Source organism: Miscanthus floridulus, chromosome 16 (assembly GCF_019320115.1).
Source record: "Miscanthus floridulus cultivar M001 chromosome 16, ASM1932011v1, whole genome shotgun sequence".
In the NCBI taxonomy this organism is placed as follows: Eukaryota; Viridiplantae; Streptophyta; class Magnoliopsida; order Poales; family Poaceae; genus Miscanthus; species Miscanthus floridulus.
This window is the reverse complement of record NC_089595.1, coordinates 19,783,160-19,855,248: the sequence shown is the minus strand read 5'-3', so window position 1 is coordinate 19,855,248 and position 72,089 is coordinate 19,783,160. Positions and strand designations below refer to the sequence as shown.

Genomic DNA, 72,089 nt, shown 5'->3' with positions numbered 1-72,089 from the left:
CAGCAGTCCTTGTAGTTGTCGCACCACCCCGGACACATCTGCATGACATCAAGTATTTGATATGCTAGAAGATGAATTGAATGTTTCACGGAAGGAATCAGAACGAATGTTTCCTACTTAATTACCTGCATGTACTGCGCCTCTGTGAGGTCGGTCTCCCTCTGGAGTATCATCTCCCTGACTTGCGGCTTCTTCACCACCTGGCCAAGCACGTCAGCGTAGTAGCTGATGACGCACTGGAGATGCGCCTCGTGGTATAGGTCCTTGAGACGATCTTTGCAGACCGCCTCCTGCACTCGCGCCGCATGCTGCTCTCTCCCCTCCTCGCACGTGAAGAAGTCCTGCACACAGACATCATGTATCATTTCATTGTTTCAAGAACGTCCAACGAATGCGTAGTATTGAGAAATGCGGTGCGATGAAAATACTCACCTAGAACTCCCCCTTGATCTTCGCCGCAAGGGTATCGCCGTTGGAGTCCGTGACGCTAGAGAAGTGCTCCCACTTCATGGGCGCCTGTACCTCACCCTTGTGGGTGACGAAGCTAGGGTAGTACTCCCTAATCAGCAGGCCCTGGATGCCATTGATATGGCATGAACCGCTCCCTCCGCTCACAAACGTCCAACTACTGCACGAGTCATTAACAACAATTGTTAGTCTGCAGTTCGATTTTCAACATGTCATATGAACAAGTAGTGAAATCAACAATGGTTACTTACGTCTGACCCACGGGTCGAATCACCGGGCGGCGGGAAGGGAGCGGCCGTGGCTCAGGGAGCGACGAGGGCCCGCGCTGGTAGGGCTTGCTCGAACCTAAGGAAGCCGTCTCGCCTGGTGTCGGCTCGCCCCTATCGTCGTCGTCGTCGTCGCCGCCGCCGCCGTCACCGGTCGTCGTCGTCGTCGTCCGCCCTTGCGGGGCCTCCTCGAACTGTAGCCTCCTCGTCGACGTGCGACGTCCACTGCCCCCCTACTGGTCGATGGCTCCACCAACTGCTCCTCCTCCTCGTCATCGTCGGCGGTCGCCTGCTCCTGCGGATCTGGTACTACGAGCGGACCTGTCGATGCGGCCGCTGCCGCCTTCCGCCCGACATTTTGTCGAGTGCCTGCAATGACAAAGATTAAAATAGTTAGCATAAATAACTGATAAGTACTTGTAAAGAAACATAATTGCAAGATAATAATAATAACAATATAGTATTACATGAATTAGAAATTATCTCCGCGAACGGCAATATGGCTGGCGTGTAGTCGTCATCACTATTGTCGTCATCACTATTGTCATCATCACTATCAATATTATCGAGCTCTCTTAAGTGTCAGGCATCATCTCCATCGTCCTCATCATCTCCATCGTCATCATCATCTACATCGTCCTCAACTCCATCGCGCTCCATCTGCCATCGCTCAAGGATTTGTAAGTCCTCAGCATCCTGCACCTCATCACCCTCGTCCTCATCGATGTCGTTGTCTACTTCCATGCCCATGAGCGAAAGAATGTCTATCTCCAAACTCCCTTCTAGCCCCTCAGGTTGATAGAACTCATCTTTGTTTGGGTCAAAGTTGTAATCATCATCGTTTGGGACAGCCGCTTTACCGCGCAGCGAGACCAAGTGCACAAGGCTCCAACCCACAAGCTTCTCGTCTTTTTGGCACGCCCATGGGAGGTAATACACTTGTGTGGCGTGTCGGTTAGCCACAATATAGACATCGTCTACTTTATAGTTGGAATCTTGTCGAATTTCGACTTGCCCAATCTTAAGGTATTTTTTCGTGACATCATGATCGAACCAATGGCATTTGAGTACCACTGGCTTAAAAGCTTTGGCACCCTTAAATTTGAGCTCGTATATCTCTTTGACTATGCCGTAATAGTCCTTCTCATCCGTGCCGGGCGTACGAACTCCGCTTCACGTGGTTTTTAGGTTGGCCCGACTCTCCTCGTAGGCTCTCGTGCGAAAACGATAGTCATTCACATCATAAACGATGAATGACTTGACCCTACGAGAGAAGCCACCGGCCACCTATTTCAATTCATCACCCATTTCCGCATCCGTGCGGGCCTGCAAGGTTAGGACAGGTAGATCGTTACATTACTCGCTCCTAGGAGCAAAGTGGAATCTTCTAGGAGCAAACGAGGTTAGTTGGATGGTACCTTTGTAGAGAACCAGGAAATAAAATTGGGCACACCATGTCTGAGAAGATGGTCTTCTTCTTGCTCGGTAGGAGCCCTATTGCCTCTCTAGTGTTCATTAATATATTCCCTAAAAAAACAAGAGACAAGGGGGTCAGATCGATAGGTGGAGGATAGTCACGGCGTATGTAACAAGCTCATTGAGAACTTACTTCTGATAAGGAATCACTTCATCAAGGTTCAACAACAAGTAGATCATGATAGTGCGCCACTCATCATGGGTCAATTTCTTGTTGGTACCTGCGCTTCCTCTTCCGAGATCCCCTTGGAAAAGGCTAAGGTTCGATGAGTTCTCATCGGCGTTGTAACGAGGGGTTGGATTATGCACACTGGGAAGTTTCTCAGTATAGTACGCCTGTGTGAATGTCGACACCTCCTCCAGAATGAATGCCTCTACCACGGAAGCCTCAATTTTGGCTTTATTTCTACACTTTTTCCGAAGAAGCTTTAGACACCTCTCGATTGGATAGCACCAACGGGCCTGCACGGGCCCCCCCAACCGTGCCTCGCGCGGTAGGTGCAAAATCAGATGCTGCATCGACAGGAAGAAGCCGGGTGGAAATATCATCTCCAACTTGCAGAGCAACAGAGGTGCAGCCTTCTCCAGGTCAACACAAACGTCCCGAGATAACTCCTTGGCACAAAGCTGGCGAAAGAAAAAGCTCAACTCTACCAGGACGCGCTACACTGGCTTGGGGAGGTATCCCTGGGTTATCGCAGGAAGGATCCGCTCAATCCATATGTGGAAGTCATGACTCTTCATCCCTAAGACTTTTATAGTCTGCAAGTTCACTCCCCTACTCAGATTCGCCGCATACCCATCCGGGAACTGTAACATCTTCATCCACTGCAGTACTTCCTTCCTATCGGCCCTTTTCAGGATGTAATCGGCCAGGCCCCTTTTCCATCTCTTGCCTGGCGCAGGGGTCTTCATCACTAGCTTTGGTCTATCGCAAATCTTTTCCACGTCTAGTCTAGCCTTAACGTTGTCCTTTGACTTTTTACCAATGTCCATGAGTGTTGCCCAGAGTGCCTCGGCAACACGTTCCTGGGTTCAAACATGACGCCGGGGGGAAGATTGAGGGGGATCACGAACACGGGCCAACAAGTGTAGGGGGCCGCCATCATTCCAAACAGGTTGAACCCATCTATTGCCAGCGCTACGCATACATTCTGAGCCTCCATAGCCTTGCTAGGATTCATGTCATTGAAGTGCTTCCATGCATCACCATCCGCTGGGTGTACCATCTTGTCAGGACTGTATCTTTTGCCATTCTTGTGCCACGTCATTTGTTTCGCGGACTCCTCTGTCATGTACAGCCATTGGATCCTCTGTAGGAAAGGAAGGTGCCGTAAGACCATCTCGGGGATCTTAGACTGTTTCTTCTTGCCATCACTGCCTTCTACCTCCACAAGCCTAGAGGATTTGCACTTTGGATAGTGTGTTGCTTTCTCGTGGTCTCCCCTGAATAGGACGCACCCCTTCGGACAAGCTTGGATCCCCTCATACGGCATCTTAAGTGCACGAAGGAGTCTCACCATCATGTCTGCCATCCCGGCATCTGCATCATACTCCTCGAGGAGGGGTCTCACCACCTCCTCCCTAATACGATGGTGTTCACCATGGTGGATCCAGCGGGTATAGTTTGGAACGAATCCGTTATTGTGAATATCTACTCCCACGGCACGCTTTCGTTTCTTTTTCTTGTTCTTACACTTGCTGCAAGGACACGACATCCGACTTGACCCTTTAGCAGCTGGGCCAAATGCATGCTATAGGAAAGCATCGGTCCCCCTAACCCATTCAGAGCTCTTACTTGCGAAACCCGTGTACATCCACTCACGGTCAGCCATCCTCTATCATGCACCAATGTAAGCGGGTAATAAAACCAGTATTTGCATCTACACGGCGTTCCTACCATCTAATAGGTGAAGGATAGGTCCTAATCCCACCCGTGGATGCGTAGATGGGTTAGCTTCCATGTTCTGCCCCCGTCCGAGTCAGAATTTCGGTAGCACCTCCCCGCTGTTCTTCCGATACACGTCCCCGCAGGGAGAGTGTGTATCCGGAGAACACGGGGAGGTGATGCCGAAACTCCAACTCAGACGGGAGCAAAACATGGAAGCTAACTCATCTACGTATCCGCGGGCTGTCCAAAAAATGTGGACAATCCGAAACAGATACGGTCGCAGATATGCAAAGACCTACATACCTCCGACCGTATCTCTTTTGGACGGGAGACGCCTAACTGGGTGACGAGATCTACGACCAAGGTACGGGTACAGGGGTTATACCTAGGGTGGCGGTGCTATGGTGAGGCGACGCTATGCAGGCAGACCGGCATGGCGCGGGGCTACTCCAGATCCGCTCTTCTCTACAAAACAAGAAAATATTCTAGATTCAGAAGGTGGATTTGGCTCATTAGAGATGCAGGTAGATAATTTCTGAGTTTATATTTATAATTTCTGACTTATAAAAAAATCTGCAACCCAAAAGACAGCAATAGGAAAACAAGGATATGAATCATTCTAAGGAAAAGGGAGAAAAGCATTAACCAAATATCAAGAATATAGCAAGGGCCGCGGCGGGGTTTGAGGGGTTGGCGAACTGCAACTTAGGTAGCTATTTTGCTATCCTTAGCGCAAAGTCGCAAACATAAATGTCTTCCTGTCTAACCAGTCCTCTTCATACTATACAATCTCTATGTTCATGCAGGCCTCAACAGGACAGGAAAGAGCTGCCACCTGCGGTGGGTGAACTACCTTCATCCTAGCCTCAAGCATGGCCGCATGTCACCACAAGAAGAACGCCTTATTATTGAGCTCCATGCTCGGTGGGGGAACAGGTTTGATCTGAAGTTTTTCTAGATAGTAACTTCTCTCAGTTACTAAATTTAGATGAATACAGAGAGATTGCTGAAGGAAATGAGAAGACATGCAGCAGTATCCCCTGTCATCTACCATCACCTGCTATGTGGGACTACAAATATCCCGAGGTATTCTGGAAGATGGAAGATCAATAAACCATGATGTGATAGAATATGAAGAAACCATGATGTTGGCTCCACTATTTGGTTACGGTAAATAAGGCCCTCACTATTGAAGCCTGAAGGAATACATCTATATAGGTCAGGTCACTCAGCTATCTGCCTACCAGATTTGCAGTACTTGTACTTCCTAGCTATGCTTGCATTAGTATGGGTTTCAGTATTTTAAAATCTACTATAACACTGGAGGTATGCTTATGATGTATGTATCTATGTAGCGTGCAAAATAGTTTGTATCAGTTTGTGGAATAGCGTGCAATACAAGGACGCTCTATATGCATGATATATTTATTTCTCTGTTCTTATTGTGCTGAACAAATAACAGTGTAATCTGGTTTGCAGTTATTATTCAATAGAATATGATACAAATTGAATGTTACATTTGAAGTTATATAATAAAGAGAACACCTTTACTTCTAAATAAAGCTTGATAAAACTGTATCCGGATTCAAGAAAAATAGAAAGCAGACTGAGAATAAAAAATATCCGTCCAATAAAATAGAGCCCAAGATAGACAAGAACTTAGTTTGCAACATGTCAAACAAAAACTGTAAAAGCAGAGAATATTGCGTGGGATTAGATTGATGATTGTCAAGTACATGATACATATGCATATATACAGGGTTACAGGCAACCACAGGGTGCGCCAAAGCTATAGGCAGCAGCAACCCTAAGTGCATGGGCCTAAGCCCACACACGGCTTAAACATAGCTAGGCCCCTAATAGCATATCTAACAGAAACAAATCCATAAGTTATTTGTAACAAAGAACAGGAATAACAGACTGTTTATTCTTAAGTTCAGTTCCAACAGAACAGAACTGGCAGGTTCAATGCAAGAGTAAGTGAGCTATCATTTTTTCTCTCATAATTATAAAGTTGATAGCATTAGTATCTAATAATAAAGTTAAATCACACTAACCAATAAGACGAGGAAGAAGTTGCAGGTAATTAAGCTAAGATTTTGTTCTAATTAATCAATAAGGTAGTGCATGGACCACAAAGAACCAGACATCACTGCTCTCTTATACTATCATGGCCATTCCAGGAAATAATCTTAGACTAGCATCAACATACATGGAAATCTGGAGCTACAGTGTACCTCGTGGATCTAGCAGAGGATAGGGAGCATACCTCAGCGCCGCTGCGTACTGTCGGATGGACGGGCGCGTCCGCGGCGGCTGCAGGGATGTGGTCAAGTCTTCTTGACCGGATGGACGGCAGGGTGCTCTATGCTCAAGGAGGGAGCTTCCACCGCCACGATCCACGCCTGCAGTAGATGGAGAACGGGACCACGAAATTCCACGGTGGCGAGGAGGAGAAGGGATCTCTGGGCAGCGCGGGGCGGAGCTCAGGGCGTGGTGGCCAGGGATGCGGGGCGGGCGGGGGAGCTCGGGCCGCCGACCGGCTGCTCGCGGGCGCGTCGGAGGAAGGGGCTGCGGCGGCGGGAGGGCGGCGGCGGGCGTAGCGGCGGTAGCGCGAGGGAGGAGTGAGGAGTGAGGAGTGGGGGTTGGGCTGGCCCGTGTCGGCCTTTAGGTTAAAGGCTTTGCCGAGTGCCAGATCGGCTCGCACTCGGCAAAGACGCCATCTTTGCCGAGTGCCAGCCGACCTGGCACTCGGCAAAGAGCTGCCACATGGCAGGCTCAAGGCCTGCCAGGCCGGCTCGCCTTTGCCGAGTGTCACGTGGCCGGCACTCGGCAAAGGACCCCTTTGCCGAGTGCCACCCCTGGCACTCGGCAAATTAATATTTTTTTTGTTTTTTTCTTCCTATTTTTTTGTGGGGTCTTGATACAGTAATTACATCTTAACTTCAAAATTTGGGACAATTTTGAGTTTGTGTGCTATATTTCTTTAATTATTTTTGTTTCGTTGAATTTTTTCGACTACTCCAAATTTGAACTGCATGTATATGAAATAATGGAATTTGGTCATTCAAAAAATGGTATTCATGATGTTTGGTGTATGTTGAGGCCGTATCCAGGAACTCGGATGAAATTACGACCATGTTGGTGTTGTAACATGACAAGTTACTTGCGGGAAAAGTGTTTTTAAATTATATAAAATATAAACGAAGTCCGAAAATCACGAAACTTGTCAAGGTGTCTTCTCATCACATGTGGAGGCCGTGGTAAAAAATCGAGAAAGTTTCGAGTAAGTTGTGACGTCGGATGCCTAAAACCCAGACATCTTCACATGTTATCACAAGTGATCACGTGTGGAGATGTCTGGGTTTTAGGCATCCGACGTCACAACTTGCTCTAAACTTTCTCAATTTTTTACCACAGCCTCCACATGCGATGACAACACACCTCGACAAGTTTCGTCATTTTCGGACTTCGTTTGGATTTTATATAATTTAAAAACACTTTTCCCGCAGGTAACTCGTCATGTTACGACACTAACATGGTCGTAACTTCATGCGAGGTCCTGGATACGGCCTCAACATACGCCGAACATCATGAATACCATTTTTTGAATGAACAAATTCCATTATTTCATGTACCTGCAGTTCAAATTTGGAATTGTCGGAAAAATTCAACGAAACAAAAATAATTGAAGAAATATAGTACAAAAAGTCAAAATTGTCCCAAGTTTTGAAGTTGAGATTTATTTACTGTATCAAGGCCCCAGCGGTGGCACTCGGCAAAGGTTGTCGCCCTGGCCGACCCTAATCCTACCACGTGGTAGGCCTTTGCCGAGTGCTTGGCACTCGGCAAAGGTGGCTCCTTTGCCGAGTGCCTAACGGCAGGGCACTCGACAAAAGGGACAGCCACGGATGCCGTTTGTCCAGGCCCCCCTTTGCCGAGTGCCCCTCTTTGCCGAGTGCCAGGCACTCGGTAAAGATCCCCTTTGCCGAGTGCTTCTATTTGCCGAGTGCCAGACACTCGGCAAAGAGATCTTTGCCGATTGCTTGGTCTGGCACTCGGCAAAGAACCTCTTTGTCGAGTGCCCGTGGTTTGCCACTCGGCAAAGCTTGCGACACTCGGCAAAGGCACTGTTTCCCGTAGTGTGGAGCGCTCTGGTATATGACGTTTGGGACCAAAACAACAAAAGATCAAAACAATAATTGTGGAATTTGAAAACAAAGTATCGACTTTATGTCTGATCGGACAATATTAAGTGTGAAGGAACAAACTGAGTCAAGGATGAGCTTGCCGTGTGAAAAAAGTGTTTTATCCGTGATTTAAAAAGGAAATAGGAGACTCGTTACCTGCAAATGAGGTGATTTGTTTATGCACGTGATTGGCCAGTTTTTTTTATTTTTTATTTTTGAGTAGGAGAGAGCGTCGTCGGTTCGGTCTCTGTTTCATCACCACCTGAATGAAAATAATACGGCCAAATCTGGTGCAACCGAATATTTAGATTAGGATTCACTCGTAACGTTTCCTTTTTCTAGCCTATTTTGTTTTCCTTTTTATTTCTGTTTTTATCTTCCAAGCGTACTGTATCTAACTCAATCTCATGTCTACGTTCCGTATATAAAACGAATATTCACAATTCACTCATAATGTTTCCTTTTTTATGTTTAGGAATCGGACTCTATATCGTGCTAGAGAAGAGCTGCTCTAATTCGTATGTGCACGAGTTATATATATATGTCCATACGGAAGAAACTCTCCGGTGTTTGGTAATTAGAGGTAAACAGGCAAAAAAAAATGGATGGACGAAAAAATAAATTAAAATTTTACCTCTTTATTATTAGGTATAGAAAAAAGTTCATCGCCGATGGACTTTAATCGGGCTTGGGAAAAACTGAAATAAAAAAGACATCAAAACAGAAAAAGAACTTTGAACGGAACTAATTTCATGGCCCATGGACTCCAACCGAAACTGAAAAAAAAACATAAATAAAAAAGACATCAAAACAAGACTCAAGCTGAAAAAAAACGTAACTTGGAAAAATAGAAATAAAAAATATAGACTTGGGAAAAACATAAATAAAAAAGACATCAAAACAGAAAAAGAACTTTGAACGGAACGAATTTCATGGGCCATGGACTCCAACCGAAACTGGAAAAAACATAAATAAAAAAGACTTCAAAACAAGACTCAAGCTGAAAAAAAGACGTAACTTAGGAAAATAGAAATAAAAAATACATCAAAACAGTAAAAAGACTCTAACTGGAACTAAAAAAATCCACAAAATATATGGCAACAGGAAAAGCCTCACGTCTTGTACGTGACGGATAGTTTCTAAGGAAAAAAAACAGTGTGGGGTATTAACCCCTATACACTTACGGCTAGGTTTGGGTCGGCCTGGACCAGGGGGTTCGGCCCACTAGAAGACGACGCGTGGCCCAGCCGATCTGCTCGGAGTCCCGCGCAAGGAATTAAGGCAGATTTGGAGATCAAGCAAGATCCTGGTCGGTTAGAATAGGAATCCTTATCCGGCCACCTATGACAATTGTAACTGGTTAGGATTAGTTTTCAGATCTGTAACCCTGCCCCCAGACTATATAAGGCGGGCAGGGGACCCCTCTCAAAAATCATCTCATTTACATACAGCAATAAAATCAGACGCAGGACGTAGGTATTATGCTCTCACGGTGGCCGAACCTGGATAAAACCTCGTGTCTGTCTTGCGTCACCGTCTCGTTCGTAGCTTGCGCACCTGTCTACCGATAATCTACTGCCTTGGGCATACCCCTAGGTAGACTGCCGACCATATTTCGTCGACAGTGACGCGCCAGATAGGGGTGTGCGTACTGCTCACCAGACGAACAAGATGGTCATCATCCCCGGTTCCATGGCTACGCCGAACGGCCTCACGTTCACCATCGGCTAGATCACCTGGACCACTGGCTCCGACAACTTCATCGCCATGACCACGGAGGAGGCGCAGATCCAATCTACGTCGACCACTGCTTCACCAGCATCAGCTACGGCTCCGACCACGTTGGATTTGGCTCCAGCCACACCAGCATCGTCTTCAGCCACGCCGACAACCCGTCGTTCACTTCCTCGCTACAAAGGGAGGCAGATCGACAACACCAACCTGCTCGACTCCATCGATCAGGTCGACACCAAGCTTGCTGAAATCCAAGCTCTGGTAGATTCGATTCAAAATCAACCTACCAAGCAGGTGACCACTACCCACAACAGATCTACCCGACCAGCTTGGGCCAGTCGTCCTGCACGACTCGATATGGATCTCATGGTCACATCTACTCCTGAAGGGCGCTCCGTTCATCGCCGACCAGTCCCCGCAACGGGTCTTCGGCTCTCCGAGTGCGAAGCCTCGATGGAGAATTACTAGGCTCAGCCCTACGGCCTGCGAAACACTGCTTCCAACTACGCGTACAATATACAACGCTGCTCGGATCTATGTTTTATACATCGACCTCGGCCAAAGCCACGCAACTTCGTCAACATGGTTCGGATTGAGGAGTATCAAGAAGGATCGGTCCACACAGTTCAAGAGGGCGGTTCAAGCTCCCCGTCCAGCATCGCATCTATTGGCTCCGTCCGCACTGAGCTTCAGCATCGTGACAATGAAGAAGTTGAATACGATCTGGATATCCCAGACCACTCCCCGGGTTTCCCACGATTCCCATCCTTCCCACCAAGGCGAGGAGACTTGATCAATGTCGTCAGTAATGACGAACCACCGGCAGTTGGCGAAACAGAACAAGAAAGGCTAGCACGCGAAGCACATAATATTGGTCGGTTTAATCGCAGACAAGCCGAAGCCGAGGCAGAAGAGGAGGCATGACGCATAAGGTTCTAGCCACGCGATCTCAATAATGCCTTTGATAGGGTAGGGGAAAAGCAGGTCTTCAGGACTCCAAGCGCCAACGTAGCCGTTGCTATGGTGACAATGCAACGACTACCCAATACCCCGGAAATCCAAGCAATTCGTGATGATGTACAAGCTTACCTAACGGCTGCTATAGCCCAGACTGCAGAGATTGCAAACCAAGCCCGGGCTCCGTCCGTCTTAGTCGAATCAAGCCGCAATCGCCATTACTCAAGTCACCCACAGCCAACCAACCAACGTGGCTCGCACAACAACGACCCACCAAACAACCGTCAAGGCAGAAACAGTGGTCATGATGGTGGTCGGGACAACAACCGCCGCAACAACCGGGACGATAATCGACGAGACAACCACGACAATCGCCGTGATAACCGCAGTTGCGGGGTCAACCAGGGTGGCAACCGGGATCACCGTGATGGCAATAACGATCTCCGCCATTCCCTCGGAGAACGCGATCTGCGTGATCGCATTAACCAAAGAGCCAATGATCGTGCATCCCATGAAAGCTATCGCCGTATGGAATATGATACTACCCACGGCCCTCCGGGTTTGAAGTAGTTTACTCCTCACCTTCGCTAAGTTGTGTGGCCAAAAAACTTCAAGCTTGAAAAACTCTAGAAGTACGACGGCAAGGAGAACCCTGAGTTATGGGTCATGCTCTACGAAACCGTGTGCAGATCAGCCATGGCTGACGAGTACGTCATGTCTAATTACTTCCCAGTCGCCGTCGGCCATGCAAGGCACCAATGGCTGGTCAGCTTGCCGGCAAACTACTTTGATTCTTGGCAAGAGCTCAAGCAAGCATTCATTGACAACTTTATTGCTACTTGCGAACAACTCGACAACAAATATGATCTGCAGCGGATTCGAGATCGCAAAGATGAGCCACTGCGCGAGTACGTTCGTCGCTTCTCGGAGATGCGCATCGAGGTCCCATCAATCTCTGACAACGAGGCAATCAAAGCTTTCATCACTGGTCTCCGCTTCCACGATGCCCTAAGGGACAAGCTCCTCCGTAAAAGACCTGAATCGGTCACAGCACTCCTAGCTACTGCTAAAAAATATGCAGACGCCAATGATGCTAAAAAGATAATCATTGAAGAAGCAGCAAGGGTTCCACGCTCTGACCACCCCCCACACCACGATGACTATCGCGGCAACCGTGGTCGAAACGACAATTTTGATCGCCGCAACCAGCGCAACGATTCTCACGACCACCACGACCAGTGTAATCAGTGGCGTAATCGTCGTGACGATTACAGGGGCAAGCGCGCTCGAGAAGATGACGGCAAAGTCAACATCGTTAAAAAAGGTGGCGGACGTCGCAACTACGAAGAAGACTACGCCAAAGCATTGAAAGGACCCTGCCAGCTCCATCCCAAGTCAAACCATACCATGGAGAATTGCCATGTTCTCAAATCCATCTACACGCGCTAATAGGCTCTAGATAAATCTGACAAGCCTAACGACGTAGGGGAGCAGCGTAACGAGGACAACGATGACGAAGACGTAGATCCTCGTCACAAGTACGTCAAGCCAACCAACCGCGTCCACACCATCATTGGGGGCAGAGTTTCCATCAAGACCAAACGAGAGCGCAAGCTGCTCGCCCGCGCTTGCTTGAACGTGGCCAAATGCCGACAACCTCATCGCCAATCCGTGGCTCCCTCCTTGGTCTCATCATGAGATCTCCTTCAGCAGAAAGGACCAATGGGCTACAATACCTGAGCCAGGGCGTTTTCCTCTGGTTCTCGATCCTTGTATCAACAAGGTTCAGTTCGATAGAGTGCTGATTGACGGCGGTAGTTCCATCGATATACTGTTCAAGAATAGTTTGCCAGCCCTGAAGATAACCCAGGCTGATCTCAAGCCATACGAGGCACAGTTCTGGGGTGTTCTCCCCGGACAGAGCTCCACACCTCTCGGGCAGATCACGCTACCTGTGCAATTTGGTACCCCAGACCACTTCCGCACCGACTACGTCAACTTCATGGTCGCCGACTTTGAAGGCACCTACCATGCTATCCTTGGCCGACCAGCGCTCACCAAGTTCATGGCCATACCTCACTACAGGTATTTGGTGCTCAAGATGCCTACTGAGAAGGGGGTTCTAACTCTCAGGGGCAACATATACGCAACTTACACCTGCGAGGATGACAGCTTCAAAATAGCAGAGGCTCACGACCTCTCTATTCGCCTGGCCGAGACCACGCTCGATGCCAAGCAGACCCTAGCCGACCACCTGGAGATCCCAAAGCTCGAGGCCCCACGCAAGAACATCAAGTCCAGAGAGCACAAAGAGATCCAGCTGGTCGACGGTAATCTTAGCAAAACGGCCCTTATCAGGGCCAACCTGGATCCTAAATAGGAAGACGCGCTCGTCAGGTTCTTGAGGAGCAACATGAGTGTGTTTGCATGGAAACCCGCTGACATGCCCGGTGAACCTCGGAACTTGATCGAGCACTCCTTAAATGTCGATGGCAAGGCCAAACCCATCAAGCAGAAGCTACGACGGTTCGCTCGCGACAAAAAGAAGGCTATTAGGGAAGAAGTTGCATGGCTTTTAGCAGCCGGATTTATCAAAGAAGTGTATCATCCAGAGTGGTTAGCCAACCCGGTTCTTGTACGTAAAAAGAATAAGGAATGGAGAATGTGCGTTGATTACACTGATCTCAACAAACACTGCCCTAAAGACCCCTTTGGCTTACCTCGCATAGACGAGGTCATAGATTCAACTACCGGTTGCGAGCTGCTTTCCTTTCTCGATTGCTACTCTGGTTATCACCAGATCGCTCTCAAAAAGGACGACCAGATCAAGACATCTTTCATCACGCCCTTCGGCGCCTACTGCTACACGACCATGCTGTTCGGGCTCAAGAACGCTGGGGCTACCTACCAACGCGCCATATAGGCCTGCCTCAAAGACAAGATAAAAGACGACCTCATCGAGGCTTATGTTGACGATGTAGTTGTTAAAACCAAGGAAGCATACACCCTTGTCGACAACCTAGAACATACCTTTGCAACCCTTAACACATTCCAATGGAAATTAAACCCAAAGAAGTGCATCTTTGGTGTTCCATCTGGTATACTGCTCGGCAACGTCGTCAGTCATGACAGCATACGCCCTAACCCAGAGAAAGTAAAAGCTGTCATGGACATGAAGCCACCCAAAAAGGTGAAGGATGTTCATAAGCTTACCGGATGCATGGCTGCCCTCAGTCGTTTCATATCTAGATTAGGCGAAAAAGGACTACCATTTTTCTAGCTGCTCAAAGCATCCGAGAAGTTTGAGTGGTTGGAGAAAGCAGACGCTGCCTTTACACAGCTGAAACAATTCTTTACATCACCTCCAGTCCTCACTGCTCCTAGAGAAGACAAAACCCTCCTGCTTTACATTGCGGCAACTAATTGAGTGGTCTTCACTGCCATGGTTAATGGAAACGGGGATCCCGATCTTCCGTCAGGTGATGGTAACTATCGTTGTGGCGGAGAATGACACACCGATCTGGCTTCAGATCGAAAGATCGAACCCTGCAATCTTAGCACCACAGCTCCTCTGGTTATCAACCGAGTCTCGGACCAGGTTGACCTCGCCAAGAAGGCTAATCCCTGCCTGCGCAATGAAGAACACAAGCAAGAACAAGAAAGATCGCAACCAAATTGCGGATGTATGATTAATCTCACGAGTTGGGGTCTCACAAACCGAAGAACGGCGAAACTGTTTCTTGACAGAATAATCTAAGCAAAATCCAAACCCTAATGGAGGAGCGGCGGCTGTTTATGAAGACTCTAGGGTCGTGCAAGACCCCTGGACGCGCCACTAATGGGCCCAAACTCGATACATGGTCCAACGGACCAAAAGACGGTGTCGCAGCACCCTGGCAGATTCTGGACGCTGACTTGTTTCGACGATTCCCATTGATTCCGAACAGATTTTGACATGAAACCACCTGGATTGGCTTCCTTATCAAATTAGCTTTCCATCCATATGTGGATCATTGAAAACGGAGTCCGGATGCGTCCTGGGCGACCAGTTTAAGGCAGACTGGTCCTGGAGGCCGAGGCAGACTCGAATTCGTGTTGGACTGGGCCTCCGGCTTGTGTTGGACGTCCTTGCTGGTCATCATCACCTCCTCCACGTCCTATTAGTCCCTCTTGACCCTCTCCAATGTTCCTAAGCAAGATAACATCATTAGGTAGTAGTCTATTCTCAAAAGTATGAAAATGATCGCTTAAGAACGAGCTCACCTGTAAATTGAGTTGACGCATTCGAGCCCGGGTCATTGGACCTTGCATGACGGTTGGAGGATCAGCTGGTACATCCAAAGGAGTGATGTCCTCATCATCATCCCCCTCTTGAATTGGAGTCATCCTCGACTCAAGCTCATCTTCTTCTCCCAAATAAGGTTTCAAATCTGCAATGTTAAATGTGGGACTAACCCCGAACTCGGGTGGCAACTCAAGTTTGTATGCATTATCATTTATTTTCTCAATAATCTTATAAGGACCAGCTGCTCTTGGCATTAATTTAGACTTACGTAGCTCAAGAAATCTATCTTTTCTTAAATGTAACCAAACCAAATCACCCGGTTCAAGTTTAATATCTTTTCTACCTTTACTACTAGCAATTCTATACTTTTCATTCATGCTTTCAATATTTGCTTTAGTTGTTTCATGCAACTTACGAATAAAATCAGCACGCTCTCTAGCATCACTATGTATTCTCTCAGTGGTAGGTAAAGGCAAAAGATCAATAGGAGCACGAGGGTTAAAACCATACACTACGTGAAAAGGACTTACCTTGGTGGTGGAATGTTCTGCCCTGTTATATGCAAACTCCACATGCGGCAAACACTCTTCCCACATCTTCAAATTGCGTTTCAAAATGGCTCTCAACATGGTGGACAATGTTCAATTCACAACCTCAGTTTGCCCATCAGTTTGGGGATGACATGTTGTAGAAAACAGTAGCTTGGTCCCCAATTTATTCCACAACGTGCACCAAAAATGACTCAAGAATTTTGCATCACGATCTGAAACAATAGTAGAAGGCATACCATGCAAGCGAACAATTTCTTGAAAGAAAAGGTTAGCAATATGAACATCATCGTCGCTCTTATGACAAGGAATAAAATGTGCCATCTTAGAAAAATGATCAACCACCACAAAAATACTATCCCTCCCCCTCTTAGTCCTTGGCAATCCCAACATAAAATCCATAGATATATCTGCCCAAGGAGTAGAAGGAACAGAAAGAGGCATATACAAACCATGTGGGTTCAATCGCGACTTAGCTTTTTGACATGTGGCACACCGAGCCACATACCGCTCCACATCACGCCTCATCCTAGGCCAAAAGAAGTGTGTGGACAGCACCTCCTCTGTCTTCTTGGCATCAAAATGTCCCATCAATCCGCCTCCATATGCCTCCTGCAACAACAAAAGACGAACGGAACCAACTGGAATGCATAGGCGGTTAGCTCTAAACAAAAACCCATCGCTGATCATAAACTTATTCCATGTGCGTCCCTCTCTACAATTAAGCAACACATCCTTAAAATCAGGATCAAGCGCATATTGTTCTTTAATGGATTGAAGACCAAAAATCCGGCAATCAAGTTGAGACAGCATTGTATATCTTCTAGACAAAGCATCAGCAATCACATTATCCTTCCCTTTCTTGTGTTTGATAATATAAGGAAAAGACTCAATAAATTCAACCCATTTAGCATGCCTACGATTTAGATTATTTTGAGAGCGAAGATACTTAAGCGATTCATGATCAGAATGAATAACAAATTCTTTAGGCCATAAATAATGACGTCACGTCTCTAAAGAACGGACAAGTGCATACAATTCTTTATCATACGTGGAATAATTAAGAACAGGACCATGTAATTTTTTACTAAAGTAAGCAACAGGTTTACCATCTTGCATCAAAACACCACCAATGCCAAGTCCACTAGCATAACATTCTAGCTCAAAAGTCTTACCAAAATTTGGAAGTTGCAGCAATGGTGCGTGTGTAAGCTTATCCTTCAAAGTGTCAAAGGACTCCTCATGTGCCTCTCCCCAATGAAACACCACTCCTTTCTTCGTCAACTCATGCAATGGGGCAGCAATGGTGCTGAAATCTTTGATGAAGCGGCGGTAGAATCCTGCAAGACCAAGAAAACTCCTCACCTGTGTGACAGTTTGGGGAACTGGCCAGCTTTTTATGGCTTCAATTTTCATCTCGTCCACCTCAATTCCCTGTGGAGTTACAACATAGCCAAGAAAAGAAACTCGATCCATGCAAAAGATGCACTTCTCAAGGTTACCAAATAAACGTGCATCACGTAAGGCATTAAAAACAGCATGTAAGTGATCCATATGTTCATCAAAAGACTTGCTGTAAATCAATATATCATCAAAGTAAACTACCACAAAATGACCAATAAAAACTCTTAAAACCTCATTCATTAAGCACATGAAAGTGCTAGGTGTATTTGTCAAACCAAAAGGCATAACTAACCACTCATACAACCCGAATTTGGTTTTAAATGCAGTTTTCCATTCATCTCCAAGATTCATTCTAATCTGGTGGTAGCCACTTCGTAAGTCAATCTTAGTGAAAATTATAGAACCACACAACTCATCAAGCATGTCGTCTAGCCTAGGAATAGGATGACGATACCGAATAGTAATATTATTGATGGCTCTACAATCAACACACATACGCCAACTTCCATCTTTCTTAGGAACCAAAAGTACAGGAACGGCACAAGGACTAAGGCTTTCATGTACATACCCGTGGTCCAAAAGGTCTTGGACTTGCCGCTGAATTTCCTTAGTCTCCTCAGGATTGGTTCGATATGCAGCTCGGTTGGGCAAGGTCGCTCCCGGAATCAAATCGATTTGATGCTCTATCCCTCTCATAGGTGGCAGCCCCGGGGGTATCTCAGCTGGAAAAATGTCCTCATACTCCTGCAAAAGGTTAGTGATAGCAGGAGGTACCGAGCTAACAATATCATCAAGTGAAAACATAGCTCGTTTGCATACCAAAGCATAGCAAATATCATCATCAGAAATTTCAGCAAAGTCACATTTTGTTGCAAGCATAACACCACCCTTCAATTTAATCCCCTCAGCCTTAGAAATAGATGTAGACTTATCCTTTTTAGGTGGGAAAATAGAATTAGCAACTTGCTGATTTTTAGATTGAACATCATTCAAACTAGCAGCGTGTTCTCTATTAGCTTGTACAATTTGAGCAGGGGTCAAAGGTACCAAAGTAATTTTCTTTCCTTTATGCACAAAAGTGTATTTATTACTTCTACCATGGTGTGTAGCATCATTATCATGTTCCCAAGGATGACCCAATAAAAGTGAACAAGCTTGCATAGGTACCACATCACAATCAACAGAATCAGCATAAGAACCAATGGAAAATGAAACTCTGCAAGTTTGTGTTACCTTTGTTTTACCAGAATCATTTAGCCACTGAATATGATATGGACGTGGGTGGGGGCGTGTGGTCAAGCTAAGCTTCTTGACCAAATCAGAACTCACCAAATTGTTGCAGCTACCTCCATCAATAATGACACGTGCTCGACGGTCGCTGATGACGAAGAAAATCTGGAACAAGTTATGGCGTTGTAGCTTCTCAGGTTGCTGGATTTGTGAGCTGAGCACCCGCTGTACAATAATGCTCCTATAGGACACCGTGGCCTCGTCACCAAGGACTTCACCGTCCTCCTCATCTGCATCTTGGTCTTCTTCATCCTCAATGTTAGAGGTGCTGATGTAACCATCTTCTATAGCAATATATGCCCGCTGACTTGGGCAGTCCTTCTGCATATGGCCAATGCCATGGCAGCGCTGGCACTGAATACCCGAAGTGCGTCTCGTCGATGCAATAGATGAGGAACTCTTGGTAGGCACCTACAAAGAATTTTTACTTGAATCTGAAGGTCGTGCGGGAGGTGTCTTAGGTGTAGCGGAAACTCTAGAGGCTGTTGGTCGCTTGCTCGCTGGTGGAGGCGTCCGAAAAGTGGTTGGCTTGGTCAACCCCGAAGATGGTGCCGAGCGTGGCATGTATGTGCTGGTGCTGACCTTGCTCTTGCCCTGCTGTTCACGCCCCTGCAATTCCTTTTCTGCAAGCATAGCAAACTGAAACAACTGGTTGACAGTGTTAAATTCTTTATAATCAACAATGTCCTGAATGTCACGCCTCAAACCAGAATAAAAACGACAAATGGCATCTTCGTTTCCCTCTACAACACTACAGCGCATCAATCCCTTTTGGAGCTCACCATAGTAATCCTGTACAGATTTATCTCCTCGTTCTAAACGCATCAATTTCTTACGCAAGTCTCTATGATAAGGAGGAACAAAACGATCACGCATAGCTACCTTAAGTTCTTCCCATGTACCAGGTAAAGCATCCTATGCAGCTAGCCCATTCCACCAAATAATGGCAAAATCCTTGAACTCACTAGTAGCTTGTCTAACTCTATGCTGCTCAGGTACAAGGTGGGCACTAAACTTTTGTTCTACCATCATCTCCCAATCAAGATATCCCTCAGCATCATAATGACTCAAAAAAGATGGTATTGTGAACTTAATCTTAGCATAAGGATCATCGGGCACACGGTGATTATTACCTTGACGGTGGTGGTGGTGGACACCACCCATACCTGTCGTGTTGCAGCGAAGACGTTGCCGTAATCTCTCTTGTCGGATAGCTGCTCGACCTATGTTTCCAGCGGCATCATGCACCGTGTCTTGACCATCGGTGTTGCTGTCGGAAACGTTGTTGTTGCCCGCCACAAAGGTTTCCAACTCAGTAACCTTGTCGGTTAGCGTAGAAATTCGCTTGTCCAATCTCTCCATGCTATTGCCAATGTTGAGTTCAATGAGTGCGTCAGTGACGGCCTTCCTGATGGCCTCATTCATCCTTTTTTGGGCATCCTCTACAACAGCTTGTAGTTGCTCTTGGCTGACACACTCGTTGAAACCCTTAGGATTGTTATCTCTAGTCTGTTCACCTCCTGCCATTGAAAACACAAAAACAGGAACAAACAGGTGAAAGTTATCCCTACCAAATGACTACGTTGTTGGAGTGGTGTCACTTTTCACAGCAAGTGGAAGCGTCTTACCAAGCTCTTACCAAGTTCTTACCAACGCAAGCAGTGGGCGGTACACCCGGCGGCTGGTTCGTGATACCTGTGAGGTAGTGGTACCGAGATTGTAAGGCCCCTTGTCTGTACTGATCTGAAGAATTTGTGGAGCTTGGAATGCAAACAAAGAGTAATATGTATATCTGGCACACAAGTCAGTAACAGAAAGTAATGCTGAATTATAGTCCAAAGTACTTGTTCTCGTTGCTGGTCTAAAGTGTTGCAAGTACCAGGTTGTGACAAAAAGTATGGTGGATAGCAAGGTGATAGGTATGAGAAAAACAAGTATGGTGGATGAAACAGCAACACAAACAAGGAACCAGACAGCACACGCAAACACAGCTCACTTTGAGCTTCTCTATGTGCTCCTCTAGATATTGTTCCTCTTTTGCCCCTCTCTTTTTTTTCTATTTTTTGGGCTGTCGTTGTTTTTTTGGGAAATTTTGACTTTTTTATTTAATTTTTTTGATATTTTTTCTTTACTTAGTAGCACAAAAGCAGTAACCACAGAAAATATGAGCTCAAACAAGTGTAAGACGTGGCCTGTGGAATTTTCAGAAAACTAGATGAAAATCGACAAAAACCTTGTGACCACGAAACGAGGATCTTGTGACCACTTTTTGGCCAATCTAAAAATTCCGAACCCCGTAGTAACGGGGGATGGATGGATCCGAAAATTTTTTCTAATCGATTTGCATATATGGAACGTCGAAAACGGAGTTCGTATGCGAAAACTGGACCAATTTTAAGAATTGGCTCCGAATTAGAGGACAAAACGGGAACAATGTGTGCAAAATTGGTCACAACAGCCAAGATTTGATGGAAACGATGGGGGAAAACACACGAACTGGACTCTAACATGACCTAACCAGCAACAAGACCTCGACCAGGACACAAACTCAACACGACGGACTCTGAAACTAAAATATGCAAAGGCTGTGGCGCGGAAGGTTCTAGGATAGGAAAAACTAGTATGGCACTGGATTATGGGATGAATACAAAACACTCAAACTAGGGAATAAAAAGTGAACCTGACGGTATACCTTAGCTCTGATTACCACTTAATGGAAACGGGGATCCCGATCTTCCATCAGGTGATGGTAACTATCGTTGTGGCGGAGAATGACACACCGATCCAGCTTCAGATCGAAAGATCGAACCCTGCAATCTTAGCACCACAGCTCCTCTGGTTATCAACCGAGTCTCGGACCAGGTTGACCTCGCCAAGAAGGCTAATCCCTGCCTGCACAATGAAGAACACAAGCAAGAACAAGAAAGATCGCAACCAAATTGCAGATGTATGATTAATCTCACGAGTTGGGGTCTCACAAACCGAAGAACGACGAAACTATTTCTTGACAGAATAATCTAAGCAAAACCCAAACCCTAATGGAGGGGCGGCAGCTGTTTATGAAGACTCTAGGGTTATGCAAGACCCCTGGACGCGCCCCTAATGGGCCCAAACTCGATACATGGTCCAACGGACCAAAAGACGGTGTCGCAGCACCCTGGCAGATTCTGGATGCTGACTTGTTTCGATGATTCCTATTGATTCCGAATAGCTTTTGATGTGAAACCACTTAGATTGGCTTCCTTATCAAATTAGCTTTCCATCCATATGTGGATCATCGAAAACGGAGTCCGGATGCGTCCTGGACGACTAGTTATAGCAGACTGGTCCTGGAGGCCGAGGCAGACTCGAATTCGTGTTGGACTGGGCCTCCGGCTTGTGTTGGACGTCCTTGCTGGTCATCATCACCTCCTCCACGTCCTCTTAGTCCCTCTTGACCCTCTCCAATGTTCCTAAGCAAGATAACATCATTAGGTAGTAGTCTATTCTCAAAAGTATGAAAAGGATCGCTTAAGAACGAGCTCACCTGTAAATTGAGTTGACGCATTCGAGCCCGGGTCATTGGACCTTGCATGACGGTTGGAGGATCAGCTGGTACATCCAAAGGAGTGATGTCCTCATCAATGGTGGTCGAGCACAATGAGCCCAACCACGTCTACAAGGTACAGCGACCAATTTATTTCATCAGTGAGGTGCTCAGTGAATCCAAGACCAGGTACCCACAGTTTCAGAAACTGATCTACGCCATACTAATTACATCCCGAAAGTTGAAACACTACTTTGACATATATCGTGTGGTGGTCATGACAGAGTACCCTCTAGGAGACATCATTCGCAACAAGGATGCAAACGGGCACATCATCAAATGGGCAATGGAGCTATGCCCTTTCTCCTTGGAATTTGCAAGTCGTACTACAATCAAGTCTCAGGCACTTGTCGATTTCATCGTCGAGTGGACAGACTTAAGCACACCTGCCTCTTAGGGGCCCACCGAGTATTGGAAGATGTACTTCGATGGCTCTCTCAACATCAACAGCGCAGGAGCAGGAGTCCTTTTCGTATCACCATCCAAGGAGCAGCTCCGATACATCCTTAGGATTTATTTCCCGGCGTCTAATAACGCCGCCGAGTATGAAGCATGCCTACACGGTCTACGCATTGCAGTCGAGCTTGGTGTCAAGCGCCTCTATGTCTATGGAGACTCAGCACTGGTCATCAACCAGCTTAACAAGGACTGGTATACGACCAACGAAAAGATGGATGCATACTGCAAAGCGATTAGAAAGCTAGAAGGCAAGTTCTATGGCATCGAGTACACACATGTGGTCCAGGACAAAAATCAAGCAGCAGATGCGCTGTCAAAGTTAGGGTCATCCTGAGCCAAAGTCCCACATGGCGTATTTGTTCAAGACCTGCTCACGGACTCCATCAAAGAAGAAGATCCCACGATCGACAAGCCTCCAGACCAGCCATTGGTGGCTACGGTTCCGGCGTCAAACACCACCAAACCACCTTCGACCACCAAGATGCCTGACTGGAGAGTACCTTTCATCAAGTACCTGACAGATGGTAGCGGTTACACTGATCAGACAGAAAACGAACGCCTGATGCGTCGCAGTAAGCAATATCTGCTCGTCGATGGCAAATTATGGCGCAAGAACACGAAAGAGGAAATCTTGATGAAGTGTATAACCCGGGAGGATGGTGAACATCTCCTAGACAAAATCCACTCTGGCTCCTACGGCAACCACGCGGCCTCGAGAACGCTGGTCGGCAAGGCTTTTCAAGCAGGGTTCTATTGGTCGTCAGCCATAGCCGATGCAGAGAAGCTAGTTCGCCATTGTGAAGGTTGTCAGTTTTTTGCCAAGAGAATCCACATACCAGCACACGAGATTAAGACTATACCAGCCTCTTGGCCCCTCGCATGCTGGGGACTAGATATGATCGGGCCTTTCAAACTGGCCCCTGGAAAATTTACATGTGTCTTTGTGCTGATCGACAAATTCTCCAAGTGGATAGAGTACATGCCCCCGGTCAAGGCATCTTCAGAAAAGGCTGTCGCGTTCCTCGACCAGGTCATCCACCGCTTCGGCATACCCAATAGCATCATCACTGATCTGGGTACTCAGTTCACCAGAACACTTTTTGGGACTTCTATGATGAAAGGAGCATAGTAGTAAAATACGTCTCGGTGGCACACCCTAGAGCTAATGGACAGGTCGAGCGGGCAAATGGTATGATCCTAGATGCACTTAAGAAGAGGATGTACAGAAAGAATGACAAAGCTCATGGAAGATGGCTCAAAGAGTTACTAGTCGTGGTCTAGGGTCTCGGGGAAGGACCGTTCATGATCAAGGAGGTTACATGCCCTACATCTTACAGGTTAGCTCGCCTAGACAGCACAGACGTACCCAATTCCTAGCACATCGACAAGCTTAGGTGTTTCTATGCTTAGCTACTAAGATATGTACCCCTCTTGTACTTTTGATTTATTTCAATAAAGCTATTATGATTTCTCCGACCACTCTAATGTGTCACTTCGAAGTCTATTGTTATTTTAATTCTACCAGTTAAAACCGACCACCATTCCTTCTCGAGTTCTTGGAGCAGGCCTTGTCTCTGGTTCCTCCCAATGCGTGCATGGGATCCACTCTCTACGCTATGGGTGATCGGTAGGTGCTCTCTGGTTTGACTTGTGTGTTCCTACGTGTGCACAAGCTACGCACCTCACACTCCGACCACAAGACAAACTAGGGCCATACAAACCAGGATGATGTGTCGACTAAACTGGTACAACTAAATAGAACGCCAACACGTTCTAACTTAGTTACATCAACATGATATCTGAGCTTAAACATGTTTTCTACAAAAACAAACAAGCTTATGTTGATATACAGTTATGTTATTACAAGCTTGCCTAAAAAGGTCCAAGTTTACAATAACCCAACTACATCTTCTTCTATAGCTACAGCCTACACTATTGGCTAGTCGGGGCACACGGCGCCTGCTGCTCACTGGGCCTGACATCGTGCTCGGGTCTCGGGGACTCTAGCATTGATCGAGCTAAAGAAGATGGCCCTGCCGATGCCTGGCTGGTCGAGACCGCAGGCTTCGCCGGTTGGCTTGAAGATGACAGCGCTCCCAGCTGACTTGTCGACAGCGTTCCTTGTACGGGTGGTGTCACACTTCCACACAGGTTAATATCGCTAATTATTTTCGCTGACGAGTCCAGCTAGGTCATCCGTAGTTCCTCGGCCTTGTCTAGATCTACCTCCTTTGGGTATCCAGCCTCTAGGCGCTTGAGATCGATCAGGGGGTAGTGAGCATGTACCATGCTTAGCACATGTGCACCTACGTACTCTCTTGCCTCCTTCATGAACCCCTAGAACCTTCCCCATGCCCTTTGGCATCTCACGATCTATCCTAGCTGCGGCGTCCTTGGCACATCTTCTGCTAGCACCGGATCGATGAGGTTAAGGACTGGCAAAATGCCCTTTGCCACCTCCTGGCACCGGCTTTTCCAGGTGTCACTGTCCTTGGTGATCTCTTGGCATTGCGCTTTCCAGCCGTCACAGTCTTTCATCATGGCCTCCAGATGCTTCTTTGCATTGATTTTTATAACTGCAAATCGCACACGCTGTTAAGACAATAGACCACGCCAAACTACGGTAGGCAACAAAAATAAGCAAAGGCAGTTGGACAACTTACCTTTCAACTCCTCTGTCATCTTGGTCGTGTGGTCCTGGAGCTACGACTGGTCTTGCGCCAGTTTTTTATTGTCCTCATTTAGGTGATCACACTCCCCAACCACACGACTGTTCTCCTCTCGGAGACGGATCACTTCAGCTTCTAAGCATGCACTACAGCTGTTACTACCAATAATGCAACATCACTTGTCAGTAGTCGGTATGATAAAATGGCTACTTACTTGCTCTTTCCTGCTCTTTCTTACTGAGCTGGATGACCAGGTTCTGGTTCTAGGAATCTTGCACCGTCTTTTCATGATCGACGGCTTCAAGTCGCTGGCGCAAGCGGTCCACCTCCATCGTCAGCTCCTTGTTGTTTGCAATGATCCCCTCGATCTGGTCAAAGCATTTCTTGCGGTACCTTGCGGTCTTCATTAAGTCCTATGTGCAAATAGCTAAGTAAGACAACTATGACTAGACCGCAAGATCAGGGGGTGAAGCGAAGCTTACCTGCACTTCCATAACAAGCCGCTTCGCCGCCCATTCAACTTTCTTGGTTTCTTCGACCTCCGAGATTTCCTCATGGATAACCCATTGGTCGTTCCGCCAATGTGACACATAAACATATTGTCGCTTGTCTTGCAGATGGCCCAGGACCTCCTCCACCTCGTCCTCTTCAGGCTCTTCTTTGGGTCCTGGTGCTGGCCCGGTGTCAGCAGCATCTGTGATCACCACAGCCTTCCCATGAGCTGCAGCATCGGTAAATGTGGTCTATGCTCTCACCTCCGGCCGCTGCTCCTCGGTCTGCTCTGTTACCCTCGACGATGAGGTGTTGCCCTCAATAGGTTTAGCGCTCAGAGCACTCGTGCCCGGCTTGGCTGGTCCCTCGACCACCTGCTCGGGGACTGTTGTCTGACTGCTCGCTTGCTGAGGTCCCAACGGATCTTCTACTATGGCTTCCTCGGTGGTCGGCTGCTGGGTAGTCTGCTCTGTACTTATTAGCGGCGCCACGCCACTTCCGGCTAGCTGGTCCAGACTTTCTGTGGACGCTGAGCTAGTACATCCGAGATAAGTTCAGAAAGCAATCATATTAAATGCAAATTGCTAACTTATATCAAGGTTACAAATACTTACATGTTGGAAGCATGGAATGATGTGGAGAAGGCATGTCTCTTCAGCCGTATTTGCTCCACATGCTGTGCGGATGACTCCTGGTCTCCCTCTATATCCAGCACTGTCACTGGGCCTTGGTGCTCGACCCCTCCACCACTTGTCCTTCGCGTTGCAGTGGTCGGTGGCGTGCTCGGTTGAGATGTCGCTCCCATCACTAGTCATGTTCCTTGCCCAGGTACTCCCAAGGTCGACCCAGCTACATCCTTCACCACCATCGGTGATGTGGGTCCCACAGGCATGGAGGACCCACCTTGCTCCATCGACTTTAGTTGCTCCTCCTTTTTCGAGGGACAAGTTGAAAGGTGTCTGCATCTTGTCCCTCCTCTGCGTCATCGTCTGGCCAAGCAAAAATCGCCTACCGACGCTTGCTGGCCGGGTTCTCCTTCGGGTCCTCCTTGGGCTCATTGATATTTAGCGCTCCCCTGGTGAGCAGGGTGGTTACTGATCTCTTCTTCGACTGTTTGGGGGCAGCCGGCCGCTTACCAGTAGCTTTGGCCGCTGCCTCCTCTCCAGCTCCAAGCTCCGCCCAGTCGACGTCCTTGTCCTCGATCTCAACGCTGGTCTTGGTGGTGGGATCAGCTACTTGTGGCCACACTACTCCAGGGGGTGGCGACACAAACACTATCGCTCTATTGCGACCATTAACCTAGGTAACAAAAGGGAGTGAACACAGTAAGTTTCCACTTACCCTACCACAATATAAGACTACGGGTATGCGGCAAGACGAGTTACCTTTGGGGGAGGTCGAGCAAGCTTGAAAGCATGCTCGATGTCGCTCAATCTGGCATAATTTGGATTGGCTAAGTTAAATAGCTCGCCAATTCTAGCTTTGACTTCGATTTTGTCAAGCGCCCTCTGCCTCGTCCTTGTCGGGGCTACGCTCCCTTGATACTCATAGCCAGAATGTACCCTCCTCTGGCAGGGCTGGACCCATCGGCTGATGAAACTCCCGACTACGCTCGGACCATCTAGTTTTTTCCACGGGATCATTCCAAATATTTCTGAGATCTGTCCTAGATGCTCGGGCCTCTCCGACCAGCTCGTCTTCTTCTCTAGAATGTAGCCCGTGTCGCACAGCGTGATCGTGTTCGGCTCTTCGCGGATGTAGAACCATTTTTTGTACCAGTCATCGAGCGACGTGTTCCATGGGCAGTGTTGGTACTGGGCTTTCATGCCGTCACGGAGGTTGAGGTATACACCCCCGGCTATCTTCGAACCACCGCTTCCTTTCTTCCGCAGACAGAAAAGATGGCGGAAAAAATCGAAATGGGGCTAGAAGCCGCCATACGCTTCGCACAGATGAATAAAAGTGGCGACAAGGAGGATCGAGTTGGGATGTAGATTGCAAATCCCAATCTCGTAGTAAAGATAGAGCCCCTGAAGAAACGGATGCATCGGAACTCCAAATCCCCGTTTAAAGAAATCCTCGAACACCACGATCTCACTTGGTTGTGGATCGGGGTACCTCTTGCCCTCCGGCGCACGCCATCCTACGAGCTCCATGTTGTGGAGTACCCCCATGGTGACGAGGTCTTCTATGGTCTGCTCGTTGCTTTTCGACTTCCACCATTCCTTCGCCATGACCCCTGTTTTCTTCTACGCATCACTTTTCGCCATTTCCTTTCATTTTCCGCCTCTGACTCCGGCCTTGCTGGTGAACGGGGAGTGTTCTGATCATCAACAGCAGCGGGGGATTAGCAGAGGCGGCAGTCGAAGCGACGGCGGATTGATTGGTGGCGATTTCGGATGTGTTAGGGTTGGTTGGCGAGAGGAAGACGAAAGCTGCGGTTACAAATGGCAATGGGGTTTAGTAAATAGTAACTAACCTATCATATACCATATTTAACCCAAGAGTTATGCCGTTTTGTCTGCCCGGTATTCTTGGGGGACGTGCGCACGCGCTGCAAATGGTTGTTTTCACGTTTGCAGTATTACTCAGCCTCGAGATCTACGCCAATATATGTGCCTCTTCGTTGCTAGTGTGGGAGGGCCCACGCTGACGCACCTACTGACAGGTGCCACGCAACTGTTTGCTTGACAAGACAAAAAGGCAGTATGATGTGCTATACCCGTCTACTTTTTTTACCAGACGTGTCAGACCGGACTTGTCAGAACAAATAAATAAATAAAAACATAAAATAATAGTAAAACTGGCATATGGTTTTTTGCCACACTTTTTGTGCTTGGGGACTGTCCCGACCACCCTCGTGCTCGGGGACTATCGCGACTATCCTTGTGCTTGGGGACTATCCCGACCACCATCGTGCTCGGGACTGTCTCGACCGCCCTCGTGCTCGGGGACTGTCCCGACCACCTTTGTGCTCGGGGACTTTCCCGACTACGGTTATTCTCGAGGATTCATCATTTTCCCCATGCTGCGCTTGGGGACTGCCCCGACCACTCTCCGACCATTGCTCGGGGACTGCTCTCCTCAGCTACATGTGATTTGTACTCACATATGGTTGAGAGGTATTTATTTTTTCTCACTTAGACCTTGCTACAAGGCTGATACCTCGCCTTCCAGCAAGCTCGGGGACTACATCGGTATGATGCACCTGCCGGTGCAGCTCGTATCGCTGGTATGATGATTGGATTCTCAATTTAACTGAGAATTCTTTTTAGACCCTAGCACCACGTGTCTACGTCACCTACTACCAGGCTCGGGGACTAAGTGGGCACACTTCACCTTGTGGTGAATGTGCTTATTTTATCGACCCCTACGCTCTGACTGTTGGCCATAACTACCACTGTACAAGGGTCACTTACATTTCTTTTCAGAAATACAAGTGGGCACACTTGATCAGGAAAGAAATCTTTTTCTTTTTTCTTTAAAGCACCATGCATTCTTCAGACAACCGGAATCTTCGGCTATAATCGTGGTCTACTGCTCTCTGTGCTGACTAGAATACTGGCATATTTGCTTGGTCAATGTTTCAACTAGTTGGAGATGACATGAAAACAGACCGCATTAGCCGAAGAAGATCAAATGGCGTGTCGCAACATAATACATGGTGCTCGGGGACTAGCTGTGGGGGTATTAACCCCTATACCCTTATGGCTAGGTTTGGGCCTGCCTGGACCAGGGGGTCCGGCCCACTAGAAGACGACGCGCGGCCCAGCCGATCTGCTCGGAGTCCCACGCAAGGAATCAAGGCAGACTTGGAGATCAAGCAAGATCCTGGTCGGTTAGAATAGGAATCCTTATCCGGCCACCTATGGCAATTGTAACTGGTTAGTATTAGTTTCCAGATCTGTAATCCTGCCCCCCAGACTATATAAGGCGGGCAGGGGACCCCTCTCAAAAAATTATCTCAATTACATACAGCAATACAATCAGACGCAGGACGTAGGTATTACGCCCTCACGGCGGCCGAACCTGGATAAAACCTCGTGTCTGTCTTGCGTCACCATCTCGTTCGTAGCTTGCGCACCTGTCTGCCGATAATCTACTACCTTGGGCATACCCCTAGGTAGATTGCCGACCATATTTCGTCGACAAACAGAAAAGTCCGAACATTTTTGGAAAGAAAATATAGATAGAAGAGAAGAGAAATAGAGATATTCTTTTCTATTTGGATTAGGATTCTTATTGACTACTCAAATAAAGGACTCTATTTGGATTAGGATATACGTACGAGCACGGATTATATATATAAGTTCATACGGAAAAAAAAACTCTCTATTATCTGGTAGTTAGAGGGAGATGGACAAAAAAAAAATGAACGGACCAAAAAAGAGGTTGAAAATTTGCCTCTTTATTATTAGGTATAGATATCAGAAAGGAGCCATGATAGGTTTATTGTGGAAGAATTACATGTGACATCTGGTAATCGGACACTTGATTCGCGCTCTGCAATTGATAGTAATATTGACAATCATCCTATAGATTCTCCAGAGATACAAAATAGTGTTGAGGTTGGGGAAGTTCCTGCTGGCAACAAAGTGCTGAAATGGATAATAATAACGATAAGATATTAGGATTCTCTTGATCCTAAACAAGTTGACATTTTAGCACAAAATAGCCCTGAAAGAGACTTATCAATTCAAAAAGGGTCTTAGTATAGATATTCTAGAAGGTTTTCTGCACTATTCTATACTAGAATTCTTTCAACTGAAGAGGGCTGTGATAGGGATTGGCTTGTCTATTCTAAAGAACTTGACATAGTGTTTTGCTTCGGTTGTAAATTATTTACAAAAGGGCATTGAAATAAAAGGTCACAGAAAAACTCACTGTAATGTTTTCCCTGTATTCCAAACAAGGCCTCAATTTTCCCTTATCTTTAATGGAGATATACATATAGTGTGCTCAAACATTAATTAGCAGGATATAACTACGTCGAATTGTCAACTTACTGGCTGCAATGCTACTACGATGGCAGAGTTTCCGTGTTTAGAAAAAAAAGAAACCTAAAGCTGCTGTCCTCTCAGACTCCTTAAAACATCACAATTAGACGGTCTGACAATGTAGCAATTTGAACATGCTGTATGAGATAAATTCATGTATTTCTTTATATATATATTATTCTATTAATTATATCTATTATCTCCATTCCAATTTGTAAATTGTTTTGGGTTTTTTTAGTTCTCTAGTTTCTTTTGCTATGCATCTAGACATAACGTATATTTAGGTGCATAGCAAAGCTATATACCTTAAAAGTCAAAACAACTTATAGTTTGGAACGGATGGAGTATATTTCAAAGATGATTTTAATTTTTTTTACAAGAAAAGATGAATTTAAATGATTTAAATTTAAATGATATTGGTTATCCATATATACATGGGCTTCACGAACATACAATGGGCCCAAAATACATTTGTACATATCAGAATTGGGCTGAAGAAACGCGTAGGTCACAATTGATAATGGGTTTTAAAGTTGGGCCACTTGCAACCTAACTGGGTTAAAAAAATGAGCTTTAATAACATGGCCATTAATTGGGCCTCATGATAAATTTATGATAAAACTATTACTCATAGCTTGTATTGCCACGTCAGACACAAGATTTTTACTACACATGACATTACCTGTCAGGTCTCTCAATTTGAGAGTCTTCAGTGCATCCGTATTTGCGCTAGGATCACGCACAAATACGCACTGATCACAGGAATGAATCTGTCTTTCGGCGGCCCTTTCACGGCGATCTCGTATCCCATCGGACCTTCGTTCCATCTGTTGCCATATATTGGCAAAGATGAGAAGACATCCTCCAGGATTTTGGTGCAAGAAAATAAAATAACAAGCAAGGAAAGACACACATGCACAATAAACACACAATACATATATCACACGAACAGTCATACATATATGATACAAGGATGCATCATACAACAGCTGCTAGAGTGTTTGCTACGTGTCTACTCGTACTTCTAATGACATCGAATCGACACTAGACTCGTTACTTGTAACACCCTAAAATTTGAATTTTTGAAAATAGAGCTAAAATAATTTAATTTAGAATTTTGTGCTCGTGAAATATAGGAAAATAAAAAAAATATTAAATTAAAATTCATTGTAGGGAGTAGCAACATGTTTGTGCATACATGCCAGTGCATTTGTTTCTTTGTATTGTGTGGATTTGATTCAAATTAAGAATATGCCAAAATGTCTTTTAAGTTGGCTTTGAAGTAAAAGAAAAGAAAATTAGGAAATAAACGCATTTAAAAAGTTGTTAAAATTTATTTTTGGAAAACTTACCAAAATTTCTCATTTTTATTTGTATTAAAAAGTGTATTTTAAACTCTATTTGAATTTGATTTGGTTCAAAATTGAATTTGGTTTTGAAAACAAAATAGCAAAGAAATTCTTTCCTCTTTCCCCTCTATTGCGCGGCCCAAGCTGGAGCCCAGCTCCCATCCCTCCTCGCTGCTGCGCATAGGCCCAGCGCTGTTTTTTCCCGCACGGCCCAGCTTGCTCCTTCCCTTCCCACTTGGCCCAGCAAAAGCCTGCGCAGCAGCCCAGCCGAAGGCCAGGCCCAGCCAGTCGCCCGCGCCCTCTTCTCCTTTCTTTCGATGACAAGTGGGGCCACCTTGTCAGCAACCCATCTTCTTCCTCGCGCGTCCCCGAGCTAGACTCCAGCCGCAGAGAGTCCCATGACGCCCCGCTTCGCTCTCTTGCCGTGCGCCCCACGCGAAGCGCCCCATAAAATGAAGCCCCGGTGCCGCACGCCGCCCCTATCCCCTAATCCTAGCGCTTAGACGCCTCGCCCTAGCCCTAGCCGCGCCGTGCACCCAGGTCGGATTCCGTCAAGCCACCCGCCGCCGCCACTAACTCCGTCGTCGATTCACCGCCGCTCGGGGCCGTACCAAGCACCGAGACGAGGTGAAGAACCTGATGGCGCCTTTCCCTCCTTCTCTCTTGCTCCTATCTACCACAGTGTCGCCATCGTAGTTTCATCGTAAGCTCCAAGCAACCCAACCCGCCGTCGCTCGCCACCGTGCTGTCGCAGCTTTCCCCGAGCCCTCCATTAAGCTCGCCTCGAGCTACTATTGCTCCCTGAAGTCCTCCCGTGCCCTGTGGTGACCGGGAGCATCGAAGACGACGTCACCGGCGAGGTCTGGCCATGGCGCCGCCGTCCAAGTACTGTTCCAGCAGCTAGCTCTTCCCCTCTCCGCTCTCAGCCGTCCGATCTAAGATCAACGATCCAGATTAGAAGATACCCCTTCGCTGTGAATTTTGCAAAAAGGCCCTTATAACTATTTAGATCTCAACCCGTGGTCCAAAGCGCAATCATAGATTACGTTTTCTTCTTTGGAAAGTGTAGTTGCTTCGGTTTAGATCCAAAATACGTTTTCACTTATTTATAAATTTGCCACTGATTTTGTTTTAGCCATAACTTTTCTATTTTAACTCTGATTTGACCCGTTCAAATTGCGTTAAGTTCGTAATTTCATAATCTACATGTTCATACTACTGTTAAGTAGGTTTTCAACTTTTAAAATTTGAATTTAGATTTAATATATTATTTTATTAAAGGAAATCTTGTTTAAATCATATCTTCTACATTTCAACTCTGTTTTAGTCCGTTCAAGTTGGGTTAGATTCATAGCGACGGGATCTATGCGTCAGTAATAGTGGTTACCATGTCACTATTTCTGGAATTTCATGGTTTAAATCATATCTTGATTAATAGTTATGCAACTGGATTTTATAGATAAAATATGATTTCTTTCACTTTAGTTTCATAATTCAAATCTAAATTTGACTTAAATTATATTATCTATAAAATATCTTAAATATGTTTTCATATAGTTAAAACACATGAAGTTAATAGTTTTATGAGTAGATCTCTCGATAGTTATATCTTTTTAACCGTAGCTCCGGTTAGCGTGCTTTACGCGTCTGTGTGTTCGTAGTAAGACGTAGATTCGTTTTGCAAACTTTTCATCTTGATTTTATATTTGGTGTACTATTCTGATTTAGATCTATTGCTTGCTTCATGTATGATTGTATGGATGCTTGTGTGGTGCTTTATGATTATGTCCAGTCGATGAGATATACGTGGTGATCAAGAAGAAGAAGAGCGTTGAAGATTAAAGCTTACCGAAGGATTAGTGTTTTAAGGCAAGTATAGCATGGGATCTTCCTTGTTGTCCTATACACCTTTAATCACTTAATTCATACTGCATGTGTCTACCTCGACTGCCACTAAGAATTTCATAGTACTTTTGTACTTATACCTTGATACCTATGGGGTATTGCATTGGGTAGTATGATGCTAGTGCTCAAACTACAACCATAATATTATAACTTGACTAATGGTATATGCAATAAACACTAAAAGATGCTTTTTAGCAACATGGAACAAGGAGGCTAGAGCATTGGGCTGTTTTATGGTGCTCTAGATTCCTCTCCCTAAGGACTTATCTATAAGTGATTATTCGGGACTTACAGTACAACTATAAGAGCTATATGGCTCTGGCTTTAGCTCAGTATGAGGACCTTTTCTAACTTGTTAGTGGTTACCTTTATTAGCGTAAGAATGGCTTGACGAATCAGGTATAGGATAGCCTCTACTCTTATGTGTATAGGCTGTGTCATTGTGCCATTCGACAGAGGGGTTTCTATATCTATTTGCCGAGTGAATCTAATGGCCCTAACTTGTTAGACGAACCCTTGAAAGGCTTCATAGTGAACCCTGCCGACCTTCCTTGGTAGTGGGTCAAGAGGCTGATCACCTCGAGCAAAAGGGTAAATCACGACTCACAGTGAAAGTGTACAACCTCTGCAGAGTGTAAAACTAGTATATCAGCCATGCTCACGGTCACGAGCGGCCTTGGAACCCTTACAGAATAGATGATCAGTAATGGTTAATGAAGATGAACATGGATGATACTGATGATGAATATGCTCACTAATGATTACTGTTTATGCTATTCATTATTCATGTTTATCTGATCATGTGTTTATGGGCTTGTGAATAAACTTGTTGCCACCCAATTGCTAAAAGATGACTCATTAAAAGTTAATCGTAGTTAAACCTGTGTCAGCCTTTTGAGCCTCATGAACCCCATGTTATATTTGTTGAGTATGACATGTACTTATGCTTGCTTTATTTTTCAATTATTTGGATAAAAATCCTGGATGGGTACCAGATTGCTAGAGTTTAGAGAAATTAGGCTTGTGATCAACCAGTCAGTTGTCCCTGTGGAATTGGAGTCTTCACCCGAAGATCGAAGTTGTATTTCCGCCGTTTACTATCTAAGGTTATATTCTCTATACTAAGTACGTTATATATTGAGCATTGTGTATTGATATTAGCTTTACTTGTAGCTATATGTGAGATTTGACTTCATAGGCTCACATATGGTGTGTATCTGGTTTTGTCCTTAAAACCAGGTGCTGCATTACTACTACTAGGTTTGTGGTTATTCCTATCGCTATCAAACTATCTAACGTGTTCCAATCCTAGGGCTTTGTCCTACGGTCAAGTTTAGCTCTGATACCACTCTATTAGCCCCTCAATTTGAGAGTCCTCAGTGCATCCGTATTTATGCTAGGATCACACGCAAATACGCACTAATCACAGGGATGGTACATAGATATATAATAAAAGGTTCCAAGCTTTATTAATATTCTAAATTAAGGTCTACAATAGTGGCCCAAGGGGCATAGTCATAGGCTACATAGCTAGTGGAAGACTACGGTCGTGAAACGGCATTATTGGTGGTCTCTAAAGCGGGATTATAACACAACGAAACGACATCCTATTCCACAGGCAACTTGAGCGCGGACAAAACCCTAGCCTCGATGTCATATTCCTACGATTGTATCTCCTTACGGGAAACCTAATCCTTGTGGTACGTTTCATCTTCGAAGTCATAGTCTTCTTCTGTGTCGAGGTCTGTTAGTCAACAACCGGTGAGTACATATGTACTCAGCAAGTCCCAACCACAGGGTGGAAATAGAGATGTGGTGGTGATTGTGATCAAAGGTTGGGTCCTAGTGGAGTATTACCATTCCCACTAGTGCCCGGGCTAGCATCATTTCATTACCAGTTTCATTACACATAAAAGTAAAACTAATAATAGTATCTCATCCTAGCATTTGCCCATTCCAAGGACGTGGCTATTCGAATAGATTTAATAAACTCTGCAGAGGTATACAAATTTTCCCACACGATAGGTGCAACCTCATCCATGATCGGTGGATGAAATAGATCTAACGAGACCTCGTACCCGAATGTACGCGACCTTAGATGTCCATATAACTCTACTATGGCTTCTCAGGGATTGGAGACACAAAATCGGGAAGATACCAAATCCCTCCAAACGTGATGATACCAAATCATCACAAAAGAAAACATGGCTCGAACATGGCCAAGAAAGCAGTGGCTCGAACGTGGCCTAAAAACCCAAAGCTTAACATGTAAGATCACATAGCATCCACGCCAACTGGATACAGAAGAAATCCATCCCTCGTATCGGCTTCTGATATTTCGCTGCCTACACCGGCCTCCTAGTAGAAACTATACTTCTATCTAACGGGGTATGAGGTCAAGTCTACCCATATAGATATGTGGTTGTACAAAAATAACTCACTAGGCGAGAGGGACTACGAACTGGTCCTTATGTGACCGAGGCGAGTATCTCCCACAGGAATCCTCTCCAGGCATCCCTGTCATGGTAAGCTACCTCCATAGTTTACCACTACTCACCCCATGTCAGGGTTTAGTTCAGGTTTAACAAGTTTTAAGTTCTATTATTATCCCTAAATCTAGTCATGGTGTGGAGCTTATAAAACAACAAGATGACCATTTATCTTAATTATTTCATACTAACCGAGCTCATTTTCCAAGGTAATAATCTCATAGTCATGTTTTAGCATTTTGGTGGTTTTAAACAAGATGTTAGGGAGGGGAGCTAGGACTTGCCTTCGTCGTTGACACTTTCCGGCATGTCTACAAAATTTGGGTCTTTGTCCTCTTGACGATCACTGTCGTTTGTCGGACGTATCGATCGAATAAGACTACCACTACTCGCAAAATAAAAAGGCAAAAGCAAACATAGAACTATATGGTGGCACTAGGTGCATATGGTAGGATTTGATTTTAGATGAATTTTAGATGTGGTTTCATGCAAAACAGAGTTATGATTTAAAGGTTATGAATTTTAGAAGTAAATTCTATAGCTAATTAACTAGGTAGAATTTTATATGCATTTTCTAGTGCATGAAAATGGGTGCAAATAACATGGTTAATTTCTTTAATGCATCTAGTTTATTTTCAAATTTTCTATGAATTTTCTAAGTCGGGAAAATAGGTTTTTCACATTTTGTGCGCACTAACCGGGTGTACCCAGCATTTTCCTTAGTGTACCCCACGTTGTGTGTGGTGTGCGTGTGTGTGTTACAGGTGGGTCCCATGGCCATGTCAGCTCAGGACGGTGTCAGGACCATGGCCCACGTGACAGAGAGATGAGGAGGAGGGGAAGGTAACGGACGGGGATGGCGGTAACAGGGACACCGTTACGCCCCGGTCCCACCCATAAGTGAGAGAAGGAAGGGAAGAGGGGAACGACAATGAGACGATGGCCGTCGGTGTCGGCCGGAACAAGGAGGTGGCCACGGGCTTGCCGGGAAAAGCTTCGCCGGCGGCGTCGTGCCTCGGGAAGGATGTGTGGTAGGTGGACGACACTTGGGGTGGCTCGCCGTGGCCGGTGGTGGGTTCCACGGCGGCTGCGGGCGTCCGAGACGGTGGTGGTGGCTCGCTGGAGCCAGTGCGGCGATGACGAGAGGTGAAGGTGCTCCTAACTAGCCTAAACTACCTAACCAACTACACGTGTGGGTGCGCGGGAAAGTGCGAAACGCTATGGGGGTGATGTGAGGACTAGCCGAGCCTTGTCGACGGCGAACCGGCGGCCATGGCGGCTCGGTGGTGCACGGTGCACATGGGCCGAGCAACACAGAGGGGGAGAGAAGGAAATAGCTATGCCATTAGATAGAGGAGGCTATGGGAAAACTCACCTGCTGCTCCAATTGGCCGGGGACGCAACGAGTGGGGAAGAAGAGGGAGGAAGCTCCAATGGTATTGCTAGAGACTGGATTGGGGACATCCAACCTAATGCTCTACTGGAAGGGGAAAGAGGAAATGGAGGGGGACATGGTGTGTTCCGCCTCACTGCGGAGCTCGGAGCGGTGGTGGGTGAGACGGAGGCTCAACAGCCAGCCCCTTTTATAGGCGGGCAAGGTCGGCGGTGACGGCGGGATATTTCCCTGCCCGTCGGTGGATATTTTCCACCTCACGCATGTGCTCGAGCTCGGTGGCAGTGAGCTGGACGCCTCTGCATCCATTCGTACTCCGGCAAGGTCATCGTCGTGCTTGGTCACGTCGATGAGGTCTTCCCTTGCCGGCTGCCATGCCGGCATTGATGCACTGTGGGCGTTGAGAGAGAAGGGAGGGAGGGAGAGGGGACATGTGACAACTCAGGGTGTCAACTCGGCAACTATGTGCCCGTCGTCCCTGGCGCCGAGCTGGTCCACGGTGGGGCTAGTACGGCGACGCAGGCGTGGTCAGCGTGGGGGAGACGAAGGAGTTGACAGTCGGATCCCACCTGTCGGAGAGAGAGAGGGAGGGAGAAGGGCCGCGGGCTGCTGGCACTGCGGTACTGGGCCGCGGCCGGCCCATGCGGGAAGGGGAAGAATGGAGGGGGAAGTGGGCTGCGCTGCGGGCCCAATGGAGAGGGGAAGGGAGAGGAGGCCCGTTGCCCCTTTTCTATTTCCTTTCCTTTTCTATTTTCCTTCTTCCTCTATTTAGCTATTTTGAAATGGTTTGAATGCAAATTCAAATGCAGTTTGAATTTAGTGATGCCACTATAAGTTCAACAAGCAAACAAACACTCAACCAACCAAGGTTACCTAATATTCTATTCCTATGTTGATTTATTTATATTATTTTCTAGGTTACCTAGTTGTATGTGTGAGTTTCTATGCAAAGTTTTAACAAGTTCAAATTTTTAGTGATTTTTAAACTAAGTCAAATTTTTAGGGCGTTACATTACCATAGTAAATAGTTTGTGGAAATTTTAGAGAAAAAAAATCAGTGGGTACGATCCTCACACGGAGTAACCATGGGCATCCCTCATGGATTCGCGACACGTGTCCATGCCCATGTGTCCATCACATAAAAGAATTGTAGTTTTTTTTTCTCATTATTCCTACTAAATTTAAGCAATAGTCTGCGACGTAACTCGATTGTCGTAGAGGACTAGATTTCTGGTTTTTCTGAACCGAGGCATTTCCCCATTTTCATTCATAATATCAAACAGAAAATACATGGGAAGTCAGAACAGTTAACATAAGACGAGAAGGGACGCGGCAAAAGGATAGAAAGAGCCGGACGGACTTACGAACTTCTGCACCCTTGAGGACTAAATTTCTTTTAGTGTTCCTTCACCCTCCCCACAACCAGAATTCTCCGGTTTGGTTGGTTTCGCCTGCGGCCTTCGCCATTGGGCAATGCCGAGTAGCATGCATGACATTGGCGTGTGTAAAGATTATTCCTACTACAACGACAGGGGCGACGGAAGGGCAACACGTGCATCACTGCTTCCATTTGTGCCTAGCTAGCTATTTTGCCGTTGCCGATCGATCTAATATAATCATGCATCATTCGTTGACTAACTGACGACCGCTGCCTGCTGAAGTATGTCGCTAGCTATATATAGCTGGCGCGCGCATGCGGATTACCATAATAGATGAGCCCTGTAAACACACGTAACCATGATGCATGACACGGTGACGAATTGATGATTACGGTCCATGACTTGCTAGCTATAGCTAGTGGCAATAAGGTCTACATACATGTACATGCCGTGCCTAGTAGCTAGCTAGGTGTCATGGTCGATGAATCCAAATGCTCTTACTTTCTTCTCCCCCTATATTATACCACTTTATTCTAAATTATAAGTGGCTTTGATTTTTTATACACCAAATTTACTATGTATCTAAAATTCTAGATATACGTTATGTCTACATACATAACAAATTTGATATATAAAAAAGTCAAAGCGGTCTATAATTAGAAAAAAGTCGTGCCATTGACGCCGACCGTTAGGCACTGCCGCACATCTGCACATACAGTGCACAGTACGAGCTGAGAACGGACATGGACTACGTACCCACACAAGTGAGTTTAGTTTAGGGTGAGATGATGACATGCACAAATTAAATCAAATAAATTAATAACCAATGAACAACCACTACACTGCAATGATGGATGGATCGAGGAGATTAAGAATGTACTGGATGCCAACTTTGACTTGACATATGCGCACGCACGTGCTGGCAAATGCCAATGCAAACGACAGAACTGAGACCACTACATGGGGTGGGCTTCGTTGGAATGCATGATTGGTTTCAATAGAAGATACCCCGTACGTTATCACGGGAATTTCAAAATGAGTCGCTGCATCTCTCCTCCCTGGCTGCTACGGATCGATCGTTGGGCTCTCTGTTATATTTTGATCTCTTGATTTGATCGATTGAATTATATATATTAGATCAGGTACATGCCACACGGCCAGAGATCGGAGATGGAGACGTTTCTATGATGAGTTTCGTAAAGTTGGATAGTTTGTGTTGTTAATTGTGCATTGGTCCAAATACAATTTAGGGTTTGAACGTGGAATAAAATAGAATAGTGGGGATTGGCTCTATAAAAGATCCCAAATGCTTGTTCACGAGCGCGCACGCTCGCGTCGTGCGGCACGCATATGGTCTAGGCCGTCCGATGTTCTCCAGGTTTGGGGTTTGAGTGGTGCGATGCCGGGTGTCGGGACGAACTCACCTACTGTCGCCCCCGCCGCCGGAGAAGAAGAAGGCCATGACGTTATGGTTTAGGGTTTTGGGGATTTCCATGTTCTCCGGGCTTAGAAGGAAGTTTTTGGGGAGGATATATGCTAGACCGGCGGTGGTGGTGGTCGAGACGACGATGGAGGGCGGGACGGTGGGGGTGCCGTCTGCCTAAAGGTGGGAGAGGCCGCATGGTTGGGCAGTGCCAGCAGTGGGGCGTCCATCGGAGAAGAAGGGGAGAAGCTTGTGATTAGCGTGGCGGCGGTGAGTGGAGGTGAGCTGGTGGCGGAGGCGGCGGCGCGATGCCGGAGACCAGGAGGTGGTGGAGGCGGGGGCACCCTCGTCGGATTTGGAGAAGCTCAAGTTAGTTTTGGCCGTGGTCAAGGGCAGCGGCAGAGGCGACGCGGCCGTCGCCGGAGCCGGGCGGGGTGAGGAGGCAGCGCCGGGGGAGCACGGGAGGAAGAAAAGAAGGCGCGTGCAAGAAAGAAGGATGCGTTCGGGCGAGAGAAAGAGGAATGCGGGCGGAGCTTTCTACACTTGCGCACGCGAGGTGTAGAAAGTCTATACAAGATATATACATACAGTAGATAGGTTCATCCATTGGTCGTCCACCACGCGCCTGATGGATCATATCCTCCCACTCCCGCTAGCAGTTTTGGAGAGGCGTGCATCGTACTCGTGCACGCGCGGCAGCCCCAGCCGGCGCAATGCATGCTGCATGCGTGCTATGACCGTCTATCCGTAGTCGTCGTCTCGTGTGGGTTCATCATATCAGGTGAGTGGATCGACTGGACTAATGAAATTAACACCGGGCTATGTATGATCAAGTATCTTCCATTCTTCCTACTACTGCTTAGCACACGTGCTAGATTTCTGTCGTTTGTTGTTGGAATTGGAATTGGAATTGGAACTAGTGAGTGTACTCCTAGGTCAAGACTACAGCACCAAAAGCTCCGCCAGTATTATTGCCTGGTGGGTACTCGTTGCTCGTCAAAATATAGAGATGCGTGGTCATTCGGTTTACCTTGTTTTAGATAATGGAAAGAAGTTCTGCCTTCGTCCATGGTGCGCACGACGACGATCGGATCAGATATCTTAGTACAGTGCATGGTAGCTATCACAGCTCAAAAATAAACAAGTTTCAACCCAAAACTCAGTTCTACTAATACATATATACATTGACATGCTGGATAAGATATATATCTTTTTTTAGTGGAAAAATGGTGCACCTGCACATTGACATGCCGGATAAGATATATATCTGCCTCGTGGAAAATGGCGCACCTGCACATCAGTCTCACTGGATGCGCGTGTGGTAGCAGAAAGTTTTATGGGCCGAATGCATGGGGCTTGATTCAGATGGGCCGGCTGGGCCGGCCAGTCGGCCATCGCTACGAATAAAAGTCATTAGGACCGGTACAAACATTTCAATTGTTATACTACTAACTAGTACTAGACTGACTAGCAAGGGGGCGGAAATGGTAGACGTCTTTGTGTGCATGATGCCATGATGTGTACTCCCTCCATACTAAAAAGATACAATTTTAGAATAGTGTTGTTAAATATGTCAAGTTTGATCATATTAATATAATTTTGCTAATATCTATTGTACTAAATAGGTATCATTAGATTCGTCATGAAACATATTTTCATAATATAATTATTTGATGTCATAAATGTTAATATTTTATCTATGTATTTAGTCAAACTTTAGGCACTTTAACCGAGAATAAACATAAATTGTTTTTTTTTGGATTGAGATAGTACCTACAATGCTAAGTCCACCGTTTGGAAAATTTTGCAATTCCAACTCTACTTTTTTAGTCAAATTTTCTAAAGGTAGATCACGATTATACAAAAAAAATATTTGTAACATGAAAAATAGGTACACAGTAAAAATACATCTCATGGTAAATCTAATGATATCTATTTTGGTACCATAAGTATCGATATTTTTTCTAAACTTGATTAAACTCTAAATGATTTGACTCGGTGCATGCTATTCTAAAATTGGCTTCTTCCTAGGACCGAGGAAGTACATTTGTACACTACGGTGGGCCATGCCTGCTAGAGTACATAATAGTTGTGTGTATGCAACGCGTCTCTCTACGTACTCTTTCTGTCCTAAAAAAATATACATCTTGGTTCCTAAGTAGTTAAACCTTTTTTAAGTTTGATCAAATAGCGATAAAATATTATCAATATATTTATATCTCTAAATAAACTAACTTTTGAAAATATATTTTACTGTCAGTTTAAGGATTTTTATAACACATATTAATTTGATATAAGTACTTTCTTGTATACGTCTAGTCAAATTTAAAAAAAGTTTAACTACTCAAAAACCTAGAGAATCGCTTATTTTAGTACGGTACGTCACTGTGTGGGTCTGCTGCTGCGTAGTGCCGTCACATGCGCAACAGAAATTCAGTCACGTTTGCTATTGCGCGCGTTGCTTTCGCCTGCTGCATCAGCAATCAGCCATGGGAGCCTAAGAGAAAAACTAGGTACTAGCTACACTGTCCGATTAGCAGCCGCCTAATTGAGATATGATGCATCGGCTTAACTACTGCCGGCCAAAATATATATAGCACATGACACACACAGCAGCAGCAAGGCCTTCTGCAAGCAAGGAAAGCAAGCCGCAACCTGCTGTCCTGCGATCCTGTCCTCCTCTTTCCATCTTCTTTTTTCTCATCGCTCTCATCTTCGATTCTTATATATCTCGTTTCTATCTTTATATATCTCTGCCTCCGTGATGCTAGCATCTCATTCCTTTGTTGATCTTGATCCCTTAGCCTGTTGTTGATATATTATTCCGTCGTCCAAACCATTGTTTCGTCGTCGTTGCTACAGGCCGCCGATCAATCTCGCCGCCGCTATATAGATAGCTGTGTGGATAGATCGTCCGTCGTCACCGCCGTGCACCTTCTTCCTTTCATCTCTTGCAGTCCACTGATCTCTTGTTAGACGGCCGCCGCCGTCGTGTTTGCTATATAAGAAGTGCAACACGCACTCCAAGCAAGAACGAGGCAGAGCTAAGCATCATATCCCAACAAGAACAAAGAGTGGAAGAGTGAGCGATCGAGAAGAGGTCGTCGTTGTACGTAGCTAGGTGGCGGCGGCGGGGCAGGACGATGGAAGGCGCGGGCGCGGGATGGCCGGAGCCGGTGGTGCGGGTGCAGTCGCTGTCGGAGAGCGGCACGGCCACAATCCCGGACCGGTACGTGAAGCCGGAGTCGGAGCGCCCGGCGGTGGACCCGGAAGCTGCTGCGGCGGCGTTAACAGTGGAGGGCGGCATCCCCGTGGTGGACCTGTCGTCGCCGAGCGACCCGGCGACGGCGCGCGCGGTGTCGGAGGCGTGCCGCGACTGGGGCTTCTTCCAGGCGGTGAACCACGGCGTGCCCGCCGAGCTCCTCCGCCGCGCGCGCGGCGTGTGGCGCGGCTTCTTCCGGCAGCCGATGGAGGTGAAGCAGCGGTACGCCAACTCGCCGGCCACGTACGAGGGGTATGGCAGCCGGCTGGGCGTGGAGAAGGGCGCCGTCCTCGACTGGGGCGACTACTACTTCCTCCACGTCCGCCCGCCCCACCTCTTCGACCCGCACAAGTGGCCGCACCTGCCCCCTGACCTCAGGTACATTAATTACCACTATATCGTCATCGTCATATTTGTATATATATAAATATAATATAATATGTGTGGAGGAATGGGAATTAAGAAACGTGTGACACAGTGACACATGCATGGTCCTTGCTTCCATCTGCAGGGAGACGACGGAGGAGTACAGCCGGGAGGTGGCGGCGCTGTGCGGGCGTCTGATGACGGCGATGTCGGTGGGCCTGGGCGTCGGTGAGACGCGGCTGCAGGAGGCGTTCGGCGGCGCGGACGACGCCGGGGTGTGCGTGAGGGTGAACTACTACCCGCGGTGCCCGCAGCCGGAGCTCACGCTGGGGCTGTCCTCCCACTCCGACCCCGGCGGCATGACCGTGCTCCTCGCCGACGACCGCGTCCGTGGCCTCCAGGTCCGCCGCCGTGGCGCATGGGTCACCGTCGACCCCGTGCCCGACGCCTTCATCGTCAACGTCGGCGACCAAATCCAGGTACGTACGTGTCGGTTCCAGTGTGCACGCACGCACGTGTCTGGTCCATATATGATGCTGCTGTGTGCATGTGTGGCCTGTACGAGTGTACGTGCTGATCCTGCCGGCCGGCCGGCCGGGTACGGTGCACGGTGCACGGCAGTGTAATTGACAGCGGCCGGCCGGGCCACAAAATTAAATTCGTCGCAGAGAGGAGAGGTAGAGCATGAGCAAGGTGGCGACGCAGACGTGACGGTGCATGTGCTCCAATTTTTTTTTCTTCCTATAGCAGCTACATGGGTGAACCGTACTGTCTCTGAGGCAAACGACATATCCGTCCGTCCATGGCCCATCTGACGGACCAAAAAGCACGGACGGACGGCCGTCGCACGTCCACGTACGTCGCGATTGGACGCTGCCTCACGACAACGGCCGGCGAAGGTAGCTAGCTAGCTTAGCTAGGGTGGTTACCGACCAGTAATATCCTCTTGCCGTCCTCGTGCTTCTTCACATCTTTTTTAATTTTAACCCTTTCTTTTTCTAGTACTATATAGTTTATATACCCTCGTGGTTACCCGTGACCAGGCAGAAAAAGACTAGCCAATGCAAGCGTCACTAGACCTATATATAGACATGTCGTTGCCAAGTGATCCATCCACACGGTTACTGCAGCTAGCTAGTAACCGTGGCAGCCTCCCAAGCCATTCATTCATTTTCACCACACGGTTGCCAAGTGATCACATGTCGTTGCCAAGTGATCTCTCCTATGTGATAAGTAGTATGTGGTGCCAGTTTACCTGGATAATGCTGGGATAATGATGGTAGTTAGTTTGGACACATGCTAGTCGTGTTGAGCTATTCGCTGGGAACCTAGAAGACGAGGACTTGAACGCGAGTGGCTAAAGTATGGTACAGAGACGTCCTGGATTGAGCTCGGTTGTTGGCGGAGCTGTATATAAAGTACTGTAGTTGATTCTTTGCACCGACCAACTTGACTAGACTTATTAGATCCTTTCTTAGCCGCATGGGTTACTTGTATAGAGCACGTTTTCAAAAAGAGAAAGGGCACCGACTTTGTGTAAATTACTAGTTGGAGTAGAATTAGATACATAAATTTGTACTCTCTCGGTCCGATAAATAATACAATTTTAACATAGCGTCAAGCTAAACTCTTTTAAATTGCTTAGCTAAGTTTATAAAAATGATATCACTATTTATAATACTAGATAATAAGTGTCATCAGATTCGTTATGAGATCCATCGCCATAGCATATATATTTGTGTATAACGAATGTTAATACTCTTTTTGTTATTAGTACAGTGCAAACAATCAGACTAGGTGTGCACCAATATCGGCATGCATGTGTGTATGGAGGTGCATGCCAACCACACACATATATATATATATATTTATTTATATTTATATATGTGCATCGTGCACACTGACCATGCATTCAAACGATGACACGTCCACACACAACAAGACAAGCTGAAAAGTATGTTACGAGAGAAAAATACTGTCCAGTTCGGCTCAGGGAAGTGAACGGGGTCATGTGCTCGGTGTGGGGACCTGGGGCTGCTGATCTTGATCTGATCTGATGGTCCCGCATCAGCAGCTGTACGTATACAGTACGCACGGCCAAGTAGTCATATATTACCTTTTTGGAGGGCACAAGCAGCATTCACGTCATTCTGCATTTGTGCTTGCTACTACTGTAGATTAGAGTAGTTAGTATTGTATTTTTCTCTTCTAACAAATTAGTCGTGCAAATCGGCTTTACCGGTATCCGCACATAGCCCTTTGCGAGCGAGGGTTTCAGACCGCACGCATCACGAGGTGATTGATGATAGTGTGCAGTACTGGTACCTACCAGTCGTGGGGCCCTCGCACTCGGCCTTCACTCACCGGTTCAGCCTCACCCAGACGACTTTCCAAAACGGGCATCCGCCCACGTCAGCGGCCTGCTACCAGGGCCGCCATCAATGGGATCTCAATCGCATCTCACCGTCACCACCGTAGCGAGGCGAGGAGACGAGAGGACGACCAGTATATTATTTTTTCTCATATAAATCAGTCAGCAAATAAATAATCTATAATAGTTTACGATGAAGCAAACAAGGCTGCTGTCTGCCTCTGCCTGGCCGGCCGGCCGGAGTAGTGTGGCCAGGTCGTGACAGGTGCCCGTGGGCCGTGGGCTTTGCTGGCTCGCTGGACCATATGTATCCGTTGGATGGGGAGCAGAGCAGAGCAGAGCACACAGCACAGCGGAGTGAAGAGGGACAGGGGCTCACCGCACCGGCCAAGCAAGCCGAATCTCGGTCGGAATGAAACGTGCGTGTTTGCTATGGCTACCGCCACCGCAGGCGAGAGCATCATCGGAGTAGCCTTTTGCTTATTCTTTTTTTTAAAGTAAATTGTACAAAAAAAAACTCAATCCTCCTACCCGCGACGTGCGGTGGCAGTAGCGATAGCATGTGGGTGGCTAGCTCGTCACTTACGTACTGCCACCCGGACCATGCATGCATGCAAGCACGTGCTGCATATAGCCATCCACTGGGGGCAGCACTGCAGGTCGGTGGCTGGTCCTACCTGTCCTGACGCCGTGCGCCCGTGCTTGCTGGTCCGGCCGTCCGCGCGCCCGCGGCCACCGGCCACCGCCAGCCTGAGCTACTACCAAGAGAGAGCGAGAGCGAGCCCGGGCCGCGGGCGGCCGGCGGTGACCACCGGCGCGGCCATCAACATCCGGATCCTACAGTTGTACTGGTCCTTGCATTGCTTTGCTCTGCTCCCCGGGGAAGGCGGGAATATGGGAATGCAAACAAATAACATGCACGTGTTTTCAATTCCACAGAGCACAGTGGCATGCATGCGTGGATCCGCATCAGCTGGGCTGGCCAGCTGGCCCGTACCAAATCTGTTTATGGTTATGGTCCTGCGGTGTTAGTTCATGACAGTTGACACAGACACTTAATTGGGGGCATGCATTGCTCTGCTCCAGCTCCAGCTGGTCCTACATCTATCCATCACACTTGTCGACTCCACTGTGAGCTCCTGTGCTGGGCTGTGCCTTGCTTGCATTGCACACAGACACATGAAACTGATGAATGGGCCATGTGATGTGATGCCGACAGGTTTTGATTTGGTTGGGCAGCAACCGTATCCCCGGGACCTAGTTCCGGCACTAGTAGATCATCATCATCCATCTGTTGCCGTCGTCCCGACTAGTCCACCTGTGCCTGTTTAATTGTTTGGATAGATGCCATGCATGCGGTGCATCCAGTCGACCGCCTAATCAAAGTTTGGCTCGCTAGGGTTCAGCATCAGCCACGGAGTATATACGTACCTATGTATTTTCACTAACTAATATACTATGCATGTCATGTATGCAGGTGCTGACGAACGCGACGTACCGGAGCGTGGAGCACCGCGTGATGGTGAACGCCGCCGACGAGCGGCTGTCGGTGGCGCTCTTCTACAACCCCAAGAGCGACCTCCCGCTGGCGCCCATGCCGGAGCTCGTCACCCCGGACCGCCCCGCGCTCTACAACCCCATGACCTTCGACGAGTACCGCATGTACATCCGCCGCAAGGGGCCCCGCGGCAAGAGCCAGGTCGACTCCCTCAAGGCCACCGCCGCCGCCGCCGCCACTAGCCAGCCGAGATGATTGCATTGTGTGTGTATGCGCGCATGGATGCGTGTACGCCTGCTGCACGCCGGCCTAAATAAAACCATAGATTAGTTTATTGGTCTAGGAGCTCTCTAGCTAGAGTGCTGCTTGTTGGACTCATAAGTGGTCTGCCGATCATTTTCGACATGCATCATCCTCGTCAAGTCAAGTATTACCAGTTGTTGCTTGTCCTCGTATATATTTTTTCTTTCTTCGCTGTCACCACTAGGCAAAAGAATTGGATAGGAACGTACACCGCGGGGTGCCGTGAGGACCTACCACAGATTCATGACACATATCCATGTGCAAGCATTCGACGCCTGAGAGAGAGAGCTGAATTTAAGCTACTTCTGAAGTCAAGTATGAACATGTGTCATGAATCAACGATAGGTTCTCACGGTGTCTTCATGACCACCACTGCCGCCTCCAACAAGGCTAGCAATGAATATTAGGATAGACACCAATTTTTAAAAACCGTAAACCGTGATAAATTTAATTGTAGGCAAAAGGAATATTTAGGTTTGTCATGACTCATGACACAAGCGATCGACACGTGCCAATTGGGCTGCAATATATAGGGCAGAGCAACGGTTGGCTCTCTGCCTAGCCGTACTATGAAAATAACCCTGCTGCACCTCTCCTCTGCCATCCAACCACAAGATCGAGCAAGGTGAAGGTGAAAGGTTGACAAAAAATGACAACGAACTCCATTATTTGTTGCTCTCATCAAACAATGGCGACCGTGATTCCAATCCACAGCCAGACGGTATTTGCCGATAAGAACAAGAAACCATGGATTCCAAATGTAACCACCAATCATTCTCGCTAAAATATTATTCCCTTTTAGCTTTCGCACGTGAACAAAAAACGATAGGCCGGCCGTCTTTGTCCAAAAATCATGTGCAAACAAACTCTTTTTTACAAACCGTATAAAAATACAAGCATAAAAAAACTGGAAGTGGTGGCGTGTCATGCTTAAGTCATGAGACTCATATGATCATGACCCTTGAGTTATCATAGTGTTATACTTTCCTCTGTCCTTAAAAAAATACACATACATCTCATGTCACTATATCCAACGCTATCACCATATATAATTAATTAATTAATTTACATATTGTGTCTATGAAAAAACTACTAAAATTAACATCAACTGTTCACTTTTGCTAAAGATGTAGCACACCATGGTGTTACAGCTCCATTCTCTCTCCTAATTATTTCTTTGCCACATAAACAAAACAAAAAAATCATACACAGGGCATCTAAATATGTATGGGAAAATGGAATGGTGTTTTCCGAAAAAATCATTTTCTGACATACTAAAACACAGGCCATGGAAAAGGAAAGAGAGGGCTGACAACCACAGTGGGAAAGCAAAGATACAGCTGACAGTGTGGTGCGTGCGCAATATTTTCTGATGGCTCGTCCTCTCTTGTCTGACACGACAACACCGAAAAATGGCATCTTCACGTGTATTTCACATGCCTTAATTTTAATTTTATTTTCATCATCTTTTTTTAGATAGAAAAGAAAGATCATAGATGTGTAATTTTCAGAAAGAAAACAACACAAGTGACAAGTTAATGGTCGATCGACGGGTCTTTGTCTGATGACATACCTGTTTTTTGCCCACGTACGTGAACGATAAACTGATGAAGGCAAGATATCCAGGAATCTCTATCATCACCTGCCCAAGGAAGATTAAAATAAAATCATCGTCGTCACCAACATTGCCCAGGAAATCTCTTACGATAGTCTGATCAGTACAAGTATTACCTTCTTCCCCATTCTAGTTTACAATATATCAGCTGGCAAGCTTGGCAGCCGTAAGTCTGGTGGTTTGTGTTCGAGTAGTGTAAAGCTTTGTATTTCTAGAGGGTCATTGGAGAATTTGAGCTTACTCCTTTGCTTCACGAAGCTAGAGCCTATAAGGGCTGTTTGGTACAAAGGAATGTGAAACAGAGGAAAGGAGAAAAAACACAGGAATGGCATGTAGGTGTTGTGGGAAAACAGAGGAATGAAAAAACACAGGAAACATACAGATAGAGGTGTTTGGAACATAGAAATTATAACACATGATTTCTAAAACATGAGGTGTGATTAAAAGAGATGAATACTTGTTTTATTATTCCAATATTTGTCATTACAACGTCAAATTTTAATTAACAAATAAACATATGTGTAAGTTTTTTTTGCAAGGAGTAAAGGAAAAATTAGTAACAATTTAATGTAATTAATAGACATGTAATTAATAGCCGGGCGTCTTCATCGACGAGTGAGAACTCGGTGGCCGCAGGGAGCTTCGCATGCAGGATGTTCGGAGCTGAAATTCTTTTCTATTTTTCTTTTGCTCTCCTCTCCTAGGCCTCGTTCAATCTCAGCCCGCTAATTGCTTCTTCTCTGTTTTTGCCTCGGCCCTCGGGCATACACGAAAACCAGAGCTCACGGTGCATGTTTTATTTCCTCCGTTTTGTGAAGAAGAGCTTTCCTTTCCTTTGGAACACAGAGACTCGTTCCGCCATTCCAAACAGCAATTCTCTAAACATTTCCTCTGGATTCAATACTTTTCCTTTGGTTTTCCTCCATTCCAAACGGCCCCTGAGGCTATCGGCACCCGGGACCTGGGAACGGACCTCGCCTGCAAATATGGCGGTGGAGGAGCTGCACCGCGCGCCGCTATGGGATACGCCAAATCTCCGTTCGCTACAGGAGACCGGGACAGACAGAGGTTCCGCCCCACGCCTGTATCCGCTCTCGGGGCGGGCCCCACGCCTTATCCGCACCAGCGACGGGCCGCGGCATGATTTGGGGGGCCGTATACAGGCCCTCCGACGGCAGCATGCTGCCCGTTCCCGACCTGTAAAAGGAGTGCTGACGGTGGACCATCCTGCTTTGCCGGTTGGCTTGGCGTAGCTCCTCTTTTTTTAACAACATGGGCCACAGCCTTTGCATTGGTTTATGTCTATCCGTCCTAGATGATTCGCTGGTTTGTTCGAAAATTTTAGTGCCTATCTTATCGGATGTTTGGACATATGCTTGAAGTATTAAATATAGATGAAAAAAATAACTAATTGCACAGATTGTGGCTAATTTGCGAGACGATTTTTTTAAGCCTAATTAGTCCATGATTTGACAATGTGGTGCTACAGTAAATATATGCTAATGGCGGGTTAATTAGGCTTAATAAATTCGTCTCGTAAATTAGTCTCCATCTATGTAATTAGTTTTATAATTAACTCATATTTAGTTCTCCTAAATAGCATCCGAACGTCTGATGTAATATGGACTAAAATTTAGTCCATGAAACCAAACACGCCCACAGCAAAGTACAGAGTCACTGTTGGCACAGTGGAGCTAGACTGAGATAGGAGATAGCACCGCCGCAGAACAGAACACCGGTCGAGAAAACCCCACCAGTGCAACGCAATTCACATTATTATATTATAAAAATATATATATATATAATATATACATGTGGTGTGCGACGGCGCCGCAATTGGGTGCCGAAAGGGTGGCCGGCCTTTCTTTCCCCACCGCCGCGCTCGGCAGATTCCGGCGAGGGCAAAAGCGCTGCGACGGCGACGGCGGAGAGGCTCAGGGAGCACGGGGGATTCGGGCAACGAATCCGACATCGACCTCAGGCCTGAGCGAACCTGCGACGACGACACGTTCCCGCTCGGATAAACCTCGGCCAGGAAGATCACCATCCTGCTTTTTCCCTTGCAATCCTGCCCTGACAACGATCGCCGATGCGACGACCGGCATCTTTTCTTTCTGAAAAAGCATATTATTGTTACTACCAGCGGAGCAGCCGAGCAAGTTCTCAGCTTCATCATCTCAGGTTTATTACACGCGTGAACCGAAGCGTCTGCTATGGATGCAACAAATTTGTAGTTGATACAGTCTAGCAAAAAAAAGAAGAAAAAAGGATCAACCTGCGAACCACTTGTGTCTATGCATGCATGGACCATGATCGTTGAAAAGACCCTATGATGTTCTAAAATAAATGCCCAAAGAAACTGAGACATCAGAGATCACTGCTGGCCCAGAGTAGCATGACATCCAACAAAGACACGGCAACTGATAATCTGAATCGCCTCCATGACCACCCAACATGAACTAGAAGAAGAAAAGGAAGAGCTGGTTAATGCAAGAGACTGATGCTGCTACAATTACACAACTGAATATGACGATGACGCAAACAGCAGCAACTCCACTAGCAGGTTAGCATGGGTGTACAATAGCTAGAAAAGAATACACCAATACTAGCATGAAAAAAGTGAGTTCATTCAGCTAATGTCACTACAACTACTCCACAAACGAGTACTCCTAATAGACTCACATTGTACAGAGAGCTTCAAGACAGAAGCTGTTGGATCGCTGCCTTTTGGTCACCTGTTAGACTAGTGGGGAACTTGATCAGAAACTTGATCCTCAAGTTCCCCTTTCTAGACGGCTCCCTTGTGATTGGCATGCCTTCACCCTGCACAACTTCCTCATAAGTAGGACTCACAACTGACTTCACGGGGATAGTCAGGGTTCGTCCATCCAGGGTCGTCACTTGGACTGTGCAGCCTGTCAGTGCCTCTACTAGAGAGATCTTATGAGTGTAGATAAGGTCGTTCCCATCCCTCTTGAACCTGGGGTGTGCCCGTTCTTCTATTATGAAAATTAGATCTGATGGTGCAACATTACGAGCCTCATTGCCTTTATCAAGAAAGGTGATCTTTGTACCCTTCTTCCATCCAGGCTTGATATCTATCGTCAGGATCTCCTCACGATTTGTTGGTTTCCTTCACAAAAAATATGAAATGTATTCTCAAAACAAGATAGGAAAATAATGAGATTGCCTATTCTGGACAACTAAAAAGCTTTGATCATTTAAAGTTTCAACCTACTCGAACCTAGCAACTTGATATGATAATTTAATGCTTAGTCTCAGGCACGGAGCCAGCGGTGGGGCTAGGGGGGCTCCAGCCCCCCCTACTACTCGCGAGCAAGCGAAGCCCGTAGAGCCGCCGTCTGAAATTTCAGCTGTAAATGTACAGGTAGGAGGGGCTAAGATTATCTGAACCTCTTTTCTTGCTAATTGCCGTTGTTTAGCCCCTCCTAAATTTTTTCCTAGCTTCGTCCCTGCTTAGTCTTATCCATCCAGCACAGTTTCACAACTAAACACTCATCAATCACATAAACAAGCATGTGCCAAACATATGATGTTTCTCAATAGGGGCAAACAAAGAAACTGCATCTATACCATAATGTCTTGAGCTGTATGTTTGACAAAGCACCACGTCGTTGCAATCATTAAAATTAGTTTAGAAGGCAATTTATCACAATCCATCCCTTTCTTGTATGGACCTACTTCAAAAGGTGGCTTTGCCCCATAATGATAACTATATTGCTAAAAGGCAAGCACATGATGGAAGTATGAAACTATACACCATGCTGTGCTGCTCCAAAGTCATTGAAAGCAACATGTGTTTCAATATTAGAACTTTAGAAGATGATATTATATTCCACCTCAATCAATTACAGATATCCAGTCTTTAAGAAATAATATATTCTGCATAGTTGTGTTTAATCAGAATCACAGGTCCCTCAATGTCCATGTGAAATATTTTATTTACCATCACGAACTAGCTGCTTCATTCAAAAAGAGTAACATATCACATATTCGTAGTTCAAAAAGTGCTCCCATTAGTATTCATGTGTTCAATACCTTGGAAGTAATAAACACAATACAGTAAATCCACAAGAAACTGCACAATAATAGATCTACCCTGAGTTCAAACATTAGTCACAGCTGTCTACCTCCAGTAATCTTTAATAAATCAGTAAATCATCTGTGAAATGTACAAGCTCAGCTATCAAATTATGAATGCCTCTGAACGCTCTAATATCCTAGTACAATGCGTGTGTTTAGGATAGAAACTCAGCCTCTTAGCCCCTTAACTGATGAAGCTACTATGTCTTACCCCACACATTTTGTCTTATGGCATCTATAATTTGAACCCCTTCAAATTTGATTTTGAGTAGAATATGTAACAGAAGTTGTAAGCATTAGGTACAGACATAAAAACTTCCCATTGTTACAGTCTCACAAGTTAGATGGTCAAAAACATGGATGTGAAGTTGTCAAGAGATCCTACCAGCAATCTTTATGTGGCATTCCAGGAATAGCAAGCAGGCTAGGCAGCTGACTTTTGGAAGTGTTTAGGTCACAACATGAAAGTATTTATTTATTTATTTCGTTGGTATTAAAAAAAATAGACAAGGCACTGAGAACAGCACAAAACAAGGAAAAGCATCACTAAATGAAATCCTGTTAGCAATGTCCAAAAATGCATACTCATGAGGATAAAATAAAAACAGGATAGAAAAACATGATTAACTCAAGGGAATCACTTTGTTTAAAAAATACTCAAACAAATCACCTTGTTCCAACCCCCCACCTCCCCACCCCCCAAAAAAAAACATAACTCAAGCAAATTGTAGTGCAAGAAATAAGAACAGAGTTGACATAATGACATGTCGAGCTGGACATAAATTGGATTTCCCCATGCGAAACAAATTATGCAGTATGCACCGTGCAATACATATACACCACCCTAATATCATATCCTAAGGATATTGCCAACTCCAAATAAATCAAGAATGATGGCTAAGATTAAAAGCTAACAACAGAGTCAGCTTGGCCACCATGGGAAGCACATTATAGAGTTATGGTTAAAGTGCGTAGACAAGGTAAGAATACCTTGTGTATCGCCCAAAAGAATGAGAAAATATCAAGGGGCAACAACAGCTGAAACATCGTGGACTGAAACACAGAAAGATTCAATTAACATTATCCAATAGAGAGAATGCTGGAGAATTAAGACTGATGCAGACTTGAGCCGATAAGATAAATCAGACAAACAAGAAGCAAACCAATGGCCATTTGCCTACAAGGAGTGCGGGTGTGCACTCAGCCCACCAGCCTGACTTGGCGCAGAAATCAATTGCAAAGCATGTACCCACACTCTGTGAGACCTTATATGCCTCTGATAAATTCGTATTGGGTTTAGGTGCACATGTACATGGGTGGTGATGGTAGAGTGTTGTGTGCTCGCACACATGTGTCGGTGTGTGTATGCCTCGACAGCCTCGTACACTATTACTGTCACAATAGAAAGACGACATAAGACAGATTAAACCACACTTGTATCGTTCTTGCCTTATCTCTTCTAGTCCTCTTTCGTTGTGTCTACCATCCCTCTCAAGTTTTTCTCTCCGGTCAACCTTTCCTCTCATGCTCCACAGTTTCCCTGCCCTAAAAATTCTAATGTGCAAGCACAATGTGCGAACCAAAGTCAGAAGATGCATAACAAAAGCCACGACCTAGCATAAAGTCTCTACTGATCCTACAACAACCCAGGGACTTGCTCAATCATCCAGGCCGAAACGATTCTTTACAAAAGAACAGAATGCTATAACCTGTGGTCAGTCTGTATTCTGCAGGAAAAAAATTGGGCAAGGAATCAGCGGTCTCACCCGGCGGCGTCAAGGACATCCCTGGAGATCTTCATCTTCTTAGTGGCCCCTTTGTACAGCTCCTCCAAGGTGCAAGCCAGCGGCCGCTCGATAGGCGGCGCCTTCCTCTGCACCGGCGCGCTCGACGCCTCCCCTGGCCCAGCGGCGCCGCGGAACATCGGGAACCCGGGGGGGACGCCGCCGCCGGGGGTACGGGGGACCGCCCCCGCGAACCCGCCGCCGAATATCTCGGAGAAGATCTCCTCGGCGCTCCTCGTGTTGAAGCGGAACCCGTGGAGGCCGGCGCCGGCGCCGGGGCCGTGCGTGGAGGCGGAGGGCGGGGGCGCGCCGGCCTTGAGGCCTTCCTCGCCGTACTGGTCGTAGATGGCGCGCTTCTGCGGGTCGCTGAGCACCTGCGAGTGGGGGAGCCAAGGCCAATCGAGAGGGAGGTCAAGCAGATGGGGTTTCCCGGCGGTAATGGAGGATGAGGGGGAGGGATATGGGTACGGACGTCGTAGGCCTCGGAGACCTGCTTGAAGAGGGTGTCGGCCTGCGGCGAGGGGTTCTTGTCGGGGTGATACTTCATGGCGAGGCGGCGGTAGGCCTTCTTGAGCTCGTCGTCGGTGGCGCCGCGGCCGACGCCCAGCACCTTGTAGTAGTCCACCCCCATCGGCGGCGACTGGTGTTGCCGGCGGGCGGGTTTCTGCTGCTCCCGAGCTCCTGACGAGGGTTTTGGATCTTGGTTGGTACAGGTGGTTGGCAGGTTGGTTTGCTTCAATGTTTTCCTTACCCTTTTTGCTTGATATTTACCTCCACGAGTTCAAAGGTCTTCGTATTCACCCATTTCGCTAGTTGGTTTCAGCCAGCCCAAACCAATCAGTCAATAATATTTTTCTCTCACAACAAACCAGCACTAGCCAGCTCAAACCAGCCCAGAAACCAACCAGCGAACAGGCCGATTATTTCTTGTGTCCTACTATTACTCGTGTTCTCTAAATTATATACAGTACGATTCTGGTAACAAAAACGGGCAAACCATCGTGCCACGTCACCCGCTAAGCCGCGAGCCGTCGGATCAGGCGAGCAAGTGATCTGGTCCGTCCGATTGCGGATCGGTCAGGTCCCTCACCCGCTTTATCGTCGACCCGACCCATGGCAAACCTTCACGGGCCGACCCTTGCCTCTTGCCTGCGTATCGCCGCCGGCCGCTGCTCTCCCCCTCCATGTCCAATGTCCACATCCTTCCCAATGGTCACTTCCTTGACCCGAGGAGGGGTGGATACGAGGCGCGTTATCGCTTGGGCTTCCGCGTCGTGCTCCATTGCCGTCAGCACGGGGCTCTAGCACCTGCACGCCTTGGCCGGCGTCGGCTCCATGACGGAGCACCAGCTCGTTTCCTCCTTCTACGAGCTCCGTCGTCTCACCTTCTACATCTCGATGCCGGTGCAAACGAGCAGCGACTCACTTGCAAATCGACGGCAACGACGACAATCACCTCCACCTGCCCCTGCCCACTCTGCCGACCTAACCCCTTTACCACCAGGTAACCATTACATTTCTCTACTTGCTACTTGCTGCTACAGGTTGTCAGAGATTTGGAATAGAATTTCATTAACGAATACTTTTGGTCTTAGGAGTTTATTTGGATCAATCCCCATTCAGTTTTCAACCCCAAAATTTCATTCCAAGTCACATGTTTGTGCGTTCTCCTTCGATCTGTGCTTTTTCAACTTCCTCTATCAGAACATGCGGGCAAGGCACTCGATTAAATGACCCTCCTAGATACGACAGCAGATTTAAGGTATAAAGTGTCTTATTCCATCCTCCAGTTATTTAAATGTTCTATAGAGATTGATCTGCTAGAATGACATCGATTTCAAATAAAATAGAGTATGCATCATTCATTTCAGGGACGCCCTCATATCAGAGCCATGGGAAGGTAAAAAACAACTACTGATAAGTCTACAAATAGAGATTCCAATGGAGATTTTTTAGTGCAGAAATATTAAAACCTCCCCTCAGTTTTTCTTACTTTTTTGTACTCTATAATAACTACTCTACAAACTAGGAGTACAGGCATCCGGTCACCGTTCTAGAGGATTTAGATACGATTTAAGTTCATCTTATATAGATAATACACCTCTTTCGGTTAGATTTATGTGAAGCAACTCATGGGACACATTTTAAATTAACTGAAGCACCAACATCAGTCTTGGCAATATTTTTTTTTCTAATTCATACAAAGACCTATATGTATTAGGGATGAAAATAGGATAGATATTTCTCGACATCTGAAAATACTAATGGAATAATTCATGTTTCCTGCTACCTATATTTTATAGCTTGGGCTAGGTTTCGGTGCTCTTGGTATCCACCTAAAATGTGTCACATTACAGTTGATAATATTTTTGGCTTAAAGCATATGCAGATAAGTAGGAATTGTTGCTTAGAATTACTCAATGACAAATATATGTACCTTAAGCTTAGATTCCTTGTTATTTCAGGTCAAACAGTTTTTTACATTTATAGGATCCAGACAAGAAAGCAATCTTCACTAACTGATGTTGAAACTCCAAGAGTTGTTTGCTTCTAGCTCAGCCATCCATTTAGTAATTCTTTTGGTTGTCCAACTTCTTTTGCAACAGAATTGCTCTCCATTCCTCCATGTTGTGTCACCTCACCATCCTAGCCTCTTTGAACTTGGTAACAGCTTCTCCAGATCGCCCATTGCAAGATCAAATGATTCGATGTCTCTGGCATGACAAAGAATTCTGCAAACTAAGGAATAACCATGTATGTGTTGCTTAGATATATTCTATGTTTCTCTACTTATATATGTAGTTAATTTTATTATCCGCTGCTATTAGTTCCCAAGTTTTTGTCACATTATCATCAGCGAGGGCTCTCTGTTCTGATTTACTCCATCTGTGCAAATAAGGAGGGCGCCAAATATGTTTTGCTTTCCGAAGTATGTCAATTATTGTTCTTTAATAGAAACCAATGTGAGAGCAGGAGCAATATTGCACATTTGGAATGCATTATGTGCCTATTTGAGCCATGCGTGATATATTTATTTGTTTTTTCCATGTACTTTAGTTAGACATTGATTTAATGCCTCTAAGAGAAGTTATTGATTTTATAATGCAGGTTCCTCAAGAGATCCAATCAGAGGCCAAGTATCTAAATTATTTCATATCTTAGCTAGCAAGTAATTAATTTTACTAATATTTTGGGCCAAATCAAGCTCAATGCCTCATTGATTAGAATTATGCACTTGTAGTCAATTATCAACACACACACACACACACACACACACACACACACACACACACACACACACACACACACACACACACACACACACACACACACACATATATATATATATATATATATCTGAAGGTTCCAGTCACCCTGTTGTAATACAAATATACAAATAGGTTGCATGTGATGTATGTTCCATTTCTAACAAGCTTCTAAGTTCTATGACCTTGCATGCGCGTTTTAATTGGAATTTAATAAAATTTGGATTATGATCATTCCCTTCTGGTGCAAGATTCCTATTAAAGAGATTATCTGATAAATATGCAACCTCAGACTGGTCTCTAATAATAATAACTATAAAGTAATTGAGCCTTTGCATTTTGGTTGCACTATTTCTGAAAATAATGGTTACAAGCAACTTATCGGTTCTTCCTTAATTGATTTATGCAAATTGTTTGAACATGCTACCATTGAAACATTCTTTGTTCATTCATTGGCATCATATCATCATATATGAATGCATTCTTGCATTTTCAGCTTTTTTTTGTACCACATTTTCTTGGTGCTCTTCACTCCAATTATGATAAGTGAGGCTCGATCTTTTTAGCGAACTTCGTCTTTATTAACCATTTCAGTTGGTTATGCACCAAACTATAGATGTTGCACGCCCATTCTCCATGGGCCTTGGTAACATTGTAACACCTGGTTGGTAACAATGGTTTCTTCATATGCTGCTAAGGAAACAATCTTTTACTTCCAATCGGTTATTGAAACCAAGCATGCATACTCATCTATCAAGCTTGCTCACCCACAGAAAAAAAAATCAAAGTACACCATTGTAATTACACAAAGGATCAATAATTCAGGGTCACCCCGCTACCAAGAAAGCAAAACTGGCAGCACAGAGCAACCACTGCTAAGTGATTTACCCTTTTCTTTTAATTTCCTAATTGCACTTCACACTGATGGTGCCTTGAAAAAAATTCTGATCTCTTTGCTGCTGCTACTGACTTCTTGGTTATCATCTCTCTGTCTTGCTACCTACCTGTCTGACTCTCTGTTGATGCATCTGTATGTGATTCTATGAACCAACTTGTACAAGTGGCCTCCGTTCAATACACCACAAAATAAAATATAGTAAATTGCACGGCCGGTCCCTAAAGTATTGAGTGGATTTCATCAGAGTCCCTAAACTATGAAATCGCACGTTTGACTCCTTAATGTATTTAAGTAATCTCATCAAGGTCCAAAATAGACACGAAGAGGGTTAGAAGCTGACGTGGCCGTCCACGTGGATATGATTTAAGCACAAAACCCTGAGCTGTGGCGTGTGCGGCCAGGATCTTCTAGCCTAGTCACCGCCAGGACGGGCCCATGTGTCAGCTCATCTTCCAACTCTAGCTGCCGCCGGCATGCGAGCTCACTAGCTGAGCGCGAGGGCCGTGGGCCGCGCCTTCCTATCTGGGGCAGGCGAGCATGTGTGCCGCCGATCGCGCCGCCGCCGTTGGCACACGGGGGTGAGCGTGCGAGCCACGGGCCTTGCCGTCGCGTTGGGGCAGGCAACCATGAGAGAGCGATGGCGGCTCGGCCACGCCACCTCCTCCTACTGTTGCTCTGTCATGCAGTCTTGCCCCTCACTATGACCTCTCTCTCTCTCGCTCCAGCGTCGGAATCCACCGCCACCCCCACCGCCACTGGCGCAGGCGTCGGCGCGGGGGCGTCCGCCACGGGGTCGAACAGCTCGACAGGCTCCAGCACCGCGCCCACGGCGTAGATGGCGACGGGGTCCCTGTCGTACATGGTGGAGTGCACCCGGGCCAGGTCGTCGGCGTCCGCAGCGTGACCTGGTCACCCGCGTTCTGCACCGTGAGGTTGTAGTTGCTGGCGGCGCCGTCGGTGGCTAGCGTGTTCATGGGCCCATTGCTGGACTTGAGCCCCCGCAGCGTGTAGTAGACGGGCACCGCGTGGAACAGCAGTAGCAACGCCTTGCCGTCCGCGCTGAGGTTCCGGTAGCTGGGCATGAACCCGCGCACGGCGTCGTCCGTCGGGCAGAACGCCGTCACGTCGCCGCCCACCGCCAACTGGAACGCGGAGCGCGCGTCGGGGGACTTGGACACCAGCGACGCGAACGCCTTGCACCCGCCCTTGGACATCAGCGCCGTGATGTTGGGCACCTAGCCGATGGAGCAGAGCAGGATCTGCTTCTTCTCCCGCATGATGCGGTGCCACAGCGCCCTCAGCCTCACGCGCGCGGACGGTCGCGGGGCCCCCGCGGAGTAGTAGGGCGCCCCCGGACCGCTGACCTTGGAGGAGGAGGAGGATGACGAAGAGTGGAAGGCGACGTCGTTGTCGTAGTAGTCGTCGTCGCCGTCGAGGTCGAAGCCCGCGAGGATGAACCTCCGCCACGAGATGGAGGGGGCACAGGAGCAGGAGGCCTGGCGCTGGAACCGCAGGCTGTAGCCGCCGCCGTCCATGGCAACGAAAAGCGTGGCTGCGGCCCACCTGCAAGACTGCCACCGTCCATCCCACTGCCTCGGTTTCCTTCCCTGCTGCCTCCCCACCATCGAGAACGCGGCAGACAACTTTGCCGTGGCCTCCTCTTCCCGCTCCACCGCTCGCCGGAGATCATCGTCCGCCGGAGCTCCGTCCCGCCTCGACTCCGACGAGGACGCCGCCGGAGAGCACCCCTGCACAGCTACAGGGGAGGACGACTCCTCCTACCCTGCCCGATCCGAAATCCACGGTCCAGATCGCTTGTTGATCGACGGTGGCAGTGACTGGGTTAAATCATGTCCACATGGACAACCATATCAGCTTTTAACCCTCCTCATGTCTATTTTGGACCTAGATGAGATCACTTAAATACATTAGGGAGCCAAAAGTACAATATCGTGGTTTGGGGACCCAGATAAAATCGGACCAATACTTTAAGGACCGGCCATGCAATTTACTCAAAAAAGTATTAGGCGCATCAGCCCTATTTTTTTTATGGTTGTCCTTGCTGGTGAGCAAGCAAGTGCACTTGCAATCTCGGAAACGGCGGTACAATACCTTTACATAAGAAAACTCCATTTATTCTTTTCTTATCAGTTATAGACACACATTTTTCTTCTCAGTTGTAGACAAACCTTGAATCAATGCTTCAGTTTTTCCTTACTCCAAAATTATCTGTACCTTTTACATAAATCAAAATGCTTCACTGTCTATGCAACAAATTAAGCAACTGCGTTCTCAACTTTAGTGCCACGTAATTAGAGTTGTCAGGATCTTATCTCTTCTACAAATAGAACCATCTTATACACATTATTTACGCCAATATGTATACAATCATTTCCATCCAAGACATAGTGTAAGCAAATGGGCCCATCGCAGGCTGATGGTCTCGGTATAAACTCACTCACGTATGCGGGCGGCCCAACACAGACAAGCATGCGGCAACGCCGCGCATAGTTTCTAGTCACTCTCGTATTTAGCTCAATCTATTTATGTTGATGTGGATTCAGGTGTAAATTAGTTTAAGTTTTACCCTAATCTAACCCAATAGGTGTGGATTGAGACAGATACAAGGATATTCAAACAAGGCCTTATAGGTGTCCTACCACGTGTGTGTGTTTTATGTTTAAAACATATGCTTTTCTGTCCTAAAATAAATACACATCTCATTTTATGAAAAGTTAAATTCTTAAAGTCTAACCAATATAATACATATACTAATATTTATAAGGAATCAAACTTTAAAAGTTTAACCATATATATAAAAAGTATAATAATGTTTATAATACATAATAAGTATTTTTAATTTAATAGTGAAATATATTTTTGAAATAAATATATTAAGAGACACTCGATGATATTTCATATAAATTTAACCTAATAAAAATAACTTACTCTTCAAAAAGCAAGAGGTACACTTGTTTTGAGACGGAGAGAATATAAGGCAGCAACTACTTATCTTAACCACTAGGTATTTGCTTCAATAATAAATAAAAGAAATTCAATATACTCACTCCGTTCAGATAATAAACATGTAATTCTAGAGTGGGAGTGTGTCCAAAAAAGAACGCAACACCATAGGAATAATAAGGTAGCTAGGGACATAACTACTGACAAAAAAAAATCAACTTCGTCCATTCTCTCTCCTCTCCATTCATCTTCTCTATCCTTCACTCTATGCGTGCGTGTGAAAAAAAAGTATAAAAAACAGTAACTGCAGACTTGCAGGCCATGTTCGTTTAAACTTATCAGCCGTACCGTTTCAGCAAAATAATAATATTTTTCTCTCACACCAAATCAGCATCAGCATCAGCATCGTCATCAACATCAGTATCAGCCATTTTTCCAGTCAGCCGAACAGAGCCGTAGTTGATAGAAATCTAAAGGCACGTGTGTTATTTTTCATCTCCACTACCTTGTTCTTAATGAGAATCTAGATTTGTATTCTTTTTCGTACGAAGTATTAGCATGTTATGATGTAGATAGTTTTTCATAAGCTTTATCGTGCGAAATAGTAGCAGCTCTTTTGCATACGAAAGACAGGGCACAAAGATACTGTGACTTGAATCTACAGAATATTTTTTGAGGCTGCATACAATAGTTGACTACAGACTATTTTTTTGAGGCTGCATACGAAAGACACGGTACGTACCTGCATTACTCGATGGGTGAACTGAAACGCCGTAGTTAAAATAGGCAAAGGATTTTATATTCAGACTAATTTCAAAAGTGACACGTGTGCCTTTAAAAGCAGCGGATTTCCTAGACGCCGCCTAATTTAGCTTTGAGATACCCCGCTGTCATGGCACATGGGCTACTTTTCTCGCTGGATTCTCTCTGTCCGTGTTTGGTTCCAAAAATTGAGTGGAATTAGAAAGTAATTTTAATAATAAAATGAGTAATACATTCTAAATGTTACTCTCTCAGTTCTAAATTATAAGATATTTTATCTTTTTTTAGATTCATAGCTTTTTCTATGTACTTAGATATACACCATGTCATGATGCGTAGTAAAAATAATGTATATAAAAAAATCAAAACGTCTTATAATTTGAAATAGAGGAACTAATTTCAATTCATGGGATCTAAATAGGTCTTTATACTGATTGGTGTTTTGTGGGCTCCTCATATCTTTCTAGCCTAGGTTATCTCTTTCTTTTTTAAAAAATCACTTCTATCTTTGGCCCCGTTCGCTTCGCTGAAAAAACAAGACGAAACACTGTTCGAGCTAATTTATTATGAGAGAAAACACTATTCTGACCGAAAAAAATAAGCTAAAAACTATGGATTATAAGAGAAGCGAACAGGGCCTTTATGTAATATCATCATGATCCCATTTTTCATTTTTCATTTCTCACACTAAAAAAAATATCTTCTTAATTCTTAAAACCATTTAAATTCTGAATATCTTATTACCCCTCTCAACTCTTAAAACCATTTAAATTGCCTCCCTAACATGGTTAGAAGTGGTTTTCAAGAGTTTTTATCCTTTTCATTTAAAATTATCTAGTAAATATTTGATAAGATTTTTAAACCCTAAAAAATATCTCTAGGCTTTAAAAATGTCAAAAAAATCTTAGAGATAGATTGGGTATAGATGGACAACGGGCCGACACGGCCCGATGGGGGTCGGGCTGACAAGGAACGCTGTGCCCTACGGGTCGTGCCTCTCAGGCGCGTGGGCTTGGTCTTTGGCCCAGGCACAACACTATGGACCGATTTTTGTGTCGTGCCGACTCGTCAAGCACGACAATATTTGCGGGTCGTGCCAGCCCACAGCCCGGTTCACATGTAACACCTCAAAAAACTCATCTCACAACCAAAGTTTCAAATTTCAATCAACATTCACATAATAACACTCACAGTTCAATCAACATTCATAGCCATATTTTCATTCATCAACTAAGTAGTAAGAACAGATCACATAATGACTTAGATCACATAATGACTTAGATAACAAAATGAGCTGTTTTTATGCAATGCCGCCTCATTAAAACTTTTATAGGTAAAACTCACCCATGTGAGAAATCCTAGAAAGAAAAAAAGAGTGCAGCCAGCTCATAAGATTGTATTAAGTTATTACAGACCATTGTTTAAATGCAAATGTTACACAAGCCAGTGAGTGACAAGTCCACTCTCAACTCACACAAAAGCACAAGTCTACTCTCAATCTCAGTCTCACTCTCAGTCATCAGCAACAGCAGCTCCACCTTCATCTTCATCAAGATACAAATTCTTGAATGCTTCTTCAAGCTCTTTGTTATCAGCAGCTGCATGTTGTTCCCTCTTTTCTTCTAACTCCCAATCCTTCAAGCAGGTCAGCATCTCAATAGTTTCAGGTAACAAGCACCGGGCCGTTCTTCAATGATCCTTTCCGACAAGCTAAAACAAGATTATGAAGAACAAGTAGACACAGGAACTGACATAATATCTTTGGCCATTATAGATAGGATTGGATAGGTTAGTTTGTGGTCACGCCACCAAAGAAGTATGTCAAAATCATCCTCATAAAAAGTAACATTGTCACTGTCTAAATAGACTGAGAGTTCAGAAGCAGTAGAGGTAGAAGAAGATGAAGTGGTGGTAGGGGAAGGACCAACAACACCTGCTCCTCCAAAGATTCTTCCCCAAGCCTGTTTCTCTTACCTGTTGAAAGGTCCTAATATGGCTAGAGGGGGGTGAATAGCCTATTTAAATTCTATAAATCAATTAGAGCAATTTGATTAGTATGATAAATGATGAAATGCAAACTTGCTCTAGCTCTACAAGGGTTGCAAGCCACCTATCCAACAATTCTAGTAGCAAAGATCACTTGACACACCACTTGCAATCCTACTAGCTAGATGAACTAGAATAACAATACAAGCGCTCAATTCTAATTACACTAAAGAGCTTGCTACAACTAGTTTGCAAGAATGTAAGTGAGTGAATAGGATGATTATACCGTCGTGTAGAGGAATGAACCAATCACAAGATGAAGATTACGTCAATCATCGGGAGAATACAAATGACAAGAGACAACCGATTTTCTCCCAAGGTTCATGTGCTTGCCAGCACGCTGGTCCCCGTTGTGTTGACCAACACTTGGTGGTTCGGTGGCTAAGAGGTGTTTCATGAACCTCATCCACACGATTGGACATCGTAAGAACCTACCCACAAGTGAGGTAACTCAATGACACGAGCAATTTACTAGAGTTACCTTTCGGCACTCCGCTGGGGAAAGTACAACTCCCCTCACAATCACCGGAGATGGCCATGAACAATCACCAACTCGTGTTGATCCTCCACCGCTACACCAAGCCGTTTAGGTGGTGGCAACCACCAAGAGTAACAAGCGAAATCCGTAGCGCAACACGAATACCAAGTGTCTCTAGATGCAATCACTCAAGCAATACACTTGGATTCTCTCCCAATCTCACAAAGATGATGGATCAATAATGGAGACGAGTGGGAGTGCTTTGGCTAAGCTCACAAGGTTGCTATATCAATGAAAATGTACAAGAGAGTGAGCTTGAGCAGGCCATGGGGCTTAAATAGAAGCCCTTACGAAATAGAGCCGTTGTACCCCTTCACTGGGCACTGATCGGGGTGACCGGACGCTCCGGTCCTACTGATCGGACACAGGGCTCAGCGTCCGGTCGCCCGATGGCGACCACGTGTCATTCTTCGTTCAACAGGAGCCAACGGATCTCAATGGTCAAGACTTGACTGGACACGTTAGTTAGAAAGTGATCGACGCTGGACCACAACGTCCGGTCGTTTCTAGTAAGCTCCCAGAGACGCATTTCTTCGACCGGACACGTCCGGTCACACTTGACCGGACACAGCCAGCGTCCGGTTAGTTACCTTGACTTATGTGCAGCTACATTAGCTCTAACCGGATGTAGCCTTCCATCGTTTGGTCAGTCAGAGGCCCAGTGTCCGGTCGCATGACCGATGCCAGGATATCACTGCCACGCCTGACCGGACGCGCCGGTCCCCCTGAGACCAGCGTCCAGTCAGTTGTAAAACAACGAGACTAACCTTCTGTCATCTCTATCTGCTTCACCCTTGCTCAAATGTGCCAACCACCAGGTGTATCACCTTGTGCACATGTGTTAGCATATTTTCACAAATATTTTCAAGGGTGTTAGCACTCCACTAGATCCTAAATGCATGTGCAATGAATTAGAGCATCTAGTGGCACTTTGATAACCGCATTTCGATACGAGTTTCACTTCTCTTAATAGTACGGCTATCTATCCTAAAGGTGATCACACTCACTAAGTGTCTTGATCACTAAAATAAAATGGCTTCTACATTTTATACCTTTGCCTTGAGCCTTTTATTTTTCTCTTTTTCTTTTCCAAGTTTAAGCCTTTGATCATAACCATGCCATCACCATTGTCATGATTTTCGTCATTGCTTCATCACTTGGAATAGTGCTACCTATCTCATGATCACTTTGATAAACTAGGTTAGCACTTAGGGTTTCATCAATTAACCAAAACCAAACTAGAGCTTTCACCTATATGGTTTGAAGGCTATGTTACCCTTTGGGACCTAGCTGCACCAAACTTCCTTTCATATTTGTTAAACAATTTATATAATTCAGTTTTCACATCAGCATAGTATGAATTGTACTGAGTACTAGTGCTTTCAGCAAGTAATTGGAAAACCCTATGAAAACCTCTCATCTTAGATCTAGGATCAAGAATGAATGCATATAAGTATAACAGAGGTATGTCCTACAGTATTTACAGAATTTAAGCTTCATAGGATACACAATTTGTCTAAGATTCTGATCTCTTTCAACAGCATGCAAATGAGATGCAATCTCCAAAACATGGTGCAGAACAAGTGGACTGCTAGGATAATAAACACCTGATAAAACAACAGTGCAATCATAAAAGAGTTCTAGAAACTCCAATATCTTCTCAGCAACATACCAGTGATTTAGAGACAACAATGCAGATCTATAATTTGAATTAATGAACACAGAAAAAACTTCACTATATGGAACCAAGTGTTTCAGCATAAGATAAGTAGCATTCCATCTAATATCCATATCCAAGCCAAACTTTCTAGGTCTAACACCCTTAGCATTACAGTAGTTCTTGAACATAGCAATTCTTTGATTAGAAGAATTCAAGAAATTAATTGTGGTTCTAAAATCTTCTAAGTAAGGTTTCAACATCTTTAGTTCAGATTTAACAATCAGATTAATTATATGACAAGCACAACGTTGATGCACAAGAGTATACTTACGTTTATTAGGATCTAAAGGTTTAGGTGAAGGATCAGAACCAAAATAACCAGCAAACATGGGTATCAAAGTTTTTATAGCCTTAGCATTAGAAGAAGCATTATCAAAAGTGATAGCAAAAATCTTATCAATCAGACCAAACTCCTCAACCACAACAGCAACTCTTTCAGGAATATTTTCACCAGAATGTTTCACTTCAATCAACCTAAGACCAATAACCTTTTTCTGTAACTCTCTATCAGCATTCACATAGTGAACAACAACACTATATAGTCCTCCTTAGCATTACCAGATCAAATATCTAAAGTCAAAGCAACAGATGAAGCGGCAAACAACATAGAATTCTTAAGCACATCACGATGTTCATTAAACAGCTTACCAAGATCTCTAGTGGTGGTCCTTCTAGAAGACTTAACAAACCTAGGGTTATGAGCATGAACAATATAGTCATCGAAGGCCTCTGTCTCACTTATACCTAATGGAAGGTCAAGCCTAGCAATCAACCGGCACAACTCAGATCGAGCCACAATAGGATTATAGTTCTAGTTATGCACAGAACCATCAGGATTAAAAGCAAGCCTAGACTGAACCCTAGCAGCATGATTAACCTTTTTTCTACAAGATTTTTGGTAGCTAATCAAATGACCAGTACTAGCAGCAGATCTAGCACTCAAAACAGCCTTACACATTCTATAGATAGCCGTGGTTTGAATCTTGTTACCATTCACCTCCTCATAGATCTCCTCAAAATCAGTCTAGACAGCAGACTTGCGCTTACCCACAACAGAAGAGGTTGGAGTATTGTTATTGTCTGTGCTATTGGTGTTGGAGGCCACCGCCATCCCTGTCGTCATTGTCGTCGCCCCTACATCACCGCCATCTAGATCGATCGGAGCAGGGCTGCTACCGACATTGACACCGAACAACGCTGCAGCAGCGTCACGGGCGTCATCGTCGCGCTCGGGGGGATAGCCCTGCCGTGATTAGGTCCTTGTTGCTGGTGATAGGATAGATGATATCATCATCCGCCATCGGGCCCTCGACCACGGACAACAGCTCTCTAGCCCCGTTCCTCAACGATGCGCGTGACCACCTTGCCCATTCTATGCCGTAGCTAGAGGACGAGGCATCAGCAACCGACTAGCAAAAGAAGAAGGTCAGAACTTAGAAGGATGAAAGGGTTAGGGTTAGGATTAGGGTTAGGTTTAGAGTTAGGGTTAGCTCTTACCTGCGCAATCGGAGCCCTACACCGAAGAAGACGAGGGCCACACAGAGGCAACGAGATAGGGAACGGATTAGCAAGGACAGCGAGCGGCGGTGGAGGGAGTGACAGGGACACAAACTCACATGGTCACCGAGAGGACAGAGGAGAGATAGGGAAAAGGGAGGGGATCAGGGGACTCAGGGTGAGGTGGGGGAGCGGCGGCGAGGTCACCAGAGTTAGGGACGATGGCGATGAGGATCCTCGACGGTTGGAGTTGAATCGACAAGGAGCAACGAGTGAGTGAGCGGCTACTGAGCGAGAGAGGCGCGGCGCCACGACGGGGAGGGATTCTAATTAGGGTTTAGGGGTGAGGAGAGGGGCGCCCGCGGTGCCTGCTTATATATGGAGCATGAGGGTGTGGCGGGGAGCTGGGCTAGGCCTGATTCGGCCTACGGGGGGAGGCGGGGAGCTGTTGGGGCACCAGGCCGCCACCGGGCCTACCGTTGAGGAGCGGGCCGTGCCGTGCTGGCCCACGTGCCTAGGGTGAGGCCCAGGCATGGCTTGCTCCTCTGGGCCATGCCAGCTCGGGCCCGCTGGCCACCGGGCCGGCCCGTGCTTGGGCCGAGCCAAAAATACAGGCCTCATGTCGGGCTGATGGGCTCGGGCTGCATGCCCATATATAAGATTGGGACATGAAAAACAAAACAAAGTTTTTATAGCTCATGAAAAATGATAAAAATATAGAAAATGAAAAAATGTATCATTATATTTAATGTCTAAAGGCATTTAAAAACTTTCCACAACAAAAACATGTGATTCGATAAGCATTAATTATAAGTACATTAATTTAAAATGCATTCATGCTGGTTGTATCTGATGTTTTTTGTTGTACAAATTTTTAAAACATAAATTTAGATATTGATTAGAATGTTTAAGAAATTTAATAGATTTTCTGGATATATTTTACTCACATTCCAAGAGCTAACTCTTCTTTTTAGAAGTGTCTAAACATATCTTCAGGAGATCTAAATATTTTATTTGGGTTTACCATACCTAAATCTACCTCTAGGATTTTTACCAACATTTTTATAATCTTAAAGATATTTTAATGGCTTAAAAGCTTTATAAAGAATTTGCTGGAATTTTTAAAACTAACAACCCGAGTTTCAAGGGATAATTTAAAGGGTGTTTGGGAATGCTCTATAAACCCTGTTTCACAAACTCTACCGTGGAGTAGCTCCACACAAAACTAGAGTTTGTGAAGCACCTTTTTATGTGCTATCATAACTCTACCATTTTTTCTCGAATAAAGTGCATGGAGCTAAAACTGTCTGGCTAAAAAACGTGGAACGGAGCCGTCCTAAACATGCCCTAAACGGTTTCCAAAGTTGATGGGGGTAAAATATTCGATTGTAGAGTTTTCGTGAAGGAGAATGAGACTTGAGCAACAAAATGGATTTCTTACCCTTTTCGGTTAGTAACCGTGGTGTTCCATAGGTATCTCTATTATGTTTTGTGGGCTACATAGAATCCAGTTCTAATTTGGGCCTAACGTGTTTTTTTTTATTTTGACAAATTTGGGCCTAACGCGTTACTAGATGGAATTGGGCCCAATTCGCCCTTAAGGCCTCACACGTTCCGGAAGCTTGATAGAGCTGGACGCCCAAACCAGGTATCGTTTCGGCCTGATACCTCACACAATCATGGTCCAAATATATATATGTTGGAGTAGCGTGTTCTTAAAAAAAGAATTTGCTCAAAAAAAAAGGAGATATATTAGAGTAGTAGTAAATAATTCCTTCTTCACGTTCAAGTTATGCCAGACATATCTATATATAGAACAGCTTCACCAAATCATTTTTTTTATCTTCTTTCCCTTAAGAATTGTAATAGGAGTATGCGAAAAACATAAGTGATGGCTTAGGGGAGGGTGTTCTGGCTGTTGTAAAACATACGGACTCTATCGTAAAAGAAAAGGAGAATGGGGAATTCTAATCCTAATCCGTTTATACGTGGGCTCTTACTAAACTCTTAGGCCTTGACAGGACTATATATACGTGGGAGTTTTATGTTGTAATGACCAATATTCAGAGAAATAAAAAATAGTCTCTCTATCTCTTATGTCTATGTGTTCTACTTTCATCTATTATATTAATCATGAGAGACGAACAGAGAAATATCTTAACCACTGACAACATGTTTTATAATACTAGCTAGCAAGTATCCCCAATCTCCTCTCTCTCGAGACCGCGCAAATCTCTTTCGTAGTTTCATCCATCTCTCCCGTCGTGGTCGAATCTCTCTTCTGTGTCTCGTCTAGACCCTTCCGCTCACTGGGTGCTGCTGCTCGGCCGGTGATGAACCTCCGGGGACGTGGAAAGACATATGTTTAAAGCTGTTTTATCATCTCTTTTATGTTGTCCTTATATATGTCAGTTTTTAGGGTAAACGGATTGTTTTTCTCAATCC

The 72,089-nt window shown here is 45.8% G+C and overlaps 2 protein-coding genes and 1 pseudogene across 4 annotated transcripts; 1 reads left to right on the top strand and 2 right to left on the bottom strand.

Annotated features, from left to right (window-relative positions):
* Nucleotides 1-43,261: 43,261 nt before the first annotated feature.
* On the top strand, nucleotides 43,262-48,556 carry LOC136514273 (jasmonate-induced oxygenase 1-like). Its single transcript, XM_066508260.1, has 3 exons — nucleotides 43,262-44,290; nucleotides 44,424-44,757; nucleotides 48,127-48,556. The coding sequence occupies exons 1-3, from the start codon at nucleotides 43,794-43,796 to the stop codon at nucleotides 48,400-48,402; spliced, it is 1,107 nt and encodes a 368-aa protein (XP_066364357.1). The 5' UTR covers nucleotides 43,262-43,793; the 3' UTR covers nucleotides 48,403-48,556.
* A 3,328-nt stretch (nucleotides 48,557-51,884) lies between these two features.
* LOC136514274 (uncharacterized) lies at nucleotides 51,885-56,695 on the bottom strand. 3 transcript variants are annotated; one of them, XM_066508264.1, is made up of 4 exons: nucleotides 56,426-56,695; nucleotides 55,936-56,327; nucleotides 52,748-53,198; nucleotides 51,885-52,179 (listed from the first exon to the last, which is right to left on the bottom strand). In XM_066508264.1, exons 1-3 carry the CDS (start codon nucleotides 56,582-56,584, stop codon nucleotides 52,763-52,765), a joined length of 987 nt encoding a protein of 328 aa, XP_066364361.1. In that variant the 5' UTR covers nucleotides 56,585-56,695; the 3' UTR covers nucleotides 51,885-52,179; nucleotides 52,748-52,762. The 3 variants fall into 3 exon arrangements, with proteins under 3 accessions (XP_066364361.1, XP_066364359.1, XP_066364358.1); XM_066508262.1 differs by lacking the exon at nucleotides 51,885-52,179 and adding an exon at nucleotides 52,191-52,524; XM_066508261.1 differs by lacking the exon at nucleotides 51,885-52,179 and having other exon boundaries at nucleotides 52,672-53,198.
* A 4,100-nt stretch (nucleotides 56,696-60,795) lies between these two features.
* Nucleotides 60,796-61,331, bottom strand: LOC136510370 (fasciclin-like arabinogalactan protein 1; annotated as a pseudogene).
* Nucleotides 61,332-72,089: the final 10,758 nt, after the last annotated feature.

Coding starts and splice junctions, on each gene's coding strand:
- LOC136514273 (XM_066508260.1), top strand. CDS start 43,794: ATGGAAGGCGCGGGCGCGGGATGGCCGGAGCCGGTGGTGCGGGTGCAG. Junction 44,291..44,423: donor CACCTGCCCCCTGACCTCAG/GTACATTAATTA, acceptor TTCCATCTGCAG/GGAGACGACGGAGGAGTACA. Junction 44,758..48,126: donor ACGTCGGCGACCAAATCCAG/GTACGTACGTGT, acceptor TCATGTATGCAG/GTGCTGACGAACGCGACGTA.
- LOC136514274 (XM_066508264.1), bottom strand. CDS start 56,584: ATGGGGGTGGACTACTACAAGGTGCTGGGCGTCGGCCGCGGCGCCACC. Junction 56,328..56,425: donor AGGTCTCCGAGGCCTACGAC/GTCCGTACCCAT, acceptor CCCCACTCGCAG/GTGCTCAGCGACCCGCAGAA. Junction 53,199..55,935: donor GATGTCCTTGACGCCGCCGG/GTGAGACCGCTG, acceptor TTTTTTGTGAAG/GAAACCAACAAATCGTGAGG.